Genomic DNA, 72089 nt, shown 5'->3' on the forward strand with positions numbered 1-72089 from the left:
AGTTGAAAATGTGTGCCCCAACCGCGACTCGAACCCTGATTCTCCTACTTACATGACAGACGCTGTATCCATCTTTTTTTTAAAAAAAAAAATACATCTCATATCTCATTTTTTTCATTTTAGTTCGTTGCATCTGCTTGGGGCGGACATCGCAAGACACCCGTTTCATTTCGTCGTTGATCCACGAACTCAGTTTTTCTTTTTATTGCGGAGGGCGAGCAGCCCTCTGACCGAAAACGCTGAGCTACCGTGCCAGCAGTCCATCTGAGCCACCGAGGACACAGAGGATAGTGCGACTGCAGGGATTTATCGCCGGCGCACACCCCGTGAGACCCACATTCTCAACTTATTGTCGACACACTACATTCGTAGTGCCACTGCTATTATACCCATTCCTCGCGGCAGACAATCCACCGAGTCCCGTAAGAGTTCGGGCAAATGGTGTGCATCCGCACTGAAGGAGGTCATCAGCCGGTTAGTCTTAAACGATATGAAGATGGCATGTGTTCTGTCGGACATGTCCGAAACAACAGATGCCATCTTCACATAAAATATCTGTTTACTAAAACTCGCACTAAAATGGCTTTAATTCTAAATCAGTCACGTGGATAGCAAAAATCAAAAATTTTAACTAGATAATGCTTCCAAAATAAAATCCAAATGGGAGGGTCAGTAGCAAATAATTAAAGCGTACGTTTACTGAGCAAACTTCAACGAATAAAAGCAGTGACAAATATAAATAGTAAAATCAACGAATAAATTTACACTTTTACACACCGTGTAAATAAAAGCAGAGAGCCAAATAAAACTACACAATACAATATACAGGGTGAGTCACCTAACATTACCGCTGGATATATTTCGTAAACCACATCAAATACTGACGAATAGATTCCACAGAGCGAACGTGAGAAGAGGGGCTAATGTAATTGGTTAATAAAAACAATAAAAAAAATGCACGGAAGTATGTTTTTTAACACAAACCTACTTTTTTTTAAATGGAACCCCGTTAGTTTTGTTAGCACATCTGAACATATAAACAAATACGTAATCAGTGCCGTTTGTTGCATTGTAAAATGTTAATTACATCCAGAGATATTGTAACCTAAAGTTGACGCTTGAGTACCACTCCTCCGCTGTTCGATCGTGTGTATCGGAGAGCACCGGATTACTTAGCGATCCAAAGGGAACGGTGAAGGACCTTAGGTACAGAAGAGACTGGAACAGCACATTACGTCCACATGCTAACACCTTTTTATTGGTCTTTTTCACTGACGCACATGTACATTACCATGAGGCGTGAGGTACACGTACACACGTGGTTTCCATTTTCAATTACGGAGTGGAATAGTGTGTGCCCGACATGTCAGGCCAATAGATGTTCAATGTGGTGGCCATCATTTCCTATACACAAATGCAATCTCTGGCGTAATGAATGTCGTACACGCCGCAGTACATCTGGTGTAATGTCGCCGCATTCTGCCACAATACGTTGTTTCATATCCTCTGGAGTTGTAGGCACATCACGGTACACAATCTCCTTTAACGTACGCCACAGAAAGTAGCTCGGAGCTATAAGATCAGGAGAACTGGCTGGCCAATTTATGCGTCCTCAACGTCCTATGAAACGCCCGTCGAACGTGTACCTCACCCCTCATGGTAATGTACTTGTGCTCAGTGAAAAAGACCAATAAAAAGGTGTTAGCATGTGGACGTAATGTGCTGTTCCAGTCTCTTCTGTACCTAAGGTCCATCACCGTTCCCTCTGAATACCTACGTAATTCGGTGCTGTCCGATACACACGCTCTAACAGCGGAGGAGTGGTACCCAAGCGTCAACTTTAGGCTACAATATCTCCGGATGTAATTAACATTTTACAATGCAACAAACGGCACTGATTACGTATTTGTTTATTTGTTCAGACGTCCTAACAAAACTAACAGGGTTCTATTTAAAAAAACTTAGGTTTCTGTTAAAAAACATACTTCCGTGCATTTTTTATGGGTTGTATTAACGAATTACATTAGCCCCTCTCCTAAAGTTCGGTCTGTGGAATCGATTCATCAGTATTTGATGTGGTTTACGAAATATATCCAGCGGTAACGTTAGGTGACTCACCCTGTATATTCAATACACAGGAAGTTCAGCTTTAGTTAATGGGGCCCACAGACCCTGCTAAATTACACGCAGACAAATGCCCATTGGCCACTGCGAGGTTGCACGCCGCCAGGTGGAGCTCGGGGAGCTTGATTCAATAAGAGAAGTACGTGCTCATAATGGTTTTGCTCATCACTGTTTATCATACTTATATTACCCAGATGCATATGGATCATCAAGGTAAACACGTTTTGGTTCAACGACTACTATTAGATAAATCAGTAGTTTAACTTTTTGAACTGAAAATCAGGCGTGATCGGTTAGTTATATAACCATTTTACAGCATTACGAGTTAACACAGTCAAGCTCGTAAGGCACTTTATTTCACAGCTCCGTCTTGACCACATAAATTTTCACATTTCACTACGACCGGTTTCGGCTACTGCCATCTGCACATCATCAAATATTCTGATGTATCAACGTCAAACTAAACATGTAGGTACATAGTAAGCTCCCGGGGGTCCTACACGGTATTAGGCAGGTATCTGTTTCTTAGGCTCTTGGGTGTATAACACAACGGAAACTGATGGACGTGTCTAATTGAAAGTTATGTGACATACTAAGGTCTATGGTCCCTTCGAAGCCAAAGTAACTGAAAGGTACTGGCGTTTGAGACACTTATTTTGAAAATTGAAAACTCACTATTGACATACAATAATTGGCATGGAGTATGGTTTAACTGTACAAGTAAATAAAAAGGATAATAAAATTCTTAATAAGTAATTATATCACACGAACAAAAATTATTTTGTCGTTTGTTATCAGATTATCAAAATGAAACGTTCTCGACAGTCTTCGAATCCTTGGGGTCGGTAGCTAGCGAGTATCAGTGTCGACAACAGGTAAAAATCATCGTAATTGTCAATTGCTGGAATGGATGGACTGTCTGTCTACATAATCAAGTTTTTACGGAACTCGCAGTGTCCCATTGGCATCGGACTAGTTTTTGTAGACTGAAACGACCACAGACCTTTTCATTTCAGAATCTGATTTTGCGGCAGCTTTTTGCGTGCTTGGCCACCGTCCGCAGCAAGCATAGAAATATTTTGTAAGTAAAAACGCCGTATTTTCTTGTCGCATCGTATTTTGTTTGCTCCTGACGTGTGTCGCTTTTTACTTTGAGGCATCTTCAGTGGAATCTAGAATGGTACAATTTTGTTGTATTGTGCGACAGTTACAGATTATTAAACGGTGAACGTCTTATTTTTTCATAAACAACTAATTACTTACACTTATTTGAGGCCCGCATCTCGTGGTCGTGCGGTAGCGTTCTCGCTTCCCACGCCTCGTGATGGCTGGGTGTTGTATGATGTCCTTAGGTTAGTTAGGTTTAAGTATTTCTAAGTTCTAAGGGACTGATGACCTAAGATGTTAAGTCCCATAGTGCTGAGAGCCATTTGAACTTATTTGAGTTTTTGGCTAGCATTTTCGTTTCTTCTCACCTGGTCACCTACTGGAAGACCCAATATAATTTCGGTTGTGAAACACAAGCAAGTTTTCGTGATACGAACACTTTTCTTCACAATTTTCGTGTTCTTTGCGATAATTGCTACTCGTATGGAACACTACTTTTTCCGTCACTACTTGGAAACATTTTACCGAAAATTTCGATTTAACGCGTAACTGCTGTGTGTTCACTTTGTGTCTTCCTGTTTGGATTGTTCACCTGCATTTTGCCACCCAACATAACGAAGTATACGCTGGAAACTAAAGTCTGTTTATTTCTGTTCCCTATCTCTCTCTCTCTCTCTCTCTCTCTCTCTCTCTCTCTCTCTCTCTCTCTCTCTGTGTGTGTGTGTGTGTGTGTGTGTGTGTGTGTGTGTGTGTGTGTGTGTGTGTGTAAAAGAGAGAGAGAGAGAGAGAGAGTGTATGTGTGATTCCTTTTGTGGATGAGTGTGGGTGTGTTGGTTGTTAATCCAGGGCGAGTTGTAGAGAGCAGAATATGAATGTAATATCTGCGAAACAGTGGTTGAAATATGAGTATATGGTGTTCAGGTAATTTGGTATTATTATGACAATAAGGCTCTGTTGAAGTGTTACTCCATTATTTTGTCTACTAACGTAAAAAGTTAGTTATTTGTTATGTGTACTTCAGTATTCAACAGAACTATCTTTTCTGTTTTCGTTTTTTATTTTTTATTTATGTTGTAATTTTAGGTTATTGTTGATTATAATTATTTTGTGTCTTCTTCTGTAGAGGTTGGCTTGTGATTGCGATACAAATCAATTAGCACGAACAACATGAACATTGCGAAGAAAAACGTTAGTAACATAAAACTGCGCCAATTTTTCAAAAACGAAGTTACAGTGAGACTTCCAGCATGTGACCAGAAAAAGAGGAATCACAGATGCCAGCTAATGACCGTAAGAAATGTCTTGTTTATAGAAAAAAAAGCAAGACGTCAACTGTTTTATAATCTACTAATATCGCGCACCAAAACTAAGCACTATCTTGTCGGGTGTTCGATGAGGCCTGGAGGATCGGCACGAACATTTCGGAAACAGCTGAAGATGCCTTAAAGTGAAAGGGAAAAGTGTCTGGAACAAACAAAATATATCACAGCAAAAAACGGCTGCTTTTACATAGTTAGAAAGCGAATATATTTGATTGTGCAGGTTGCAGAAGAATGGTAGTTTCCGGAATGCATGGTGAGTGGCAGACATAGGGTGACAGAGATTGGGAGGGGGGAGGGGGGTAAAGGAGTAGGTGGTCGGTGTAGAGGGAAGCGGGTGCTGCCGACCAAGTTTGACACCGCGTCACGGCCAGAGGGTGTGGAGTGGGTCCCTCAGCCACAGCATCGGCTGGACCAGGCGTCGCGTCGCAACAACTTGGTGCTCCGGGGCGCAGGGTCGCTGTTAGAATTTCAGATGAGCCACAGCAGGGGGAGGGGGTGGGGGAGGGGGTTGCCGTGGTCCTAATGGAATCGCGACGGACTGGACTGCGGTGCTGCCGTGCCTCGGTAGACGCACCTCGGCTGGAAACTGGCCTACAGCCGGTGACCGAAGGCCGAAGCTGACCGATCCGTTTCTCTGCAGCTTTCTGCAACCTCACGGCACTACGAGCTCAGCGATGTGCCGTGAGAGGTGTAACGCAGCTTCCTTTGGACGAAAAATGAAGAATATAAAAATAGTACCCCAAACCCCAGGGTCTCCAAAATCAAGTTCTAAATTTCATTAAAAAAAAAGTACCTTTTGGAATAGATACAAAACAAATTCAGTACCAAGTAGCTTAGTGTTCTGGAAATCAAAGAAATAAAGAAGATAGAATCCCATTAGTTTAAAAATAAAATCATAGTAAAGTTACCAAATATGCAGCAACCAGTCGCAAAATCATATTTTGTTTATTCACTTTTGCAAATCGATTTCAACTTAGTTTACATTAAATGTGGCACCATCTGCCGGAAAAAGTCCGATCTTTCTGAATGTCATTAACTATACGCTAGATGGATGCAAACACTGTTTTACGTTTTGACATTATGATTAAATTTTGCTCTTTGATAAAAATTTAATAAATAATTTTAAAAAGTTTTAAATTTTTTTTCGAAAATGTGCTTCTCATCTATGTTTGTTCCTTTTACTAATTTGTACAATCGCTTTTTAGTGTATATAACTGTACTATGTGATTGACAAAATCTTTGTCAACATATCCGTTTCATGTAAATATTTTAGTATTATATCATTATGTTTACCTTGAGACGTCCCCTTAGAAAAATTTATGAATTACTTTGCTGATAAACCTCTATGTTATTTGATTTTCAAACGGCTGAGCAGAACTGAACGGACTCAGACATTTCTCTCTATACTTATTCTGATCAACACTAAACAGACACACAATATTTTCAGCGTAACGCAATCTGACTTTCAATAATTTCTGCAAAAGAATGGCCCTGACTAACAATAACCTATACCTTTCATAAATCACTTACCTCACAAAAATCTTCATTACTCGAACTACTGCAATACAGCGAGCGCCAATACTGCCAGCCACTAACTACTTATAGGCATAGTTACCAAATGAAAGAGTTTCATAGAGAACAAACAGTGTATTTACATTAATAATGTTTCAAAAGTCGTAATATATATATACATAAGTTCATGACATCCAGTCCTACAAATTCACTGTCCCTGATGGACACACATCCAGATCATCCGCTCTCAAAACTCCGCCATTTCTCTCCCCACATCCGCCACTGCTGGCGGCTCACCTCCAACTGCGCAACGCTACGCGCTGTTAACAGCCAACTGCCCAACACTAAAGTAGCAAATTCCAACCATGCAAACCAGCCACAAACTGCACACAGCACAGTCAGTGATTTTCATATGCAGCGCTACATGGCGTTACCAACATAAAAACCTAAACAGCCTACTTACAACCTCACTTTGTATGTCATACCTCTTTCTTCTTCTCCTCATTCTTATTTTAGCTGTATCTTTTCGCATAGAGGGCGGGTTTGCATTGCAGCGCCACTTTGTGGTTTCTCGTTCTCATAGTCAATTCTCGATGTGTCGCTTTATGTTTGACCTCTGCGTAAGACAGTATTACTACTCAGGGCACACATTGCTTGAAAGATAAAATTGTATGTTCATTTAAAATGGTTTAATGCGTCTATATATATTTAATTGGTTTACGTTGCTTTACGTACATTTATTCATTTGGTCACTATTATTAATTATTTTTACTTTCATTCTTGTATTTGTAGCACCGATGATGGGTGTTAATCAGTTGAAATCGATTTGCAAAAGTGAATGAATAAAACATTATTTTGCGACTGGTTGCTGTATATTTGGTAATTTTATGGTTTACGGTCGCTGTACGAGTTGGGAACCACATGGAGTCCACCATTCATAAAATCATAGTAGATCTCAAAGTACCGTAATTGGAAATCACGGATTATGACGAACGATCTCAAAGAATACTCCTTATGGGTACTCTTTGAGAATCGTGTGTAATACCTAAGAAAGAGCCATGCACTGTAACTGTGTTACGAGAGTTTGCCGGAGTAAGTTGTAGCTCAGCTTGTGTTCGAGTGCTTAGGCGCGACGAGATTGTTTTCTTGAACGCTAAAGATTTGCGATCTACGACGGCGCACTGACCTTTTAAGAAATAAATCAGTAACTTCAAATAGGATATCATGTAGAATCCAGATATTGAAAGATTCGAAATTGTCTGAAGTTGAATACTTTCAATAAAAGACTGGGCATTACCCAAAGTTAGAAACCACACTCTTGGAAATTGAAATAACAACACCGTGAATTCATTGACCCAGAAAGGGGAAACTTTATTGACACATTCCTGGGGTCAGATACATCACATGATCACACTCACAGAACCACAGGCACATAGACACAGGCAACAGAGCATGCACAATGTCGGCACTAGTACAGTGTATATCCACCTTTCGCAGCAATGCAGGCTGCTATTCTCCCATGGAGACGATCGTAGAGATGCTGGATGTAGTCCTGTGGAACGGCTTGCCATGCCATTTCCACCTGGCGCCTCAGTTGGACCAGCGTTCGTGCTGGACGTGAAGACCGCGTGAGACGACGCTTCATCCAGTAACAAACATGCTCAATGGGAGTCAGATCGGGAGATCTTGCTGGCCAGGGTAGTTGACTTACACCTTCTAGAGCACGTTGGGTGGCACGGGATACATGCGGACGTGCATTGTCCTGTTGGAACAGCAAGTTCCCTTGCCGGTCTAGGAATGGTAGAACGATGGCTTCGATGACGGTTTGGATGTACCATGCACTATTCAGTGTCCCCTCGACGATCACCAGAGGTGTACGGCCAGTGTAGGACACCGCTCCCCACACCATGATGCCGGGTGTTGGCCCTGTGTGCCTCGGTCGTATGCAGTCCTGATTGTGGCGCTCACCTGCACGGCGCCAAACACGCATACGACCATCATTGGCACCAAGGCAGAAGCGACTCTCATCGCTGAAGACGACACGTCTCCATTCGTCCCTCCATTCACGCCTGTCGCGACACCACTGGAGGCGGGCTGCACGATGTTGGGGTGTGAGCGGATGACGGCCTAACGGTGTGTGGGACCGTAGCCCAGCTTCATTTAGACGGTTGCGAATGGTCCTTGCCGATACCCCAGGAGCAACAATGACCCTAATTTGCTGGGAAGTGGCGGTGCGGTCCCCTACGGCACTGCGTAGGATCCTACGGTCTTGGCGTGCATCCGTGCGTCGCTGCGGTCCGGTCCCAGGTCGACGGGCACGTGCACCTTCCGCCGACCACTGGCGACAACATCGATGTACTGTGGAGACGTCACCCCCCACGTGTTGAGCAATTCGGCGGTACGTCCACCCGGCCTCCCGCATGTCCACTATACGCCCTCGCTCAAAGTCCGTCAACTGCACATACGGTTCACGTCCACGCTGTCGCGGCATGCTACCAGTGTTAAAGACTGCGATGGAGCTCCGTATGCCACGGCAAACTGGCTGACACTGACGGCGGCGGTGCACAAATGCTGCGCAGCTAGCGCCATTCGACGGCCAACACGGCGGTTCCTGGTGTGTCCGCTGTGCCGTGCGTGTGATCACTGCTTGTACAGCCCTCTCGCAGTGTCCGGAGCAAGTATGGTGGGTCTGACACACCGGTGTCAATGTGTTCTTTTTTCCATTTCCAGGAGTGTATTGATGATGGACCGATATGCAGACTACACTTTGGAACCGAATTGTGAGAAAAGAATTAACTTTCGTAAAATCAGTTAATCGACTCTGGAACTTGCATAATGTCTAGGACTGAAGTATACGTCATTAATTCCTCCCAGATAGGATAAGCTACTTCCTTACGGCAATGTTAAGATGTGGAAATAGTGCAATAAACCAGCATTCAGTGTTATTACTGCGTTAATAACTTCTTTCGATCCATTCAATACTGTGTACTCAGTAAATAATTATCTGTGCGGCGAAGTTGATTATCCAAGGAACGCGGTCGGGGTGCATACGTACTTGGCCGCGCGGGATTAGCCGAGCGGTCTCAGGCGCTGCAGTCATGGACTGTGCGGTTGGTCCTGGCGGAGGTTCGAGTCCTCCTTCAGACATGGGTGTTTGTGTTTGTCCTTAGGATAATTTAGGTTAAGTAGTGTGTAAGATAAGGGACTGATGACCTTACCAGTTAAGACCCATAAGATTTCACACACACTTTCGCATAAGTACTCTTTGCCGCATAAAGAAATTATCGCTCTGTTACGAACTATAACGCTCTAGTAAACTGAAAAACTTTAGTGGAGACATTGGTGCTGTGTGTGTACTGAAGCTATGATTAATACCGGAATAGAAACTGATATATCCCTACGCGTAGCTGTGTTTAAATACGCCGGGGAACACGTAATTGCTTGACCTGTTAGAGACAAATAATACGCACTTGGTGGGATTTAGCGCAGCCCAGATTTTTTTTATATAACGTCAATATATACAGCTCTACCGCTAGTTAGCTAGACTGCGACTTCATAGATGGACGGCAGTACCGTAATCCCTTCCCCAGTCTGGCATCTGCCCATCATACGACTAGCTTGTGGTGTGTTGAATGAGGAAAACTGTAAATTAATAAATTGAATAGAAAAAAAATACCAACACGTGAGAGTAGGGACCGTGCTCCGTTGTTTCCTACAAACTTAATTATGTTTCTAGATGTTAACCTACAGGTTTTGATGAGTGTGTCAGTAATGAAAATATGTGACATAAGCAAACGCATCTTTTCATTGCGTTGACGTAGAAGCTTAAATTCCGTACACAGCCATGGAACCCTACAGCTTAGTTTTTTAAGTAAATTTCACTTGATAGCACTAGCCGTTGTTTGAGAAGGAGGGTTTTTTTACAGATGGACATACAGACAAGTGGAAAACACATGCCTTCCGTCGTTTCATACCACATACACCGAAGATAATCCACCAGATGGAGAATAGAACATGATTCATCTGCAAAGGCCAGCTTTCACCATTCAGTTGACGTTAAGTTGCTGCATTTTTGTCAATATTTCAGTCTTTGTCGTCAGTGAACAGAAGTCACGATGAGGGCATGTACCAAACACCTGTTGACGAGGCCCAGGATCAACTACGTTCTCTGAACGGTCGTTGAAGAAACACTGTTGGTAGCCCCTTGGTTCATCTGGGAGGTCAGTTGCTCAACCGTTGCACATCTTATCTATGGCCGGTGTTGCACGACGGTTGCCTCAATGCCAGTTTTCGATAGCACTGTTATCTCATGCACAGTAGACATCAACCACGGCGGCACCCGACCAGTTTACAGACTTTGCCGTTTCGGGAATACTTCCAAACTTGGCTCGAAAGCCAGTGGTCATACCCTTTTGAATGCCAAATAAATCGCTCCATTTCCTCATCACGATAACGACCGCATTTTTTCCCCGTCCCCCAAAGTGCGTCACATACCTTCCACTGCCAACGGCGGTCTGTGGGTGGTTATTGCAAGTGGTCACATTAATATGACTCAACCGTGTATTACTGCACGTGAAGTAAAAGATTAGTTCTTTATTGTAATTTTTTGGAGAGGTAGAAGTAAATTGTAAGATAAAACATCTTTTTGAAGCCTGTGATGGGATGAAAGAGAGAGTAGGGATACGTTGGGAAATGGAAGATAATCTTGTATTCAAGTAGCCCCTGAATCATGATACTGTTAATGTACATACAGTCTTATATTCCTCCAACAGATAGCTACTGAAAGGGCAGAGAAGTCTGCAAATTGCTAACCAAGACCAACTGGCGAGATGTGGCAGTGAAGCTGCACACTTGGGCATCCTTCAAGCCAAAAACACATTTCCGGACTCCACAAAATAATTAGATTAGCATTGTCACATGTTCTTGATTAATTGCTGATGGCAATGTACTGATATAAGGGAGGCAGGTACAGGTTGGAATGCTTGACATTCGAGAGAGGGGTCAACTGATGTTTGCATATGAATCGGAAATAAACCAGAAACAAGACACATAGCTTTTATTAGAAATAGTATGAAATGCGATCATTTAGGGAAATTTGGAGTGAGGTTATTCAAATATGGTATCATTGGTCGTTGTATGCGATCATTTGCATGTTCCACAAAGCCAAGAGCTTGTACACGTCATATACACGTAAGAATTTACAAAATCGATTCACTTAAAATTGAAGTAATACTACGGGACGTTACTGAAACTAACTATGTCTTTCATCATCCACTTCATCCACTTTATCCACTTTATCAGCTGACCACAAACACCCCCCCCCCCCCCCACTCACACACATATACAGGGTGTTACAAAAAGGTACGGCCAAACTTTCAGGAAACATTCCTCACACACAAATAAAGAAGAGACGTTATGTGGACATGTGTCCGGAAACGCTTAATTTCCATGTTAGAGCTCATTTTAGTTTCGTCAGTATGTGATCAAATTTTCATAATCAACATGTGTGGGCTCACGAGAATCCGCACGCAATTGTGCAATCACGTCATCAACACAGGTTTTCCGTGAACGTTTGGGTAGGCATTGTTGGTGATGTCTTGATTGGGCCCCATGTTCTTCCACCTACGCTCAATGGAGCACGTTATCATGATTTTATAAGGGATACTCTACCTGTGCTGCTAGAACATGTGCCTTTACACGTACGACACAACATGTGGTTCATGCACTATGGAGCTCCTGCACATTTCAGTCGAAATGTTCGTACGCTTCTCAACAACATATTCGGTGACCGACGGATTGGTAGAGGCGGACCAATTCCATGGCCTCCACGCTCTCCTGACCTCAACCCTCTTGACTTTCATTTATGGGGGCATTTGAAAGCTCTTGTCTAAGCAACCCCGGTACCAAATGTAGAGACTCTTCGTGCTCGTATTGTGGACGGCTGTGATACAATACGCCATTCTCCAGGGCTGCATCAGCGCATCAGGGATTCCATGCGACGGAGGGTGGATGCATGTATCCTCGCTAACGGAGGACGTTTTGAACATTTCCTGTAACAAAGTGTTTGAATTCACCCTGGTACGTTCTGTTGCTGTGTGTTTCCATTCCATGATTAATGTGATTTGAAGAGAAGTAATAAATGAGCTCTAACATGGAAACTAAGCGTTTCCGGACACATGCCCACATAACATATTTTCTTTCTTTGTGTGTGAGGAATGTTTCCTGAAAGTTTGGCCATACCTTTTTGTAACACCCTATATATATATATATATATATATATATATATATATATATTGTGTGTGTGTGTGTGTGTGTGTGTGTGTGTGTGTGTGTGTGTGTGTGTGTGTGTGTGTGTGTGTGTTAGAGTAATATCGGCCTGCTTTATCATCCTGCTCTGCAAATGAATGTTTTCAGTCCCCTGAAGTGTAACCTGTCCTGCATGGCAGGGATGTTGTGGGAGTACTATCGGCCTGCTATTTTGTACTGCATGGGCCACATGTGCTGATGTGCATGGCTAGGGGCAGGTTGAAATGGGTGGAGGAGAGGATGGCCAGAGAGAGGAGGACGAGAAAAGGAATGGGTACATGGGTGAAGGGGTAGGGGAGGATGGAAATGGGGAGGAGCATGTGCTCAGAGGATGGAGGATGGAACATAGCCTCACAGACATCACCTGACTAAGGATTATCAATGCATTTGGACAGGAGGCGAAAAAGAAAGCTGGTCAAAACATTAAATAAACGTTCGCACACACTCTCCGTATTTTTCTGATGAGACACAAAGAATGTTCCGATCGGCCTCGAAATGGAAATCAAAGTGGAAACGAATAATATTTTATTTGCAAGAGTTAGTTGCAACTTCCAGCTACTTACCTACATAGTCGCTGCTCCTGGTTAGACATTTGTCGTAGAATTCCAATACACTCGTCATTGAAGGCAGCTGCCTGTGTTTTCCACCAGTTCTGTACTCTGTTCTACAGCTTGCTGTTTGTGCAAAAATGTTGTCTTCATAGTCAATAGTTCATGTGAGCAGAGATGAAACTTAGATGGAGCTAATTACAGACTGTATTTTGGGTGATCAGTTTCTATCGATAACGCTGCAGGAGCATCTGAATTGCCCCTACAGAATGCGGTTGAGAATTGTCTTGAAGAAGGAAATGCATGACAGTTGCATAGCCTCAGGCGAAATTTCTCACCAAGCTCCCACGATGGCTTGAGGTACTGTTTTCTAGTCATCTTCATGTACTGACTGTGCGCTGAAAAGTCAATACAGCGCTTAAGATACTACCCAACACATGTGTGCAAAGCTTCATTGGATTTTCACAGTGGTTTTCGTTCGGGACCGATCGGAACTGACTTTCCTAATAGCCCTCATATTAAGACACCAAGGCACATTCCTGCGATGCTCATACACCTTGTTTGACACTTGGTGAAGGAGAGACAATTGCTGAGGAACAATTCCCAACTGCTATGGAACAGTCGACAACTGCTACTGAACACCCAACCAGTGCTAGTAAAAGAAATGTAGAAGTCAGGACGTGTTAACTACAGCGAACCTGTGCATGAACGATCTACATGCACTCGACAGTTCATGCAGTACGGTGTTTGAGGAAGCTTGTTATGGAACCAATTAGTACGACATCCTGTGTGCCCATGTCTGCAAGACATCATTTGAGTGCTGACGATGGTAGACGACCAGGTGGGTGCTCAAAAGTGTGATCTCGTGATTAAAAAATGCCGCTGACTGTGTAAATTCTTTGCAAAAGTATGCTGGTGACAGTAGGCAAACCGCGTCACTGCAAGAGGACTGGTACATAGCCCTACTGGAGAAACGGGAGACACATCTCACTCCTAGCCAAATTGCTGCAGACCTTGCAACCACTACTGGTACACTTGCCCCTCCCAGAACCACCTTGCGGCGATCACATACGGATATTTGTGTATCCACAAGTCTGTTAAATCTACCCCACTTAAACTACTCCACCTTCGAGAAGGAACTTGTTGGCCTTGGAAGCATGTTGCTTGAGGTCAGCAGCATTGGGAATGTAATGTTCTCCGGCGAATCCAGCTTCACTGTGGTAAGTGATTCTGGCCAGCAGTTTGCGTGCAGAGAGAGGGGAGAACGTTATGCACTACAGAATGTTCATGAACGTCGTTGGTATGGCCTAGGCGTTATGGTGTGGACAGGCATTATGCACAATGGCCGAACGCCGCTGCATATCATAGTGCAACGTACCAAAATGGTTCAAATGGCTCTAAGCACTATGGGATTTAACACCTGATGTCATAAGTCCCTAGACTTAGATCTACGCAAACCTAACTAACCTAAGAACATTACACACATCCATGCCCGAGGCAGGATTCGAACATGCGACCATAGCAACAGAATGGTTCCAGAGTGAAGCGCCTAGAACCGCTCGCCCACAGCGGCCGGCTGCAAGGTACCGTTACAGCACTGAAGGGAAATTAGTCAGGTGATATCCATCTGTTGAAGGGTATGCTAGGTCCGAAATTCATGTTTATGGACTACAAGGCCCCCTCTCTCCACACGACCATTGAGGTGTCGAACCGACTCGAAAGTGATGATATTGAGTGTATGAAATGGCCTGCATATTCCCTATATTCCCCAGGCCTAAACCCTATAGTGCATGCCTGGGAATCTCTTGGCAGAAGTCGTTCTCAACGAACACCCCCTCCCTGAACCGAGCAACAAGTGAAAATCGCTTTGAGAAAGGAGTGTGGCAATATCTCCATAGCACCTGAGTAGCCAGCATAACAGGTGCAATAAGTGCTTTATAGCTTAACAAGAGCATACCTTTGTGAGGGTCCGATATCAATCTCTATTTTGGGAGTCTGACCTGTGACAAACATGACAGTTATCCTGCTTTCCCAGGTGGTGAAATCTGTACCATTTTCTTTTATCAATATACCATACCACCTCTGTTACATATGTACTGTGTTTGATGTCATCCATTATTGTAAAAGATTATTCGTGTCCAATAATGTCTCTGTTCCTCATCAACTGCCAAGCAATGTATACTGATGCTCATAAATTAAGGATAATTGCAGAATGTGGTGCCACACAACGTGGCACTACACAAAACTGGCGCTAATAGCATAGGCACATAGGGAACACACGCAACACAGATCTGTAAGTACACAGTATTGGTGATAAGTTGAGAAAACCGTACCAAAGCACATTTTCTACTAAACGCCACTGTTTTCTGCGCATGTACCTCGACATCAATATGGGATATGATCACCATGCATGCATACACAGGCCGCACAACGGGTTGGCATACTCTGGATCAGGTGATCAGGCAGCTGCTGGGTTATAGCCTCCCATTCTTGTACCAGTACCTGTCGCAGTTCCTGAAGTGTCCTAGGAGTACGAAGACGTGCAGCTATATGTCTACAGACTGCATCCCAGATATGCTTGATGGGGTTTAGGTCTGCATAACAGGCAGGCCATTCGCCTGATATCTCCTGTTTAAAAGGTACTCCTCCACAATGGCAGCTAGGTGGAGCCATGCATACTGGTGCAAAATGACGTCCCAATACACCTGACCTGTTACAGTTCCTCTCTCAAAGACATGCATGGGTGTACGTGCACCAATCATAATCTCACCCCACACCAACAAACCACAACCTCCATACAGGTCCCTTTTAATGACATTAAGGGGTTGGTATCTGCTTCCTGGTTCATGCCAGATGAAAACCCATCGAGAATCGCTGTTCATACTGTACCTGGACTCATCTATGAACATAACCTGGGACCATTGTTCCAATGACTATGTACTGTGTTCTTGACTCCAGGCTTTACGGGCTCTCCTGTGACCAGGGGTCAGTGGAATGCACCTTGCAGGTCTCCCGGCAAATAAACCATGTCTGTTCAGTGGCTAGGGTAAGGTCCCGAGCATGGCTGCCTGCAGTAGCCCGTGACCGTCTGCGGGCACTGATGGTAAGATATTGGCCTTTTTTTGTGTTGTATACTGTGGCCATCCCGTACTGTAGCGCCTGGACAGGTTTCCTGTCTGCTGGAATCGTTGCCATAATCTTGAGATTGTGGCACACGGAGGGCACATGCTACGACCTGCTGTGTTTGACCAGCCTGCAGTCGCCCTAGAATTCTACCCCTCATAACATGAAAATGTGTTCTTAGAGCCATTTTCCATTTTCAACACACGGCACCATTAGTCTAGTACCTCGCGCCGTGGAAGTCGAACACGCGCCAGAACAAATGGACGTTATCAGCCCATAGAGGGCTCCGCGTCCACAGCGGCTCTTCCGCACAGCAAGGTCGCCACCGCTAAGCCACATGCCGACAGCGGCCAGTAGCCGCTCCCTCCAGTTTCGTATATAGGGACCGGCTCTGCCCTAGTCCAGTTATTCTTGTTTTAGTTGTAGTGTCACTTGGCTGAAGAGCGGCGGATTGTGCCGCTGACAGACCTCCCCTGCCCATATGGGGCAAGGGAATGAAATCACAATAAAGAAAAGAAACCTAGTCCAGTCAGTCTGGTACTCGCTCTGGATTGCATCTCTATCTCGGCGGTAGTGCGTTATGGTCGTTGCTCGTTGTTGACATTTGCCTGGCTCTGTTTCCGAGTGGATTTACTGTTGGTGTTTGGTGTTGAGGTTTCTACATGCCTCTGTTGTTTATCTCTTCCTTGTTGTGTCGGTCACAGTCGGGCGTTGTCGGTTGTTGTCAGTTGTTGTTGGTCTGTCGACTGACTCGTCCTTATCATTACCCAGTGGTGCATGTTCCACCGCCAGCGGCTTCCCTTCCTGGCGCCTCCGATCCGCAGCCCAAGGCGTTCCCGTGGTCGGTTTTGGTTACTACAATTTGCATGTCTTAAAACGTCTGCACACTTACTCGCTGCACCGTACCCTGACATGCACCAACACACCTCTGCCTATGTGGACTGCTGCCAGCGCCACCGTGCGACGACTGCAGGTCAAATGCACTGCATGGTGATGCCCCGAGGTGATTTAAACCCGCAAACCGCCCACCAGGACATTGTTTCACCATGTATCAGCATTATCCTTAATTTATGAGCATGAGTGTATAACACTGATTAATGACAACTATTTGGTAACGAATAACGACTTGCGCAGACAATACATCACCGATTCGGTTGCTCCTACGGTATGGATATCTTTTTTTTTTTTCACCTAGTACATTTGTTGGTAGCTTGTGTGATGCTAATCACATGTGACAGTCTTGATTTTCTACTCTCTGGCAAATTACGCGCAGGACCACGAATATAGCCGAGTACCTTCGCAGTGCAGCACAAGAGCAGGTTAAGGAAAAAGATGGAGCGGGCATTGGAGGCCCAGAGGGGGCAGACAGCCAGTGAGTGAGCGAACGGGCTGCGGTGGCGGTCGACTCCAGCAGATGCGGCCAATCTGCGCCAACTCAATTAGGACGCAGCCTCCGTCACGGCGCGTTATCCGCGAGGCTTCCAACTGGCATAATTAGGAGGAAAACTTGTGCCTCTGAGCGCGCGGGTTTTATCTCCGTCCGTCCGTCCGAGCCACTGGCTAATCACCGCTGCTGGCGGAATCGACTACGTACCACATCCCATTGCGCATAAACGGATCAAGGAAGCCAGGTAGGTTCCCTAGTTCCGAAAAGTATTTCACTGAGTACCACATCAGAGCTTATTAACGTAAATAGGACTATATGGCACATAACCTGAGCAGAACAGAAAAAATAATTGCCCAGGTGCACCACACCCAAGTATGAAGAAGTAGCTCAAATTTCGTTGGAGAGAATGTGGAGAGTTGGGGAAATATAATGGTCAGATACGAGACCAAGAGAGGAAACTATAGGGTGATTACCGATATTATCCGAAGTCGCTGCATACAAAATTTCCTCTGCGTCGCTCCATTCTTGTAAACGATTCTCCTACTACCTTAATAGGATAGTTAACGGGCTCAGATGTATTTGCGTGCACATTTTTCATATTTTTGCTTATCCTCTACAGTAATCTCACTGTTCATATTCTTTTGTATTTCACGTATTGCAGCTCCCATAGATTCTGTCTATGCTAAACTGCAACGACTCATCGTCTACCTGAAGATGCACACACACTGGAAACAAAGCCTCGTTGTTGTTCTTTCATACCTGTCGTTCCACACAGGCAGCCTAGGGTGGTGAGGAGGAGGGGGGTTGGTCAGGGCCATCAGTACGTAAAATTCAGCCATACGGATATAAGTTTATTTAAACATAGTGATTTAAAAAAAAAAGTCTTTATACAAAATAAATTACAGAGCAAGTTGTATTGTTTGACAGATCAAAGGTCTACTTGTTCATTGCTTAAAATATTTACATAGAGAAGAAAGAAGTGTTTAGTTTATGTAGACAACCATTGATACTGGTATGATGGGATTTGTAGGTCTTTTGGTAATTCATAGTTTTTGTTTTATGTGGGGGGGGGGGGATGTTTCGTTAAGGGATTTGGGAGGGTGATGAGGTTGGATGCTCGGTTGAAAAATTTCAGATGGCCATGAAGTTGGATGTTCAATTGAGTTACTATGGGCTCGGTTGAGGAATTTCAGATGACCATGAGGTTGGATGTTCAGTTGAGTTACTATAGGTTCGGTTGAGAAATTTCAGATGGCCATGAGGTTGGATGTTCAGTTGAGTGATTGTGGATGGTGATGAGGTTGGATGTTCAGTTGAGAGATTTGGGAGGGTGATGGATTTGAATGTTCGGTTGAGGGATTTTGGAGGGTGATGATGGCAGAGGTTGCTAACCGAGCGTTAGAATGTGAGTTGAGGGAGTTTTGAGGACGAGAGCTCTGACAAGGCGATGAGGGCCAAGTTCTGCTACGCTTCGTAGGACAGGTATGTATCTGGGCAGACTTCACTCTCCACATTCTCTCCAACGAAATTTGAATCACTTTGCTGTATCCGAGTATGGCGAAGTGATTTAAATTCTGTTGGATAGAAGGTGGAGAGTATGTAAGTTAATGTGGGGGAATGTGATGGTCGGATAGAAGAGCAATAGAGGAAACAATAGAGTGATTAGCGTCGAGTTTGATGGTAATTTAGTATATTCGTGGGTGTTGAGTATGGAAGACAACGGAAAACAAGGCAAAGTTCTTCGATTTGTCTCAGATTGTCCGACCCACCACTGTGTGATCTTCTGACAATGGCAACATCTTGGCGACATCAGAAACGGTATGGAGGGGCATGGAGTCAGCACACCACTCTCCCCATCCTTAGGAGTTTTCCTGACCTGGAGCCACTGTTTCTCAGTCAGGTGGCAGCTCGATTGGGCTGATGAGGCTGTGTGCATTTGGTACCAGTCCTCGCACCAGGAAAAACATGCCTGTCAGGACAGGAATCGAATTCACAATTTTCGCGTTGCACCCAGACACGCTGACCACCGAACGTAATGGTAAAAGTTGATAGAGGACTCGTATGGGAAAGGCTAAGTGAATCCGAAATACCAAGTGGAGGGCGTGGTGTTCTAGGATCAATAGCGACTGACGGAATTTTGGAGGACCTGAAATTGACACTACGTTTGCACAGCAGTGGATGGGTTGGTACACAACCCATTGACTGCCTCATAGGTTACAAAAAACGTAGCCTCGACAGATAAGGTACAGTTATACTGATGAGCCAAAACGTTATGATCACTGCCCACCAAGGTTGTATACTCCCTGGTGGTGCTGAGGGTACTTCACACGGTAAGGAAAATCATTCTAGGGACCATAAGTAGCGCAAATTCGCCGATTTAAGCGACTTTGACAAAAGCCGGATTGTTGTGACCCAGTATCTGGGAGCGAGCATCTCGGAAACTGCGAAGCTGGTGGACTGTTGACGTGCTACTGTCGTGAGCATCCATCACGGAGAATGGTTAAAGAATGCTGAAACCATAACTAGGCAACAAGAATTTGGGCGTCCATACCTCTTCACAAAACGTAGAGATCAGAGGCTTCCCAGCGCTCTAAAGCAGGACAGACGACAATCTGTAGCAGATCTGACCATAGCTGGCGCAGGCACCAGTGTTATGCAGCACACCGTCCAGCGCACAGTGTTCAATATGATTTTCTGCAACAGAGGACCCTTAAGTGTTCTCATGTTGTCCCAACAACGTCGTCAGTTACTGTTGCATTGGGTACTGGATCATCGAGATTGGACTGCGGATCAGTAGAATCGTGTCGCCTGGTCGGATGAATCCCGTTCATTGTCAAACTAGGTTGATGGTCCAGATACGTCATCTAGGCGAACAGCTGCCTGGAACGTGCATACGATCCAGACCAGTGGGTGCAGCACTATGTTATGGGGGACATTCACTTGGGCTTCCATGGACCCCGCGGTAGTAAGCGAAGGCACCGCGACAGCTGTGGACTTCGTGAGCGTCGCTAGGGACCACCTGTGACCCCTCATGCTTGATGTCTTCAACATCCATGACATATTCCAGCAGGGTAACTGTCTGTATCACAAGGCCCGTATCATGCTGCAATGGTTTGAGGAGCACGATAGTAAACTCTCCTTGATTTTTGCCCATCAAATTCGGCTTAATTGAATCCGACGAAACTCAACTGGGACGCTATCAGGAGACAACTTCGCGCCCACAAATCAACCGTCAGTTACGGGAAGTATGTGACTTGTGCGTAGGAATATACTGCCACAAGCCTCTGGCCACCTATCAGATACTTGTCGAATCCAGGGCAAGCAGAATCACTGTTGATTTTGCTTCCAACAGTGGACCAACACGCTGTTAAGCACACTCATGCTCATAAATTAGGGACAACTGCAGAATTTGGTGTCACACAACATGGCACAATATAAAACTGGCGCTAATAGCATACGCACATAGGGAACACACAAGACATAAATCTGTAAGTCCACGGTATTGGTGATACGTTGAGAAACCACCATGAAACACATGCGCTATAAAACGCCACTGCTTCCTGCGAATCTGCTCCGACATCAATATGGGATATGATCACCATGCACACGTACACAGGCCGCACAACTGGTTGGCAGGATCAGGTGGTTGAGCAGCTGCTGGGCTATAGCCTCCCATTCTTGCACCAGTGCCTGTCGGAGCTCCTGAAGTGTCCTAGGGGTTTGAAAACTTGCACCGATATGTCGACCGAGAGCATCCTAGACGTGCTCGATGGGGTTTAGGTCTGGAGAACAGGTAGGCCACTCCACTCGCGTGCTATCTTCTGTTTCAAGGTACTCCTCCATAATGACAGCTCGGTGGGGCCGTGCGTTATCATCCATCAGGAGGAAGGTGGGACCAACTGCAGCCTGAAAAGTAGGACATACTGGAGCAAAATGACGTCCCGATACGCCTGGCCTTCCTACGGTTCCTCTGTAAAAGACATGCAGGGGTGTACATGCACCGATCATAATCCCACCCCACACCATCAAACCCCGACCTCCATACAGGTCCCTTTCAAGGACATTAAGGGGTTGGTGTCTGGTTCCTGGTTCATCCCAGATGAAAACCCGGCGAGAATCACTGTTCAGACTATACAAGGACTCGTCCATGGACATAACGAGGGACGACTGTTCCAATGACCATGTAGTGTGTTTTTGACACCAGGCTTTACGGGCTCTCTTGTGACCAGGGGTCAGTGGAATGTACCTTGCAGGTCTCCAGGCGAATAAAGCATGTCTGTCCACTCGTCCGTAGTCTGTGTGTGTGGAGACAACTGTTCCACTGGCTGCGGTAAGGTCCCGAGCAAGGCTACATGCAATATTCCGTGGCTGTCTGCGGGCACTGATGGTGAGCTATCGGTCTTCTTATGGTGTTGCACACTGTGGACGTCCCATACTGTAGCGCCTGGACACGTTTCCTGTCTGTTGGAATTGTTGCCATAATCTTGAGATCACACTTGGTGGCACACGGAGCGCTGCTTGCTATGACCTGCTGTGTGTGAACAGCCTCCAGTCGCCCTGGTATTCTACCCCTCCTAACATCGTGAATATGCGTTCTTTGAGCCATTTGCAACACGCAGTCACCATTAGCACGTCTGAGAACGTCTGCACACTCGCTGCACCGTACTCTGACATGCACCAACACACCTCTGCGTATGTGAACTGCTTCCAGCGCCACTGTGCGACGATTGCAGGTCAAATCCATCGCATGGTAATACCCCGAGATGATTTAAACCCACAAACCGCCCACCATAGCGTTGTTTCACCATGTATCAGTATTATCCTTAGTTTATGAGCATGAGTGTAGGTGGTAATGATAATTTGGATCATCAGCGTACACTGTGCTGGTTCAAGCGACCGTGGAGCCAGAGGACAGCCGATTTCGTATCGAAGTTGTAGTACCTGAGACTTGGACAGTTATTGCAGAAACCGTAAAAGTACAAAGAGTAGGTCAGCCGTCGATGTCGGACAGCACCTTGCGACTGGGAGCTTCGGAAGCTGTCTGGCGGCCAGATGATCTCGGCATCCCTGGCGTGTTCTGTCCCGGGTGCGCTCTGCTGTACAAATGGCCCCCATCTTGCGTGTAATGAAACGCGGTATTAACGCGGACATTACGATAAGCACGGCCGCTCACTCACTGCGGTATCACCGCGTGTTGTTGGCAGGTCTTCTGGGCCACACACACACACACACACACCACACAGCTACACAGAGTGACTTCTCCCAGTCAGTTCCTTCCCTCTGCTCTCCCACGCCGTAATTTATTCATCAGGCACCACACCCACTGTCTGCTCCGCCACCGCTGTTGCGTAACAGTGTATCTACGTCTACATCTCTACGAACCACTGTCAAGAGCGTGGCAGAGGGTACTTTTATGGTACCACGTACGAATGTAGTTTAGTAATAATACTAAAACTATACACAGCCGACCAGTTGCAATGGATAACGAAATTCTTTACCTAGGTTTCGACAAATATAAATTTGTCTTCTTCAGAAGGTAACCTAAGGGCAATGAACATCATAGCTTACATTAGAAAAGTGTGAAACTTATAAGCCATGAATAAATTTCAAGACAAATTACAGAACTCTTGCAATACAGAAGTATGATAACGATGACTGGTAATTACAATTTTACATTAGTAAAGACTAATGTACCATCGCCGTTTATACAATTGTCGGCATAGATCCATGTGTCAAAAATAAAATATAGCCCTAGAATTAGGGTTTGTCACGTTAATATAAAATAGCTCGTGGATCTTGCCGAGCTCACAACCGCCTGAGTGTAATCGGCGAGCGTAGTTACTCTGAAAACGGGGCAGGTGGTTAGATTAGATTAGATTAATACTTGTTCCATAGATCATGAATACGACACTTCGTAATGATGTCGATCGTGTCTGTTTAATGAAAGATGTCTGTACACGATATTACATTACACATAATATTGCATGACACTAATGTTTAAGTTAGTTTTTTTTCCTCCCTTAATTTATATCTAAAAATTCAGCCAATGAGTAGAAGGAGTTGTCATCTAGAAATTCTTTTAATTTATTTTTAAATGTTGGTTGACTATCTGTCAGGCTTTTGATGCTGTTTGGTAGGTGACCAAAGACTTTTGTGGCAGCATAATTTACCCTTTTCTGTGTCAAAGTCAGATTTAACCCTGCATAGTGAAGATCATCCTTCCTCCTGGTGTTATTAGCTATGCACACTGCTATTAATTTTGAACTGCGTTCGATTATTAACAACAAATTTCATAAGTGAATATATATACTGTGAGGTTACTGTGAGTATCCCTAGATCCTTAAATAGATGTCTGCGGGATGACCGTGGCTGGGCTCCAGCAATTATTCTGATTACAAGTTTTTGAGCAATGAATACTTTTCTACTCAACGATGAACTACCCCAGAATATGATGCCATACGAAAGCAATGAATGAAAGTAGGCATAGTAAGCTATTATACTGAGATTCTTATCACCAAAATTTGCAATAACCCTAATAGCATACGTAGCTGAACTCAGACGTTTCAGCAGACCATCAATGTGTTGCTTCCAGTTTAACCTCTCATCAATGGACACACCTAAAGTTTTGAAAATTCTACCTTAGCTACAGACTTCTGTTCAAAGTCTATATTTATTACTGGAGTTGTGCCATTTACTGTACGGAACTGTATATACAGTGTTTTATCAAAATTGAAAGAGAGTCCGTTTGCTGAGAACCACTTAATAATTTTGTGAAAAACATCATTTACAATTACATCACTTAGTTCTTGGTTTTTGGATGTTATTACTATACTTGTATCATCAGCAAAAAGAACTAACTTTGCATCTTCATCAATATGGAATTGTAAGTCATTAATGTATATCAAGAACAGTAAAGGACCTAAGACCGAACCCTGTGGGACCCCGTACTCGATTAGCCCCCCCCCCCCCCCCCCCTCCAGTTTGCCGAGAAACGTGCCAATTGGCGTACAAAGGCTACGTGTAAATTATCTGTATTAATAAAGTCCTTCGATGGAATAACAATTTTAAAAAAAGGAAGGAAATTAACACTCCTGTTACAACAGTATGGGGGCATTGGTACAAATAACGCAGTTATACATCAGGTGGCGCTTACGCCGAGAAACTTAGGCGCATTGGCATATACAGCCAAAATATAAAAAAATTACAAAAATCACATAAGGGCCGATGTAGTAGCAAACATACATCGTGACAAAACCACCATTACATAAGGGGTAACAAAAGTTAATCCTCATACATCAGTATTCTTATTATTACCATTAGCAGATTCTCCCAATAAATGGAATAATTGAAGCAAATAGCTCAATGAACCTTTCTCGTTCCAGTAGGCTTCCATTCTTCCTGATGAGGATTGTTTACGTTCTTCCGACAACTTTAATCTGTAGTACTTCGGTTTTGGATGATCTGATGTAACTTCTCGTCTGTTTGCTTTGTCTGAAGATGTATCTTTCTAAAATGTCGGTCGGTATAATGCCTGTGTTCTTGAGATCCTTTCAAATTTCGTTCAGTTAAGCCGTAGCGTTCTCAAGAGCTGAGAAAATTGTACAGTTTCACTCAATCAAACTCAGTAGAAACGGGCGTATAGTCTAAGATCAGTGAGGGTCCTTGTCGCCCACTGTATTGCTTCGCTGTGTGTTTTGGCACCATATTGTATGAACAATTACGGTTAGTGCTGAGGTGTGTTGTTTGAAAATGGGCTTGCCGGCCCGAAACCGATAAAAACTATAGTTGAATTTTACGTCAGTGCAACTGAGACAGACGAGATAAAAAATTGTAAAATTTCCTTAGTACTGAACAGTTGCGGACTTTCCATCACATGGCAGCATGTTTCGAATAAGCGAGTTCTTAAGTGATATTACATAGTCTACTATCCTCCTTGTCAATCGCTCTCTTGGTAGACTGTTGAGAAGATCAAAGAATTTCATTCGCCTTTTCTTAATGTCAGTTTCAACATTTGAAAGCTATCCTGTTGTTTTGATTGATTGTGGCCTGTAACCGTCTTGCTCCTAAACCTATCCTTATGATCTTTCTCTCTCTGTTACTTTTTATTTTTCTCAAGTTCGTATTTCTTGTTAATTGTCAGTGTTTAGCTAGCGTAGAGGCCTGTTGGTTTTTTGTCTTAAAGCACTCCGTCGTCAGGCCTACCGGGACCATCCGACCGCCGTCTCATCCTCAGTGGAGGATGGCGATAGGAGGGGCGTGGAGTCAGCACACCGCTCTCCCAGTCGTTATGATGGTTTTCTGTGACCGGAGCCGTTACTGTTTGGTCGAGTAGCTCCTCAATTGGCATCACGAGGTTGAGTGCACCCCGAGAAATGGCAACAGCGTATGGCGGCCTGGATGGTCACCCATCCAAGTGCCGACCACGCCCTACAGCGCTCAACTTCGGTGATCTCACGGCAACCGGTGTATCTACTGCGGCAAGGCCGCTGCCTTAAAACTGTCTTGTAGTTCCGAATTTTTAATCCGCCTTGAGGTGGATTGTTTGGATGTTAAGGTTTTGGGCTATCCCTTTTTCTGACTTTTTGGCAACGGCCTTGCAGCGGTGGACACATCGATTCCCATCAGATCACCGAAGTTAATCGCCGTCGGGCGTGGCCGGAATTTGGATGGATGACCGTCCGGGCCGCCATGCACTGTTGCCATATTTCGGGGTGCACTCAGCCTCGTAATGCCAATTGAGGAACTACTCGACCGAATAGTAGCGACGCCGGTCAAAGAAAACCATCTTACCTCCCGGGAGAGCGGTGTGGTGACCACATTCCCCTTCTATCCGCATCCTCGTCTGAGGATGACACGGCGGTCGGATGGTCCCGATAGGGCACGTGTGGCCTGAAGTGAGTGCTTTTTTTCTGACTTTTTGGAGGCGATTTTGATATGAGATTTTTTGATTGCCTGGCGGATCAATGAGTTCTCTGAGATACGTAAACTACAAGATCCTGTGGAATTTACTGTATTTTATTTTCAGGGTCGTGATTTCTGTCTTTGAACACTAGAATTCAGTTTTCTCGAATGATATTTCCAACCCTACTTTATCTGCACGTTGTTTAACTATTTGGAGCTGTTTGATGGAAGTCTCTTCATCGTCTGTAAGTATCGCCAGGCTATTTGCAAAAGCGAGGTATGGTCTGCAGAGGTTGTATTCGAAAGTCCAGTAGGGTCGTCTTCCAAAAGCCACGTTCCTTGTCTTTCTCTCGTTCTTCTATGAACTTGTCTAGGACGAAGCTGAACAGAACAGAAGACAGTCTATCTCCTTGTCTTACCAGTGCTTGAATGAAAAATGATTCTGAAGCTTCCTCCGTAAATTTTACTTTAGATTTCTTGCCAGTTAGTGTTTGTTTTATGGGTCTCTTGTTTTGTGGATCAAGACGCTTATTTCTAAAATTTGGAACAGTGGGGACCTGTCCGTAGAGTTGTACGCCTGAGTGAAATGTGCCGATGTGCATGCTAGAGGTTTTTGTTTGAGGGCTCGTATTTTGCGAATGGTATCGAGGTAAAAAATTTTCTTTTTGGGCATGACCAGCTTGATCTGGATCCAGCTTGATATTCTTCTAATTTGGCTTCTAATTGCTTTTGTGCCCTGTTCGATGGAGACAAGCTGATAGGATTTTGTAGGAGACGATAAGAGGGAGATCCCTCTATAGCTGTTGACATTTATTATGTCGCCTCTTTTATGTACTGTGAATTACAGCAATCTTCCAGTCATCTGGCATTCTTTTGCAGTTTGCCAAATGTTTCGGATTGTTTCTGTAATTTCTTTGAATGTTCTGGCATAAACTTTTCACGAGTTTAGCTACAGTTCCGTCCTCCCTTGATACTTTCTTATTTTTAAGTTTCTTGACGCGTGAATGAACTTTTTCATGTGTTGGTGGAGACGAACCTGCTGTTGCGATTTCTGGATGTATTTTCGGGTATCTCTCTTTCCGTTTCGGACAATGTAAAGGTGTGAAAAATATTGTAGCTTGTTCTTGGAAATTTTCTTTATTTGTCAAGGCTAATTTACCATCTTGTTTTCGAAAGCAGGGTACTGTGGTACTCAGTACCCTTTGGTTTGGTTCAGAAAGGTCTTGTAGAAATAGCATCTGTTGTTTAAGTGCACCAAACAAATGGAAATCACTAGGTGCTACATCAACACTGTTAGGGGGATGAGATAGTACACCCTGCCAGTTTTGTCGATGATTTCAGGGGTTACTTGAGCAATATGATGACGTGCGTTGTCTTCCTGGAGAATCACACCTCTCCTCCGATATCCATAAAATCTCTCTGTCTTGCTTAAAAGCAAATCAAACCGAGTAGTATTGGCTGTTTACTGTACGCTGCTCCTCGAAATAATCACAAAAACTGGACATTCAGCATCCTAGAACACCATCAACATGATTTTTTTCTGCTGATCTTGGGTCCTGAACTTTTTTCTTGAGAGGTGAGTTGGTGTGCTTTCACTCCATGCTTTGTCTTTTTGATTCTGGCTCATAATAGTGAACCCGAGTTTCGTCACAAGTTAAAATGTTGTTGAGGAAGCCCTCACATCCTCTTTCATAGTATTCCTTTAATTCTGTGCACACTGTTAACCTTGTTTCCTTGTGTAGTCGCATCAACTCCTTCGGGACCCATCCTGCACATGTTTTGCGGTACTTCAGCTTGTTACGGACAATGATATGAACTGTACCAGTACTAATTGGAAACTTATCAAATGTCATTTCCCCAGTTCCACGGCGGTTGACAAGAATAATGTCATCAATTCGACTTTCAAATGAGGGATTTGAAACTGCAACTGGTCGGCCAGAACAATGTTCGTCAGTCAGTGATTAGCGATCATTTTTGAACAGCTCTGCCCACTTATAAAAATTTGCAAGATTCATACAACCTTCACCATAGACTTTAGACATTCTACAATACACATTCACTGGTTTCTCGCCTTCAGCAAGTAAAAAACCAATAACAGAACGTTGTGCAACTAATGTGGACGTTTCAAGTGGACTCGCCATCTTGAAACGCATTTTTGAGGTTATAAACAAAACAATTTTGATACATCAGCTAATAAAGCCTCATCCCAATGATGCCAAATTAAAGCCATAAAAGTACCAAATTTTCCCTGCCAACAGTTTTTTCCCCAGACCAATTTCTTATTATCGGACGAGCCTCGTATTATTCCCGTTGGAGAAACACACTTATTTACACAGTTAATAAATATTACATTATAGAAAATTTGAACAAAATTTGGTCACTTCCAGTGCATCCTCTGATGTGTGATATGTCATTTTTTGAGCCAGAGAGTGTACACACTCGACACTGAATCATATGAATAGCTGTATCAGCTTCTCCATAGTCACACTTCACATCTTCCTCCATGTCGTAGCCCCATCTATCCACAGTAGCCTCGCATCTGCCCGCTCAAGACCTCAGTCCATTCAAGGACTTCATTGTTACCCATCCCCTGTCATAATCAGGTGGTAGAGCTTCGCATGCTCTTTGACAGTCAAGGGCAGGAGTGCATTCAGCTTTTCACATCTGTAACCTGGTCATTTCATCTGTGGTGATGAGTACATCTAATATTCTAGAACTATGCTGCGCAAAAACTATTCACAAAAGTAACTTTCGCCTGATGTGGCACTGGCAGCTAAAATAGCTCAGTGAAACTGGGACCATGCATTGAAAGAATTCCTGTAGTATACTAAAGACGGCAACTGGAAGAAATACGCAGTGAGACGACGAGATGACATTTTTACTCAAAGACAATAATTAAACTTAATTTACCGCGATTTGTGATGGTACAATGCCCTGGGCATTACAAAAGGTGGGACATGGTCGTTAATAGCGTACGTGATCACCACGGTCGGCGAATATGCTCTGGAACGTGTGCGCATTCTGGACTCTTCTATATATATATATATATATATATATATATATATATATATATATATATAGAGAGAGAGAGAGATAGAGAGAGAGAGAGAGAGAGAGAGAGAGTCATCAGTCCTCTAGCTAGTTTGATGGGGCCTGCCACGAATTCCTATGGCAGCCTCTTCATCTTAGGATAGCATTTGCAGAGTACGTCCTCAATTATTTGCTGGATGTATTCCAATCTCTGGCTTCCTCTACAATCTTTGGCCTCTGGGCATATGGAAGCCATTCTCTGATGTCTTAAATTCCCCCTAAATCTCTTCAGGCAAATGCCGGGATGGTTCCTTTGAGAGTGCACGGCTGATTTCCTTCCCCACCCTTCCCTCACCCGAGCTTGCGCTCCGTCTCTAATGACCTCGTTGTCGACGGGACGTTAAACACTCATCTCCTCCTCATCCTCCTCTTAAATTCATTTCCTCTCCAATTCTGCGCACGACCTCCTCATTACTTACCTTACCAGTCTGCCTAAGTTTCAACATTCGTCTGTAGCACCACGTTTAAATGCTTCGAATTTCGTCTGTTCCGATTTTCGCACAGTCCATCTTTCACTGGCATAAAGTGCTGTGGTCCAACGTACATTCTTAGAAACGTCTTCTTCAGGTTAAAGCCTATGTTTGACACTAGTAGACTTCTCTTGGCCAGGAATGCCCTTTTTGCTAGTGTCAGTCTGCTTTTGTTGACCTCCTCCTCCGTCCATCATTGACTATTTCGCTGCCTAGGTAGTAGAATTCCTTAACTTCATCTACTTCGTGACCACCAATCTTCCTGTTTAATTTCTTCTAGTTCTAATTACTTTCGGCTTTCTTCGATTTACTCTCAATCTATAGTCTGTACACACTAGACTGGTTATTTCATTCAGCAGATCAATTCATTGTTCTTCACTCTCGCTCAGTATAGCAATGTCATCAGCGAATCGTATCATTGACATCCTTTCACCTTAAATTTTAATACCACTCCTGAGCCTTACTTTTATTTCCATCATTGCTTCTTCGATGTACGTATTGAACAGTTGGGGCGAAAGGCTACATCCTTGTCTTACACCCTTTTTAATTCGAGCACTTCGTTCGTATTATTCTCTCTTGGCTCTTGTACATATTGTGTATTACCTTCTGTCCCTGTAGCTTACACCTATTTTTCTCAGAATTTCGAACATCTTGTACCATTTTTACACTGTCTACGACATTAGTAAGAGGCTTGGCGTACCATTCCTGCTTCATCGCGGTTGACAGCTGTTCGTGACTGTGGACGAACTGCAGTACTCTCCCCCAACGGACGCCACCACTGCTCGATGGTATTTAAGCCGGGGGAACGGTCAGTCCAGTCCATTCACCGAATATCCCTTCCTTCCAAGAGGTCCTCCAGCTGAGCGTTTCGATCCGGTAGCGCACTGTCGCCAATAAAAATGATGGTTGGTTGGTTGGTTGGTTGTTTGAGGAAGGAGACCAGAAAGCGTGGTCATCGGTCTCATCGGATTAGTGAAGGCTGGGGAAGGAAGTCGGGCGTTACCTTTCAAAGGAACCATCCCGGCATTTGCCTGGAGTGATTTAGGGAAATCACGGAAAACCTAAATCAGGATGGCCGGACGCGGGATTGAACCGTCGTCCTCCCGAATGCGAGTCCAGTGTCTAACCACTGCGGCACCTCGCTCGGTAATAAAAATGAAGTGGTGGGCAAAGAGACCCCTGAGAAGAAGCACATGTCCGAAGAGTATAGTTTTGAAATAAAGATGAATGGCAAATGTACCGTGTTCAGAGATATGGAGACAGTGAGCCAATGCTTGATTATGAGTCCCCTCACCATAACACCTAGACTATCAAAACTATCATTGTCGACAATGCTGGATGCACTCTCATGTGGGACGAGGTTAGTTGAAATAAGCAGTTCACATAATATGCCAAAAAACTGGCGATTTCTCAAACTACGGAACAATCAAGAATGGGGTGCCGCAAGGTTCGGTCTTGGGTCCTCTGCTGTTCTTAATATACAGGGTGTTACAAAAAGGTACGGCCAAACTTTCAGGAAACATTCCTCACACACAAAGAAAGAAATTATGTTATGTGGACATGTGTCCGGAAACGCTTACTTTCCATGTTACAGCTTATTTTATTACTTCTCTTCAAATCACATTAATCATGGAATGGAAACACACATCAACAGAACGTACCACCGTGACTTCAAACACTTTGTTGCAGGAAATGTTCAAAATGTCCTCCGTTAGCGAGGATGCATGCATCCACCCTCCGTCGCATGGAATCCCTGATGCGCTGATGCAGCCCTGGAGAATGGCGTATTGTATCACAGCTGTCCACAATACGAGCACGAAGAGTCTCTACGTTTGGTACCGGGTTTGCGTAGACAAGAGCTTTCAAGTGCCCCCATAAAGGGAAGTCAAGAGGGTTGAGGTCAGGAGAGCGTGAGGGCCATGGAATTGGTCCGCCTCTACCAATCCATCGGTCACCAAATCTGTTGTTGAGAAGCGTACGAACACTTCACTGAAATGTGCAGGGGCTCCATCGCGCATGAACCACATGTTGTGTCGTACTTGTAAAGGCACATGTTCTAGAAGCACAGGTAGAGTATCTCGTATGAAATCATGTTAACGTGGTCCATTGAGCGTAGGTGGACGAAACTAAAATGAGCTCTAACATGGAAAGTAAGCGTTTCCGGACAAATGTCCACATAACATCTTTTCTTTATTTACGTGTGAGGAATGTTTCCTGAAAGTTTGGCCGTACCTTTTTGTAACACCCTGTATATTAATGACTTGCCATTCTATATTCACTAAGATTCAAAGCTGCTACATTTTGCCGATGATACAAGTATAGCTATCACACCCAACAGACAAGAATTAACTGGTGAAATTGTAAACGATGTTTTTTCAGAAAATCATTAAGTGGTTCTTGGCAAATGGGGTCTCTTTAAACTTTGACAAAACACAGTATATACAGTTCCACACAGTAAATGGAATGACACAATTAATAAATATAGACTTCGATAAGAAATCGGTAGGTAAGATAGAATATTCAAAATTTCTATGTGTATGCACTGATGAGGGGTTAAACTGGAAAAAACACACTGAAGATCTGCTGAAACGTCTGAGTTCAGCTACTTATGCTATTAGGATCATTGCAAATTTTGGCGATATATATCTGAGTAAATTAGCTTACCACGCCTATTTTCATTCTCTGCTTTCGTGGCGTCATATTCTGGGGTAACTCATCATTGAGTAAAAGAGTGTTCATTGCACAAAATTGTGTAATCAGAATAATTGCTGGAGACCATCCAACAGCATGCTGCAGCCACTTATGTAAAGAGCTAGAAATCTTCACTGTAGCCTCAAAATATATATATTCTCTTATGAAATTTGTTATTAACAGTCCGAACGAATTCAAAAGTAATAGCAGTGTACGTGGCTACAGCACTAGGAGAAAGGGTGATCATCACTACTCTTTAAATCTAACTTCGGTTCACAATGGGGTAAGTTATGCTGCCACAAACCTCTTTGGTCACTTACCTAATAGCATCAAAAGTCTGACAGACAGCCATATAGCATTTAAAAGAAAATTAAAAGAATTTCTTAATGGCAACTCCTTCTACTCATGAGACGAATTTTTGGATATAGTAAGTGGGTAATTTGTCCAATCCCCACACAAAATTAAGTGTCATGTAATATTTTGTGTAATGCAATATCTTGTATAGACACCTTTTATTAACCTGACACGTTCCACATCATTACGAAGTGTCGTATTCATGATCTATGGAACAGGTACTGATCTAATCTAATCTAATCGCGCAATGAACTCAGTAACACTGTCGAATAACATCTTTTTGGTTGTCCAGTTGTTACGGTGTGGGGAGGCGTAACTTTGCATAGGCGTACTGACATCGAAAACTTTGAACACGGTACACTCAGCGGTCAGTGTTACTGTAAAACTGTGCTTCTTCCACATGTACATCATATTACAGGTACATTCGGCCCAGCCTTCATTTTAGAGGTTGACAACGCGTGACAGCATGGAAGCGTGTGTGTGGAGGAGCTCTGTGAACGAGAGGATATTCGGTTATTCGGCGAATGGACTGGCCCGATCGTTCCCCCTACATAAGTGTCATGGAGCACGTGTATGAGGCGTTGGTGTGACAGCACATTCACGTGCACCAGCGACTGTCCATCAGTTGTCAACCGCGCTGATGGAGGAATGAAACACCCTACCAAAAGAACTCCGTACCAGACTCTCGACCAGCAGATCAACCATTGGCGCTCATTTATTTACTCGTCGAGTTCCGTAAGACCAAATTGAGAAGCAAATCTTCAAGGCCGTGGAACGTATCAGTACATGAAACTACAACATAAAAGTAATAACAAATAAAAATTAATGTTTATGAACCCGAAAAAAGTCAGTCCATAAGATTAAGAAACGCAATCAACAATAAAATAAGAATCAGCTTAATTTAACAAGGAATTCCTCGACAGAATAGGCGGATTGACCCATGAGAAAACTCTTTAATTTCGATTTGAAAGCGCTTGTCTTACTGCTGAGATTTTTTAATTCGCGTGGCAGCGTATTGAAAATGGATGCAGCAGTATACTTCACACCTTTTTGAACGAGAGTTAATGCAGGTTTGTTTTCCGCCGAGTATTAACAGAGCGAAAGCTGCTTATTCTTGGGAATAAGCCAATATTGTAACAAGAAATGGCGGTAAGATACACACACACACACTACCAGACGACATAAGCGAGTGAAAATAAGAAAAGTAGACTGATTTTCGTGTCAAAGGATCGCTTACTTCAGATACCGTTCGAATAGTAAAAATGGCAGTACTGATTCTTTGAACAAGATCCTGAACGTAGGTTTTCCTCGACAGTTTACTATCTACCTGAACACCTAGAAATTTGACCTGCTCAATTTCTCTAATCATAAGCCCATTCTATGAAATTGAAACGTCAGGTTTTATTGAATTGTTCGTTAGAAACTGTAAATGCCGAGATATACTGTGATTTAGCGTTAGCTCTTTTTTTTTCGACAGGCCATGAACTTAGTTCATGAACTGCACTATTTGAAACCAGGCCAATGTTGCACACAACAGCTTTTCCTACTAAGCAAGTGTCTTCAGCAGACATATTTTAGAGTTACCTGTAATACTTGGGGCATATCATTTATATAAATAAGGAACAGGACTGGCCCCAACACTGATCCCTGGGGCAGCCCCCACTCGGCTGTACCCCACTCAGACCCCCACATCACATACATTCTCAGCACTGTGAATAATTACCTTTTGCTGTCTACTGCTTAGTAAGAGGTGAAACAATTGTGAGCTACTCCCTGTATTCTGCAATGGTCCAACTACTGGAGCAATATTTTGTGATCAACACAATCAAACGCCTTAGTTAAATAAGAAAAATATGCCTAGGGCTCGAAACCTTTTGTTTAACCCATCCTGTACCTCACAGAGGAAAGAGAATATAGCATTTTCATTTGTTAAACGACTTCTAAAGCCGACCTGTACATTTGATAGCAAATCGTGTTAAATAAAATGATCAATTACCTTTACATACATAGCCTTTTCAATAAAATTAGTAAACACTGATGGCATAGAAATAGGTCTAAAATTGTCTGCATTATCCTTTTCTCGATTTTTGTAAAGCAGCTTTACTACTGAGTACTTTAATTGGTCAGGAAAGTGATCATTCCTAAACTAAAAATTACAATTATGGATAAATACAGGGTTAAGGTGTGCAGCACAGTACTTTAATAGTCTGCTGGACACTCCATCATATTTTGGAGAGTCCCTAGTCTTCAGTGATTTACTTATTGACTCAATCTCCCCCTCGTCTGTATCACAGAAGAGAGTTTCAGACATCAATCTCGGAAAGCTTTTATTTAATTCACCACCAATGATCTGAAAATAAATTGTTAAATACTGTGCATATATCTGAGTTATCAGTAACAGATATATTTTTATTGTGAACTGACTTTATAGCGTCGACCTTGTGCTGCTGACCAGACATTTCCTTCACAACTCACCATATGATTTTAATTTTATCCTGTGAATTGGCTATTGTATTTGCGTACCTTGTTCCTTGAAAAGGTTTGGAAAACTCTCTATTGCTCTTGGATTAACTTTCCTACATAGTGTACAATTAAATATGACATTTGTCTGAGTACAAAAGCCTTTTAGTGTTAAAATTTTCACGCTTTTACTAACAGAATACCCATCTAGTAATGAAGAACACCCTATTATGAAACATGCCTCGACTTTTGTAACGTCCAGGGAGTTATCGTAAATTTCGATGACTTCAGTGTAATTACTGTCTTTGAATAAAAGTGTCATTTTTGTTCGTCTCATTGTGTATTTCTCTGAGTTACCTTCGCATGTATGTACTGTCCAAGTTTCACCGAGCTGTGGCAGTGACACGTCATGCGAAAATTACTTTCGTCCTTAAACACGGATTAAGAAAAGATCTTTCCTGTGAAAAACAACTAGCTCTTTACTCGCACGAAGTGTTGAGTGCTGCCGACAGGGGATTTCAAATTGATTCCAGACTTCTGGATTTTCCGGGAGGCTTTCGACAGTGTACCACACAAGCTGCTTGTAGTGATATTACGTGCTTACGGAATGTCGTCTCAGTTATGTGACTGGATTCATGATTTCCTGTCGTAGCCATCGAGTAGAACAGAAGACATTTGTCGGGTTCCACAAGGTAGTGTTATAGGCCCTTTGCGGTTCCTTATCTATATAAACGATTTGAGAGACAATCTGACCAGCCGTCTCCGGTTGTTTGCAGAAGACGCTGTCGTTTATCGACTAATAAAGTCATCGAAAGATCAAAACAAATTGCAAAACGATTTAGAAAAGATATATGTATGGCGCGAAGATTGGCAATTGGACCTAAATAATGAAAAGTGCGAGGTCATCCACATGAGTGCTAAAAGGAATCCGTTAAACTTTGGTTACACGATAAATCAGTCAAATATGAAGGCCGTAAATTCAACTAAATATCTAGGAATTACAATTACGACCTTAAATTGGAAGTAACACACAGAAAATTTTGTGGGCAAGGCTAACCAAAGACAGCGTTTTACTGGCTGGACACTTAGAAAATGTAACAGACCTGCTAAGGACACTTCCTACACTACGCTTATCCGTCCTCTTTTAGTATACTGCTGCGCGGTGTGGGATCATTACCAGGTAGTCGCACGGTTCCGGACTGCACGTCTAGAACCGCGAGACCACCGCGGCCGGCAGCACGTTTTGTATTACCACGAAATAGGAGAGAGAGTGTCACTGAAATGATACAGGATTTGGGATGGACATTATAAAAACAAACGCATTTTTCGTTGAGGAGGAATGTTCTCACGAAATTCCAATCACCAGCTTTCTCCGCCCAATACGAAAATAATTTTGTAACCGTGTCGTACAAAGGGAGAAACGATCACGATGATAAAATAAGGGAAATCAGAGATCGTACGGAAAGATATAGGTGTTCCTTCTTTCCACGCACTATACGAGATTGGAATAATAAACATTTGTGAAGGTGGTTCGATGAAACCTATTCCAGGCAGTTAAATGTGATCTACAGTGTGTCCATGTGGTGCACATGTAGATGTACATATATTTGACACATCACGGTCTTATCCACCCTAACAATTGGAAGAGCGTCTGCGAAATTAATTGTTATCGTGATGTAGCATGCAACGCACAAATGTCAGAGTTACACTTTTAGGGATTCAAGCGTCCATCGCCTGGCTGACCGCATTCCACCCTTCATACACACGCACTTACAAAAAGCACGAGAACTCAAATGATCGTATGGCGTTGATACGGGAGTCCCCAACTGGAGAAGTTCGACCGTCGGGATGCATACGTTTTGATTTGAGGGCATACTGGGAGACTCGCCTGTCTATGATAATCATGATGAAGAAGAAGAAGATGATGATGATGATGATGAAATGATGATGATAACGCAAGACCCAGTTCCCGAGCAGAGAAAATCTCCGAACAGTCGGGAGTCGACCCCGGGCATATTGTGTGGCACTCAGACGTGCTAACCACTCAGATAAAGGGGCGGGAAAAAAAGAAAAGCACAAAAATGTCGGGAATTTTCATTTTTGAGAAAAAAATTGTATTTAGCCGTCCACCATAATGTTATCTCCTTGATAGTAGTCGCCACCTGTACACAAATGCACCTATGCCAGAGCTTCTTTCAATCCCCAAAACACTTTGATTTTTGGGGTAGCACATAGTTCTTTCGGCGATTCGATTTTAATCTCATCTAAGTTAGTAAAACGCAGCTCTTTAAGATTCTCTTTTCTTATGGAAAAAAGCAAAAAAAACCACAAGGGCACATCTACATCTACATGGATACTCTGTAAATCACATTTAAGGGCCTGGTAGAGGGTTTGTTGGATTTGATGAATGTGGAGGCCGAGGCATCTTTACAGTGTTGTTTTTCGCCAAAAATTTTCGAACAAGCACTGAAGCGAAAGCAGGCGTATTGAAACTTGCTGACAGATTACAATTGTGTGCCGGACCGAGACTCGAACTCGGGACCTTTGCCTTTCGCGGGCTAGTGCTCTACCAGCTAGGGCACAGATCCCGAGTTCGAGTGTAGGTCCAGCACACAGTTTTGATCTGGCAGGAAGTTTCATATCAGCGCACACTCCGCTGCAGAGTGAAAATCTCATTCTCGAAAGATGTGTATTGTCGTGGAGCAAAAACCATGAATTGCTTGTCACCAAATCCAGACATTTTTGCCGGGTTGCTTCCCGCAAACGGAGTTGAAATTATACTTAGTACTCCTGATTGCTTACCTGACGGTATGGCAAAAACTCATGAAGCAGTATGCCGTTAAAATTGAAGAAAACAGTAAGCAAACCTTCAGATTCGACCGCATTTGCCAATTTTTTTTTCCAGTCTGAGCGATCCAGATATCTCCACTGGGACGATTGAACCCCATAGTATCGTCGTCATATCCCTAGATCACATAACTAATGAGGTATTGCATAGAATTGGGGAGTACAGAAATTTGTGGCATAACTTGAAGAAGGGCTCGCTTGGTAGGGCATATTCTGAAGCATCAAGTGATCACCAATTTACTATTGGATGGCAGTGTGGAGGGTAAAAATCGTAGAGGGAGACCAAGAGATGAATACACTAAACAGATTCAGAAGGATGTAAGCTGCAGTAGGTACTGGGAGATGCAGAAGCTTGCACAGGATAGAGTAGCATGGAGACCAGCATCAAACCAGTCTCTGGACTGAAGACCACAACAGCAGCATCCGTACATTCATATTTCGTCACCTGTCCTAACACGTTTCAGTAGTTCTGCATTGTTACTGACTTCACTTTGCGACTCCAGGGCAACTTCCGTTCGCCACTGTTTCTGCTCGCAATGAAACACCTATGGCAGAAATTTTGCTGTTATACATTTCATATCCAAAACACCCGAAGTTATTTTGTGGGCTGGGCCGGCCGGAGTGACCGAGCGGTTCTAGGCGCTACAGTCTGGAGCCACGCGACAGGTTCGAATCCTACCTCGGGCATGGATGTGTGTGATGTCCTTAGGTTAGTTAGGTTTAAGTAGTTCTAAGTTCTAGGGGACTGATGACCACAGCAGTAAAGTCCCATAGTGCTCAGAGCCATTCGAACTTTTTTTTTGTGGGCTGAGCAAGTTTATATGCCAACATCATCAGCAAATTTTCTAATTGTGAGTCAGCAATCGCTGACTCACAATTCACTTTTTTGACGTTTTCAGCGGTTGTTGATGTGTTGGTTCTTCCAGACCATTCGTCATTTCAACCACTTAAAGGACATATTCAAAACGCTTATACCACTCGTAAACCCTCATTTCTCTCATAGCATACTCACCAAAAGCAATAGTCAGCTTTTCTAAAACCTTGTTACGTTTCATAGCAGAGTTTAATGACAAATATCTGATCCATTTTTTTTTAACAGATCAGTCATTGCCACTCGTAAGTAGACACATGTGACCTTGTTGACAACTGACGATAGACTAAACATCCAAATTGGCAACCTATGTTCACATACTTTTCAGACCTATTTTCCAACACAATAACAAAAAGTCATGCGAATTGGTCTAATATAACTAGATAAATTACAAAATTTGGAACGTTTTTTGAATCTCGAATCTTCTTTTTCATTTTATGGCCGTGTCGTGCTTTATAAAGCGTTTGTGTAAAGGACAGCTCATAGCTAGATAGTAAGAGCTTGCCCCTCGAATCGCGTACCTGTGGATTACATTCCTCAGATTTTTGTGTTGCATACTAAATAATGATAACAATACGTCTGATGTTCTGAAAAAGATTTTGCTGGATTTCAATCTTTGCACGTGCATTTCATGTTACTGTAGTGGACGAGTTACCTCCTGCTCCTTATTCTGCCTTTTCTTGTACGCAGTTATTTCTCTTGGAACGTAAAATGGAGCTATTCATAAGAGGTGGTAAAGCGACAAGGTTGGAGCAAATATTTTTGAGGCTGCCCTGTCTGTGTTGCTGCATCCATCTGTTTGTAGTGACTTGTGTTACACCAGTTCTGCAGAGGAATAACACAGCTCCACTTTCGAAACTGGAACGGTTCCGGCTTGACCACCCACTGCGAAGCAAACGGTGCTCTAAGGAGATTGTAACTCGTCGAAAACTTTCTCCTCGGTATTCATGCAATGCTTCTAGTATGCCACAGATCTGTTGAGTGTCATTTTTAGGAATTTCGGAGTACCGCGTTGTTCCATTTCAACCCCAGATTAGACCACCATTAGTAACAGAGCGGACAAGGACAATAGGAATATATGAAGAAATTTCTATGGTTTTTTTAATCAGTGCCTTAGACACAGCGTCCGCAGCTCGTGGTCGTGCGGTAGCGTTCTCGCTTCTCGCTTCCCGCGCCCGTGTTCCCGGGTTCGATTCCAGGCGGGGTCAGGGATTTTCTCTACCTCGTGATGACTGGGTGTTGTGTGGTTAGTTAGGTTTAAGTAGTTTTAAGTTCTAGGGGACTGATGACCATAGATGTTAAGTCCCATAGTGCTCAGAGCAATTTGAATCATTTTTGAACCTTAGACACAGCATTTAAGATAAATACGCTAATATTTAACTGGTAAGGCATCTATCTAGCTCTTTAGCAACAACAACAAACCGACGGGCCCATATCAACACTAATATGCAGTATCATAGCATTTCAAGGTTTGGGAGGGAAGAAAGTCGCAGCAGCTATATGAAAGAAGCATCTTCCCTCTACACAGTCCCACAGTTACACTAGCTACAATGATATGAAGACACAAATCATTGGCAATTTTCAGTGTTGGATTAAGGGAAAGTTTACTATCTTTGGGTTCAAAAAAATCGATTTTTTTGTAAACTGAATTTTTGGATCCATAAAAGTGTTTAGAATCTACCCATGAAACGCTTTTTCTGAATACGGAAGAAAATGTTTGTTATTCGCGGTTGAACAAAAAAAATGCACGTGCCTGAAATCGGCCTTTTTCACACACCAGTTTTTTTTTTTCTTTCGGAGGCCGAGTTATTGTACCGGTGCTTGGGAGGAAACACAAAATTCAAATGAAAGTTTGAACGCGTGTGTTTAGAAGTTAGGCCCCAAGCATTTGCATTCTGGTTCGAAGACTGTGGAGATTGCAACTTTCCTAGCAGTGAGCAGCTTCAACGAAGGGTAATCAGCAATTCTGAAGACCAGGACAACAATGGACGCCACCCTGGGACTCTATTCGACGCAGTTCGCCAAGCATTCTGAAGACCGGCCGTACGAGCGGCTCTGGAGCAGCGCAGGATGGCCCAGATCGAGCAGAACGCCCTCTGTGAGGAAGAGGGAGGACTAGTTTATGGACCCGGAATAGCAGATTGAACTTAAGTTGCGTAATATTGCATTTATATGTGGTTAAAACTTTCAAAGTCGTTTTTCTCGATATGACTTTTTTTATCGCGCGGTATGGTAACTGCAAATCTACTGAACCGATTGGCATGATTCTTTGTTTCCGACGAAGCTAACTAAATAGTCTAGGAGTTGCACCACTTTTATTCCGATCCATCAACTGTAAATATTTTTAATTGGCCCTTTTTTTTTAAATGTCCGCCATTTTGCTTCCTATGGTCCAAATAACGGGGTACAACTACTACAGAATCTTATATATACTTCGCTAAAGTCAGCTCAATTTTGAGTTCAGACCAGCCGGCAGACCTGCGACATACCGCGCGTGGAGCTCTACACCGAAATTTTGTTTCGTTCCGACGGCACTTCGGCCTTTGCTGTTGGACATTTCCGGTCGCAAAAATTCCAGTTTGTATAGGAAATATCAATAAACATTTTGACTAAGTTTGACATTGATATGTATAACACATCCCGAGAAAAAATTCTCAAAGAACATGCTTTTTTCGGTTCAAAGATAGTAAACCTGCCCTTAACTATGTAAGTTCACAAGATAATTTATCTCCTACGAGCATTAATGACCATTTTGGTGTCTATTGACGTAAAATAAACAGCGGCGCCACGCCGCCTTCACAAAATCAGCGCGGGCAGAGTTTTCAGTATCATCCGCCATCTAGCTACTCCCTCAAGCAGGAGCGGCTTGTGTGTAGTCTATTTAACTTTGAGTGTCGCGAAGCAACAGCAGCAAAAAAGAAGGAAATTAGCAAACTTGTTGCAACACTACTTACACGGTTAGAAGCAAAATGATTTAGTTACAAGCAAAGTCCGAAATTAACTAGACAGTCGATATATGGTGACGTAGCTGTCCCTATCAATGTCGTTTTATGCAATCCGCAATTCTGCATCTGGCCTCTATAAACCACACAAACGATTTTCATATTCTCTCACTCGTTACGCGCAAACTATTAGTCCTACAGAAAAAAAATGAACAGGACCTTTTTGTGGAAAATTTAATGCAGTTAAATTTTACATCTGGGTACATTTTTGCTGGAAGCCACGGTTTTCGAGTTATTCAAGGAATACGTAGAAAAGTAATCTTCAGATGCACTCCCACCCCCAACACTCAGTGGGTACCTTTCAGGATTTCTGGTATGGTGTCCTCGTACCATTGTACGAAAATTTGCGACTATACGAATTATTTCCCACATTCGAAATGTTTTTGCCCTCATTGACTAGCTGTATTACGCCACCGAGCGTCTTATTCGATCACTGTAAAATTGACGTTTAAAGTGATATCGTTAACGAAATAGCCGTCAATGCTGGTGGCGTAACAGCCCAATATCAACAGACCAGACGATGTCGAATATTGGGACTAACACTTGTTGTCGGAAATATTTGTACACTGGTAGGCGGGAGTGCTACAGACAACCGTACTTAATTACAATTTCACAAAATTCCAACCAACAGGTTGCAAATAGAATCTAAAATTATGTAACTAGTTTTCAACGCCAGCTAGGGGCGCCTTCTTCAGAAGTAACTGTCACCTTACGTAACAAGATCACAGGGAGGTACATCCATAGCAGGTAGGCATTAGAACAAACACTTAATTTTTACAAATAAAACTGCATAAAATACCCACATTTGGTTAAAAGAAACTTTGAGCGACATCGCTCTAATCAAAACATTAAAAAAACAATGAAAACATTTACCACCTGATAACATAACAGGTACAATCAAAATTTTTTAAAACAATATATTAATATGCCACTAACGGCACTATAGTGGTATAGAACACCAGTAAAAGCGACTGCGTGAGCAGGCCATAGCAAATGCCGACGTGGACAGATACAGCTCGCGCCATCTAGTAGTAGAATTTACAAAGGCTTAACAACATCTATACGAAATAAATACAATTGTGATTGACAGATTAACAAAGATGTAAATCATAAAAGCAAGGGAGAGGAACCAGTAGTTAAGGGCCTAACAGGGAAGCGGAAAACCAACATCAACTATCAGACATCTTTAAGTAACGGCTTTAAGCCACAGAAAAAAAAATAATTACGCGACTGCAGTTGTTCATTTAATATGCCATCATTCAGAGAAAAAAAGTTTAGACTAAAACCTTTCCTATCACAGCGCAAAATTCCGATGTCACGAATTATCATAGGTTTGTGGCCTTTGATGAACAGGTGATCGGCAAAGGGTTAGAATCATTTTTCCCTAAAAGATGTATCTAGCAGGGAAAGCACGACCCGTTTGGCCTGTGTAACAGGCTTTACACGTGTCACAACTGATTTTATAGATTCCTACATTTCAGATGTACTACCCGTGGCTCTATCCTTCATTCGAGCCCTACGAGACCCTACATTTCAGCAGGATAATGCACGACTGCATGTTGCAGGTCCTGTACGGGCCTTTCTGGATACAGAAAATGTTCGACTGCTGCCCTGGCCAGCATATTCTCCACATTCCTCAGGAACTGAAAACGTCTGGTCAATGGTGGCCGAGCAACTGGTTCGTCACAATGCGCCAGTCACTACTCTTGATGAACTGTGGTATCGTGTTGAAGCTGCATGGGCAGCTGTACCTGTACACCCCATCGAGGTTCTGTTTGACTCAATGCCCAGGCGTATCAAGGCCGTTATTACGGCCAGAGATGGTTGTTCTGGGTACTGATTTCACAGGATCTATACACCTAAATTGCATGAAAATGTAATCACATGTCAGTTCTACTATAATATATTTGTCCGATGAATACCCGTTTATCATCTGCATTTCTTCTTGGCGTAGCAATTGTAATAGCCTGTAGTGCATTTCCTACAAAGAGGCTGTGTTCATTTTTTTCTTTGCGTGTATCAGTTTGCGAACAGCGAGTGAGAAAATATAGTAACCACGCTCATGCTTTTTGAATGCCGGATATAAAATTGCGGGTTGCCTAAACAGCCATCGGTAGGGGCAGATAATCACCTTGTACATTTACATATGGACAGTCCAGTTACAGACAGAGGGCGGATATAACAAGAGAACGTATTGCGCGCAGTCCACAATCCTCGGTACGGCCACGAATTTCCCCCCCCCCCCCCCTTTCACAATACGCGCACCTCCCTGTGCCGCCCTGGACCCCTCACGCCGTATCGACGGCGGGTGTCAAATTAGGGGAATGTGATAGTTGTGTATGACGCCGTCCCGCGCTCGGCAGTAAATCTGGCGCTGACGCACACGCACCGCACACTGTCGCACTCGCTCACGCATACTCACTCAGGGGCGTGTCACGGCTCTGTCGCGCATCAGTAGCCATTCACACGCGCCTAAAATTTTTGGCCCTCCGTCTACACCGTAATCTCTCGCTCGAGGTAGGTTTCAGGATTCTACGTTCTCCATGGGCACATGCGTAACTAGCACTGTTCTGCAAATAATAGTGTTTGGAGGGCGTGTACCACCGCTCTGTAAACCTGGTACATCGCATTTTCCTGACCAGTTACTAAGCTTTATACACTACTGGCCATTAAAATTGCTACACCAAGAGGAAATGAAAAAGATAAACGGGTATTCATTGGACAAATATATTATACCAGAACTCACATGTGATTATATTTTTACACAATTTGGGTGTATAGATCCTGAGAAATCAGTAACCAGAACAACCACCTCTGGCCGTAATAACGGCCTTGATACGCCTGGGCATTGAGTCAAACAAAGCTTGGATGGCGTGTACAGGTACAGCTGCCCATGAAGCTTCAACACGATACCACAGTTCATCAAGAGTAGTGACTGGCACATTGTGACGAGCCAGTTGCTCGGCCACCATTGACAACACGTTTACAATTGGTGAGAGATCTGGAGAATGTACTGGCCAGGGCAGCAGTCGTACATTTTCTGTATCCAGAGAGGCCCGAACAGGACCTCAACATGCGGTCGTGCATTACCCTGCTGAAATGTAGGGTTTGACAGGGATCGAATGAAGGGTAGAGCCACGGGTCGTAACAAATCTGAAATGTAACCTCCACTGTTGGAAGTGCCATCACAAGAAGCGACAGAGACATGTAACCAATGGCACCCCATACCATCACGCCGGGTGATGCGCCAGTATGGAGATGACGAATACACGCTTCCAATGCGCGTTCACCGCGATGTCGCCAGACACGGATGAGACCATGATGCTGCAAACAGAACCTGGATTCATCCGAAAAAATGAAGTTTTGCTATTCGTGCACCCAGGTTTGTCGTTTGATAACACCATCGCAGGCGCTCCTGTCTGTGATGCAGCGTCAAGGGTAACCGCAGCCATGGTCTTCGAGCTGACAGTCCATGCTGCTGCAAACGTCGTCGAACAGTTCATGCAGATGGTTGTCGTCTTGCAAACGTCCCCATCTGTTGACTCAGGAATCGGAACGTGGCTGCACTATTTATTACAGCCATCCGAATATGATGCCTCTCATCTCGATTGCTAGTGATACGAGGCCGTTGGGATCCAGCACGGCATTCCGTGTTACCCTCCTGAACCCACCGACTCCATATTCTGCTAACAGTCATTGGATGTCGACCAACGCGACCAGCAATGTCGAGATAGGATAAACCGCAACCGCAATCGCGATCGCCTACAATCCGACCTTTATCAAAGTCGGAAACTTGATGGTACGCGTTTCTCCTCCTTACACGAGGCATCACAACAACGTTTCACCAGGCAACGCCGGTCAACTGCTGTTACTGTATGAGAAATCGGTTGGAAACTTTCCTCATGTCAGCTCGTTGAAGCTGTCACCGCCGGCGTCAACCTTGTGTGAATTGTCTGAAAAGTTACTCCACTGATATCACAGCATCTTCTTCCTGTGGGTTAAATTTCGCGTTTGTAGCATGTCATCTTCATGGTGTAGCTATTTTAACGGCCAGTAGTGTACTTATACTGAAGAGTGATAATTTGTAGCAAGACCGGGAATCAAACCGGGGTCGCCCACTCACCAGGTAGGTGCGTAGCCACTAAGTCGCCTTGGCGCAGCAGTTTACAAAACTGCAACTGTTCGGCTAGTTCGTAAGGGGGAATTCAAAGCAGAGTGGGGAGGCAGTGAGAATTTGAATCGAGCAGGGAGTCGTCCCAGAGAAATCCGTGCAGTTGTGTGAACCGCTGTGGCCAGGTGGGTTAGAGGCTAACACACTTGCATGTGGCCCGGTTTTCATTCCCGTCCTTGGTACAAATCTTCATTTGCTGCTTCTATCTAAATACATCATACCTGTATGAGACGAGCGAAGTCTCTGACATTATGTCATTTCAAGTCTGATATTACGTTGGTTTCATATTTACATCTTAAAGAGTATACTATAATTTTGTTTACTGCTTTGCGTTACATTTATTTCATGCACAACCAAAACTTCAGCTCCTCTACTGTGTGGTGCAGTTATGAACTTTTTTCATATTATTGTGGTATGAATGGATAAGAGAGGACTCAATGTACTTCATTTTTGCTTGTAATTATGTCGCAAAAATCAGTTTCTTTGATGAACTGCCCTGTTGGACCTATTTAATTTTATTATGTAATAAGTAACTTTTATTCATATTATTGTGGCATAAACAACAATCGTTGCCATAGTGTTTCACTTTGTCGCCTTTAAACCGTCAGGTCTCAGCGGAAAGCATGACGCGCTCATTCCTGATTTGTTGCTGTAACGGCAAGCTGCACTGTTTCACCTCACACATCCCTGCTGAGATCTTCAAAGATACTGGTGCTTTCACAGACTGATTTCTCCGAATTCAAACGATATTTTGTCTTACGCCTACGTTCCAAACACTCGCCGTGTATACATATAGTGTTCAGATGTACCGCACGTTTGCAGAAGCCTTAAAAAGTAAAAATAAAATGAAAATATAAAACCTATGTCTTCCATTCGTTACAGCACTCTTCGATGCATGCTCCCCATTTAAGTTCTCAGTATAGCCCATAAATACTTAGCAGACCTAATGTACTCCACGTGTTCACTAATAGCTTTGCGGTCTAATATTGTCATTCCCCCACACCGTGAAGTTATCCAACTGTCATCGAAAGGAGGGCGTACAGCAATTTAAAAGTCAGTTACTGGTAAAATTAAACAATTAAAAGCATTATAAGGCAACGATTTTAAAGTACTAACATGAAACTCCTATAGAAGATTAGAACGAAAGGCAGAAGCAGACCAGAGAGATGTAGGAACACAGTATTAACCCTACGACTGATTTTAAAAGATAGGTTACCGAAACGCTACGTTCGTAGTATCTGTAATTATGGAAAAATTTTAATAGTGTTTACCGAAGTATACTCTTTGAAGTTCTGAAGGTAACATGAATAAAATACGGGAAGCTGAAGTGATCTACAGTTGTTCCAGAATTAAGGATGCAGTTATAAGAGTCGAATATCATGCAAAGGGAGGAAGTACTTGAGAAGGGAGTCAGACAGCGGTACAGCCCCTTTCTCTGGTATTATTCAGTCCGCACATTGTTGATTTCGTAAAGTAAACCAAGGAAAAATTTGAAAAACGAGTTAAAGTTCATAGAGAAATACTTAGAGGTTTGCTAATGATATCGTAATTCTCGCAGAGACTACAAAGTATTTGCAAGTTACCTTGAGTAGTTAGTCCCTTGGAAAGAGATAACGAAATGAAAATCAAAGAAAGCTGAACAAGACTGGTGGAATATTATCGGATTAAAACAGGCAAGGCTTATGGAGTTAGACTAAGAAGTGAGACACTGAACAAAGTAGACGTGTTTTGCTGCTCAGGTAGCAAAATTAATTACGATTGCTGAAGGAGACTGGCATTAAATATGGAATCGCAAGGAAAGCTTTTCTGAAAAAGAAAAATATTTCCAATTAATGAAGTACACAACCTCTTAGTTGACAATTTTCATTTGCTTTTAGACTTGACCTACGTTTCGTTACCACTAGGGGTACCTTCCTCAGAAGAACAACAGTTTATTTAACAAAAACAAATAATATTTCAGTCCTAATTGCGAATGTAAAGTGAGTACTGCTCCTAAATAGAAACTGTTACTTACCTGCATCACATTACAAAAAAACGTGTAACATCCATCATGAGCTGAAGCGCTCAAGCCAGTTACATACAATATCATTAAAATCCTTTACATTTCTAAGTTTCATTTTTCAGTAATGTATTCCAATCACTTTGTATTCCGAACTGGAAGTAAGATATCACTTTTTATTGTCCTTTTGAAGAAGGACACCTTAGCAGTCTCGAACCCTGGGTCCAAAACCAAATAAAAATTAGTACAACGAAAAACGAGTCCAAAGTTGAAAATGCTCTTTTTTCATTCACTCGATGACTGGTAACATAGTCAAAATGATATTTCCGAAAATAATAAAAACCATGTCAAAAATTTACAGACGAACAGCTACAGCGCATAAAGATAACACATTTTTGACATGATTTCTACATTTTAGGAAATGCCATTATTGACTATGTTACGATGATTCGAAAAATGGGCCTCCGGCAGCAACTAGTCTTCCAGTAAATAAAAAAAGTGAAATTTTCAACTTTGGACCGCTTTTCCGTTGTGCTAATGAACAGAAATTTGTTGACGCAGAGCTATTCCAGCAAGCTGGAATCTCGTAAACAAAAATTGGCAACTGGGTGGCTGAATACTTCATTAACTGGAAATGTATTCACAATTGCTGCTAGCAGGTATGTTAAAGATTGCGAAAGGAAAATAAAAAAAGGGTTCAAATGGCTCTGAGCACTGTAGGACTCAACATCTCATGTCATCAGTCCCCGAGAACTTAGAACTACTTAAACCTAACTAACCTAAAGACATCACATATATCCATGCCCGAGGCAGGATTCGAACCTGCGACCGTAGCAGTCGCGCGGTTCCGGACTGTAGCGCCTAGAACCTCTCGGCCACCGTGGCCAGCGACAAAAAGGAAAATATGTTAAGATCAATACGAATTTAAGTGTAAAACTGAATTAAACGGTATTCATGTTCCACAATTTTTATTTGATAGGTCGTTGTAACTTTTCTTTCCACTTTCTAGATCGCCCTCAAATATAGACCATAAACCTTAGTATGGCTAAGAAAGCCACAAGTCAGTTCATAACGACCTATAAAAAATATATTATTGTGGATTATCAGACTGTGTAGTTCAGTTTTTAATATGTGTATGTTATCCCACACATGTTAACAAATTCAAACGTTAAGAAGTTTCTCTCAAGGTATTTCCCTGGAGTTCAGCCTTGTGCTGATGATACAAGGCGATAAGCAGCAAAAGCAAGGAAAGAAACAATTACAAGTTCTAGAGATGAACTTCTGGAGAAAATCGGCAAGACTCTCTAGGAAAGAGAAGATAAGCCACGCCGAAATAATAAAAAGAATGGAAATAAAAGAGACAATATATGACGTACTGGATAGGAAGAAATTACAGTGGTACGGGCATTTACGACGAATGGAGGAAGCCAGAATACTAAAATTGATACTGGAGTGGGAACTGGAGGGGAGAAGAAGAAGACGATGACCTATGACCACCTCGTGTACAGCACACAATGAGGAGAATGGGTGCAGAGGAAGAGGACACACAAGACCGAAACACATGGAGGAATATTTTGAAAATATAGTTTAAGAACGTTTATTCTTTGTATAGTAATTTCAGAGTAAATTGTTATGTTGGAGAAAAGCCTCTGTAATGAGGAAAAGCTCAAAAAAAAAAAAATAGGAAACTTACTAGATCATCATTTTTCGACATGGTCTGCTTGTGTTTCAACGCACTTGGTCCATCGTTGTACGAACTTCCTGATGCCCTCATAAAAAAAATGTTCTCGGTTGAGCTGCGAGCCTGGAATGCACCGCTTCTTTCACTGCTTCATCCGATGCAAATCGACGCCCCCTTAATGTCTTTTTGCGTGGACCAAGTAGTAATCAGAAGAGGTAAGATCGGGACTATATGGAGGATGATCCAATACTTCAAATTTGAGTTTCTAGAGCGTTTCAGCAGTGTGGCCAGCAGTATGTCGACGGCCGTTGTCGTGCAACAACATAACAATAAAATGGCTCTGAGCACTATGGGACCTAAGTTCAGAGGTAATCAGTCCCCTAGAACATAGAACTACGTAAACCTAGCTAACCTAAGGTCATCACACACATTCATGCCCGAGGCACGATTCGAACCTGCGACCGTAGCCGTCTCGCGGTTCCGGACTGAAGCGCCTAGAACTACTCGCCCACTCCGGCCGGCCAACAACATAACACCTTTTGACAGCAATCGTCGGCGTTTGCTTTGAACTGCGGGATTTAGCCTGGCATTAATAGCATCTCACTGTAACGTACGCTGTTTACTGTTGTGCCTTTTCCCCCATAATGTTCCAGTAATGGAACTTGTGCATCCCAAAAAACAGTAAGCACCAGTTTTCCTGCGGCCGGTTGAATCTTGAACTCTTCCTTGGACGGCGAATTTGGATGTTTCCATTCCGTACTCAGCCGATTACTCTCCAGCGGATCCATGTTTCGTCACCAGTAACGATCCTGAAGTGGACTCCTTCGTTACCATAGCAACCCAATTGTTCTTTGCAGATGTCCAAGCGCATTTGTTCGTGCAACCGTGTGAGTTATTTTGGGACCCGTCTTGCCCAAACTTTATGAAACCCAAGTCTGTTGTGGATGATTTCACAGCAGAATCGTGATTAATTTTCTGACGATGTGCCGCTTCGTCAATAGTTAATCGCCTGTGCGAGAGAAATATTTCACGTGAACACTCAATGGTTTCTTCATTTGTGGCGGTAAACGGCCGTCCGGCTCCTTCATCGTGCGTAACACTTGTGCGAACATTTCGGCATTTTTTAATCCATTCGTAGTCCCGTACTGTACCGAAAGCCCCCGATACGCCTTCCGACCACAAAAAACGGGATCACTGAACGTTGCTCTTCTTTGGTACAAATAGATAGGGGAGCAGCCGTGATTAACAGCACGGCAGCGATAACGAAACTAACCTAGCAGCTTGGAAATTGCAAAGATATAACAAGAAATAAGTAAAGCATGCGTCATCGATGTAAAACGACAGTACTACCAAAATAAACAAAAATATAACTAAATTGTGGATTATAATTGACTTACCCTCTTAAATTGACGCCCCGGCTATAATACTACCGTCCGCTACTGCTATACCATAAAGTTGGAAGCAGGTCGTGAATTAAAACTATCTTGTTAAAGAGATTATGGTATAAAGTAACAGAGCAGTGTTACCCTCTGAGAGGAATTTTGTTATGTTGACCGCTTTGTACCTAACGGAGGTGGCTTATCGGAAATGAAAGTCAGAATTACGTAAATATTTGAACAGTAACAAACAAAATTTTGCCTATCTGCACTGTTCATCTAATAAAGAAAACGGTCGCCAGCCTAACTAGGCAAGAGAATGATTAACATTCTCGTTCAAGAAAATAGTTATTAATAACTTTAATGGATAACTTTGTCACAAGCGAGTGCAGTGAACTCTTGACACACACACATGTTTACGGTAAGATTGAAACTAACAGTTAGAGCAGCACAAACTATTTGCAAAATTATAACAGATACCGAAACACACTATTACTTTCAGGGCTTACACAAACTGAATGGCCGTTATAACGTTATTATTACTATTCACTGCAGAATCATTAATTGGATATAGGTTAAGTCTCTCTCAGTTAAATACTTTATTATTTAAAATGAGAGTTAATTGGAATCCACTAACAGGTTGCTTCTCACTATCATTTGAATACAGAGATTATGGTTTTCCTAATTAGTGGTCTTTCCGTTACTTTTTACCGAGCATTAACACAATAGACAAACTGTGGATCCTGTTATACTATTCATATGTACTTCTAATACACAAGAGAGACAAACACTTAGCAAACTTAAGTATATAACGTTTCACAACTGCAGTTTTCTACTTTTACTACAGTGAGAGACAAAATTAACTTATATTTAAGATACTGACTCACCTTCTGCGATTCACAACAGGCAGTAATGTGGTCATTTAGTAAGCAAAACTTCAGAAACCTCAGTCTTAAGAACTTTTGATTTAAAGTTGGCAACAACACATTAATAAGCAGTTTTACTAGGAAAATTACTTTCAGCAAGCATCATTAACTTTAACTCACTGTCTTGCCACTTTAACTTTAACTTTCTTTTTAGTATTTTCAAGAAGCATCAATTAGCAAAAACACTGGGCTTTAATGTTCTTTCACTAAGGACACTCGGAAATCACTTTAGTTCAAACGGAGAGGAACCTGAGAGGCGTTATGATAAGGAGAAAAATCAAGGTAGGTGCATAAACTCAGTTATAAATTACCTTGTATTTGAACACACTAACACATCCATTAAGCTGATCCTTCACTGTACATTGCTATAGTGCTCCATTACAGTGATTGCGCAATGTGGTGGCGATTGCATGTCGGTAGGTGGATTTGCAGGTAAAATTGCTGGACTCTGTCATTTTTTCGTGGCGATGATAGATACAAATTCCAGAGTAGTTCCAGCTATTTATCCATCCATCCGAGGCATTGGAAAGTAGCAGAAAAGGCCTCTCTCGGAACCAGCACAATATGCATCATTTACGTGGCAGTGCACAGTTTTGCAGATCGTCCCCGACTCGTAGCTCGCCCCCGACTGACTCTCCGTTCCACCTTTTCTACTTAGGCCAACCACAATTTGCGCACGCTACACAGTTCCGTTCCCGAGGGGAATCACAACTTTTACATACACAATAACGAAAAACCCTAAGTGAGGATCAGCAGTTTACATAAGAGCAACCAAATTCATTCAATAAAACAGAATATCTGCACATATTGACATTTCTACAAAAAAATTATTCACACAGAAATGACAATTGTATACAGTAAGTTTTGTTCCCTCCAAATGGGACAAAGAATTTTAATGACAGATACACTACATTGCATAGAATCATATCATGACATCGAAGTTCTTACAAAGAAAGGAGTATACAATTTTGTGTTATCTATTCAATCAAACACATTTACAGAAGCTTAACGATGTAATATTAAATGAAACAAAAGCAAAACAAATCAGCAGAGCATTAGAGTTATGGTGTTACACGGCATCTAGGATTAATAATTGTGTGGATGATCATTGATGTAATAACAGTTGTTCGTGTTCTAATCATCTAAAGCTAATATACGCATTTCTTGTATACAAACAGTGTTACAAAGTTGTATTTTGATGCCAGTAAATTTTCAGCTAATTTATTTAATTTCAAGAAGGGATTTAATTTCGCAGCGCTAATGAGCCATGGAGCTCTAGTCCAGAGACCTTCGCGCTAGCAGGCGGAGACAATGGAAGCTCGACGTAATGAGGTACAGAAATCTGCGATGTCCCATTTTGGTTTCATACCGAAATAAATAGGCAGCTAATATGCAGCTATACAATGGTTTAGATTTGCAAAGGTAATTTCAACTCGGTTAATTGAAATATTCTGAGAGAGAAAACTATTAACACAGTGAACAGTTTATCAGTAGGGGAAGTATTCGTGTGCTACAGTGCAAACAAACCCCCTTTCGCAGTTATTTATATCATATTTTTGTTTAAGTTGTAGGTCGATATGCTTATTGGCATGATTGGGTATTTCAGTTTAATCCAACGTAGGTACTTTACATGATGCAGTATGTATAAATAAAGAATGGCTATAGGTCGATGCCCCAATAACTCACCTCAAGCTCCCCCACACACACTACTGCATGGTTGATTATCACGCTTGCGCAAGTGTGCTGGTCCAAGCGTACGCAAATTCCTCGCGCCTCCACACAACTCGAGCACGCCCGTACAACATAAGTTTGTTTACATTGGGAAATGTCCAGCACAGACGACGATGCGCTTGCTATTGAGCCCCTTCGCTTGTTTTACGGAAAAAAGAGGAAACTTGATATTGTTGTTGTTGTGGTCTTCAGTCCAGGGAGTGGTTTGATGCAGCTCTTCATGCTACTCTATCCTGTGCAAACTTCTTTATTCCCCAGTAGCTACTGCAATCTACATCCTTCTGAATCTGCTTAGTGTATTCATCTCTTGGTCTCCCTCTACAATTTTTACCCTCCACGCTTCCCTCCAGTACTAAATTGGTGATCCCTTAATGTCCCTTCTTCTAGTCAGGTTGTGACAGAAATTTCTCTTCTCTCCAATTCTATTCAGTACCCTTTCATTAGTTACGTGATCTACCCATCTAATCTTCAGCATTTTCTATAGCACCACATTTCGATAGCTTCTGTTCTTCTCGTCGAAACTATTTGTCGACCATGTTTCACTTCAATACGTGGCTACACTCCATACAAATACTTTCAAAAAAGACGTCCTGACATTTAGATCTATACCAGACGTTAATAAATTTCTCTTCTTCAGAAACGCTTTCCTTGTCATTGCCAGTCTATATTTTATATCCTCTCTAGTTCGAGCATTGTAGAAAGACTTACTTTTCTCCCCAAATAGCAAAACTCGTCGACTACTTCAAGTGTTTCAATTCCTAATCTAATTCTCTCAGCATCACCTGATTTAATTCGACTACATTCCATATCCTCGTTTTGCTTTTGTTGCTTTTCATCTTGTATCCTCCTTTCAAGACACTGTCCATTCTATTCAATTCCTCTTACAGGTCCTTTGCTCTCTCTAACAGAATTACAATGTCATCGGCGAACCTCAAAGTTTTTATTTCTTCTCCGTAGATTTTAATTCCTACTCCAAATTTTTCTTTTGTTTCCTTCACTGCTTGCTCAATATACAGGTTGAATAACTTCGGAGATACTCTACAACCCAATCTCACTCCCTTCTTAACCATTGCTTCCCTTTCATGCTCCTCGGCTCTTATAAATGCCATCTGCTTTCTGCACAAATTGTAAATAGCCTTTCGCTCCCTGTTTTTTACCCTTGCCACCTTTAGAATTTGAAAGAGAACATTCCATTCAACACTGTCAAAAGCTTTCTCTAAATCTACAAATGTTAGAAACGTAGGTTTGACTTTCCTTAATCTAAGATAAGTCGTAGGGTCAGTACTGCCTCTCGTATTCCAACATTTCTACGGATTCCAAACTGACCTTGCTCGTCTTCTACCAGGTTTTTCACTCGTCTGTAAAGAATTCACCTTAGTTTATTGCAGCCGTGACTTATTAAACTGGTAGTTCGGTGATTTTCGCAACTATCAGCACTTGGTTTCTTTTGGATTGGAATTATTATATTCTTTTGAAGTGTGAGGGTATTTCGCCTGTCTCATACGTGTTGCTCACCAGAGGTACAGTTTTGTCATGGCTGTCTCCACAGAGACTATCAGTAGTTCTAATGGAATGCTGTCTACTCCCAGATCCTTGTTTCGACTTAGGTCTTTCAGTGCTGTGTCAAACTATTCATGCAGTATCATATCTCCCATTTCGTCTTCATCTACGTCCTCTTCCATTTCCATAATACTGCCCTCAAGTATATCGCCCTTGCATTGGCCCTACACATACTCCTTCCACCTTTCTGTCTTCCCTTCTTTGCCTAGAACTGGTTTTCCATCTGAGCTCTTGATGTACATTCAAATGGTTCTCTTTTCTCCAAAGATCTCTCTAATTCTCCTGTAAGCATTGTCTATGTTGCTCCTACAGATATGTCTCTACATCCTTACAGTTGTCCTCTAGCCATCCCTGCTTCGCCATTTTGCACTTCCTGTCTATCTCATTTTTGAGACTTTTGTATTCATTTGTGCCCTTCCTCATTCTCTGCATTTTTATTTTTTCTACTTCCATCAATTAAATTAAATAAACCTTCTGTTACCCAAGGATTTCTACTAGCCCACGTCTTTTTACTTACTTGATCCTCTGCTGCCTTCACTATTTCATCTCTCAAAGCTACCCATTCTTCTTCTACTTAATTTTTTCCCCCGTTCTTGTTAGTCGTTCCCTAATGCTCTCTCTAAAACTACAGCGTGTATTTAAAGCAAACCTGTTTTCCATTCTCGTAGCGGCGCTACTAACGCCAGTCTTACTCGACTGGCGCGAAATTTTAGTAGACATAATCTTTCATATGCAGAAACACGCCTACCAGCTTTCGCTTATGTTGCAGAATTCCTTCTTGGGGTTGCAGTCTTTTTTTCCACCATTGCAGTTAATCGTTATCATGTTTCATTACTGTTTATTCTATGGTCTGTTTGCTTTTTAAGCGCATATGAGACTGAGTGAGTGTATGTGTGTCCCACGCCGAGGTAATGCAGTTCGATCAGTTCGTGCTGTGAGAGTGCTAACGATGTATACGATTTTTGTTGACAACATTTCTGGTACACAGCAGTCACTGAAGTAGTATCTGTGTAGAAGCAAAGAGAGAGGCCGTAGTTAACAATAAAAACAGTGTGACATCAGCTTGGTATAGGAACAGACTGAGCACAGAGATCGTGTCTGAGTGATACGACATACAGAGCACATGTGTTAACATTAGAACTGTATTCATTTGAAGTACCATGTTTGTTTATTCACAGGTAATACGACATACAGAGCACATGTGTTAACATTAGAACTGTATTCATTTGAAGTACCATGTTTGTTTATTCACAGGTAATACGACATACAGAGCACATGTGTTAACATTAGAACTGTATTCATTTGAAGTACCATGTTTGTTTATTCACAGGTAATACAAGATACAGAGCACATGTGTTAACATTAGAACTGTATTCATTTGAAGTACCATGTTTGTTTATTCACAGGTAATACAACATACAGAGCACATGTGTTAACATTATAACTGTATTCATTTGAAGTACCAATGTGTTTATTCACAGGTAATTAAACTTAAAATAAGGTGTGGATGAACCTTGAACTCACAGCACCAAACGTGTTTATACTGTAATGTAAACACGTTTTGTACTGTCAGTTCATGTGTCGGGATTCTTTGATCCAAGAGTGACCAATTTTCAGTTTTGGGGAAGCAAGTACATAACATTTCAATGAATCTCTAAGGATCTGTTCTCTGACTATCACCATAAAAATCAGTTCTTATCAATATTTATACAAAGTTTTGTTAATGTACAACCGGTTTTGCTGCCCAAAGCCGGATGATGAGGTACAACAATATTAAAATGTCATAGGTGTACCCATCGCTTCTAATCAGTATACACGGTGATTCACGAAGATATGGCAATATTTTAATATGTTATTCTACAAGTAAAATTTAAAAAAAATAAACATAGGTCAGAAAATGTTTACTTACGCAGTTACTGCTAATAAAATGTTTCGCCAGAAATTTAGCAATTTCGCTAATATGAAGCCATCGCAAAATTGTACGAGGTTGAAGTAAAGCACGATTTCCATTTATTTTGTAGTTATTGATCTGTTGAACCTAATGAAACATGTCCCAAATGTGTATCTGCAGTAGTTTTCCAGAACATCCAGGGTAGCAAAGAAGTAATTTCACAAGTAAAATCATACTGATTATGATTGAGTGAGAGAACCTGTTAGCCGTAACATTCCAAATACTCCACTAACGTTTCCTGCATTCGGAATCCTCCTAGTGGGATAACGTGCGCGATATTCGTTGACTGCAGCCTTAGCATTACCATTACATTTGGCGTAAATAAACGCCATACCGGCGTATTCCTCTGTCGTAAATTTGAAAGGCTTCCCTATTTCATAAATAATCTACAAACTATAAAAGTTACTATGTGGTTTCACATAAATACACTGTTGTTCTTTCACTGAACAATACACAAAAAAAACTCGTTTCAAGGTTAGGAAACGACTGAAACAATTCACTAACGGGTGCCAACAACGACATAAACGTTTCTACATTCTTAAGGGAAAGTAAAAAAATTTACTTGTATAATAATCTTTGCTTCTCTGGATGTCCTGGAAAATCACTGCAGATACACGTCTAAGACTTGTTTTATTAAATTCACCAGACTAATGACGATATAAATGGAAATAGTGCTTTGCTTTAACCTCGTAGAGTTTTGCGTTGGATTCATACTAGCGAAGTTGCTAAATTTTAGGCAAAATCTTTTACTAGCCGTAATCCGTAACCTATGTTTATATGAACTTTTTTATTTAATTTTTATTTATTAAATAACATATTAAAATATTTGCACATCTTCGTGAATCATCCTGAACATTTTTCAGTGAATATTGTCTACATTACACTGGCGAGCGAAGGTATACCTATCGTTCCTAGTGACGATACATTATTCAGTTAGTACTGTCTACATTACGTTGGCGAACGAAGGTTGAGGCCAGTGTAAGGTAGACAACATTCACTGAATAATTTATCTTGCCTAAGAACTATGTCTACACCTTACGAACTTTTGGCACTGTTGCGCCTGATAATGAGGCATAGGCCGCTAAACCTGTTGTATATCAATAAAACAACGATTTTACCAGCTGTCAGAGGAATTCTTCTTGGTATTATCCCCTTCAACAGCTGTGGACGTCCAGAATGTAAAATACTTTGTTCTGCCGTTAGCTTGAGATGTCCATTTACCAAATTTTTTCAACAGTGCTCTTCGCAAACAGAACGTCGTCTTCCCTCCAGGTATTGAGATCACGAATTATCTCCGTAGTACCGTACGTTGATCGAACCTACCAGTAACAAATGTAAACAGCTCGCCGCTGGATTGGTTCGATGTCTCCCTTTAATCAGAACTGTTGGGGAGCCCAAACATTGGAGCAGTATTCAAGAGGGGGTCTCCCTTACAGGTGAACTGCACTTTTCTGAAGGTCCCCCAGTAAACCGAACTGCACATTCGCCATCCCTAGTACCGTCCTTAAGGGGACCACACCGTGGTTCAGGTCGAAAAAAAATCGATTTTCATGTTTTCATCATATTTCGATATATCAATGTCGCATTTAAGTACTCTGAAACGGATTTTGTCGAAAAAATTGTTTTTTCGAGCATTTAAAGAGCATTTTCCTACCACTTGTGTTTATATCCCACGCCCACCTCTGTCACCCACTTTTCTGCATGTATTTTATATCTTTATATCCCCTACATTGCAAGTTAGGGATTTTTTTTACTCCCGAGTGTGTTGGCTATACTTGGAATGCAACGGTCGGTATTCTTTTGTTCCTGCTGTTTGAAAACAACACGCTTTCAAACACAAGGTTAGTTTTGTTCAAGTGTGATTGCGAGTAATTGTTATATTTAGGCTTTCAGTGCTTGTTTACGAATGTACTATCATCCTTCACAGCTATTTATATAGGAGCTCCTGCAGGTTAAGCCTATACCTAACGTCCTCTAGTGATAACAAGCATCTCATGGATTGTATCCATCAGGAGAAAATTCGTGGTGCAAATACAATAGGGCTCAGGCAACTGGAGAATATTATTCTTACCAGCATTCTCTTCCTGTTGCTGTTAATACAGCAATTAAACGTATTTTCAGAGACTTGGCTCATTCTGACCTTCTAAGGAAACATCTGCATGGGCAGACACAGAACCCAAATAAATGTTTCAACAGCATAATTTGGAACCGCCTTTCTAAAACTGTATTTGTAGGCACGCATACAATGAAACTAGGAGCACATGATGCTGTTATTAAATTAAATTGTGGTAATATTGGATAGTGTTGGGTACTGAAAAAGCTGGGAATTAATCCTGGTGAAAATCCGATCACTGGGCTGCAAAACTGCAATAAAATGAGGATAGCCGATGCAGACAGGTCTGCATCTACTATGGCCAAGAAAGCAAGGCAAACATCTAGGAAGGTGAAAAAGAAACTGGAAGACGTGCTAGAGGCCAAAGAAGGGCCATCGTATGCAGCAAGAAAGTTTTAATTAACCGCAAGTAACAAATTTCAAAAGTTTTTTTCGTTAATACCAATTTCCCGCAAACTAAACTTTTCAGTACATATGCCCCATTATAGATAAATGAATGAAATTTTCACAGACTCTGCATAACATAAAAAGTCACCTCTGGTACTACATTCATGAGGAAGCACACAAATAATATTTTCTGCAAAAATACTTAACATTTTTTGTTAATAAATTTAAAAAAGTATTTCTTAATACTATAAAATGGATTAAGTAGATTTTAGTACAGTTTAGTATTAGCGTCATGTAGCATATAGTAAAAATATTAAGGTCCTGAATGAAACACTTTTTGCAGAAATGGGTCAAATAGTGGCCTAAATTAATATGGGCTAGATAGGAAGGGTGTGGTCCCTTTAAGCACCCGTTCCATTTCACACGGCTTTCTAACATTACGCCTAGATATGTAATTGACGTGAGTGTTTCGAGCGGCAGATTACTAATGCTGTATTGGAACATTACGGAAGTGATTTTCCTACTCATCTGCATTAACTAATACTTTCCAACCTTTAGAGCTAGCTGCCATTCGTCACAGCAACTAGAAATTTGGTCAAAGTCATCTTGTATCCTCCCACAGTTATTCAATCACAAAAGCTTCACGTAGACCACAGCGTCATGAGCAAACAGCCGCCGACTGTTGCTCACCCTGTTCGTTAGATCATTTATGTATATCCTATCACACTTACCTGGGGCATTCCTGACGATACGCTCGCCTCTGAGGAACATGAGCAGTCGAAACCAACATACTGGTTCATCTACATCTACATGACTACTCTGCAATTCACATTTAAGTTCTTGGCAGAGGGTTCATCGAACCACAATCATACTATCTCTCTACTATTCCACTCCCGAACAGCGAGCGGGAAAAACGAACACTTAAACCTTTCTGTTCGAGCTCTGATTTCTCTTATTTTATTTTGATGATCATTCCTACCTATGTAGGTTGGGCTCAACAAAATATTTTCGCATTCGGAAGAGAAAGTTGGTGACTGAAATTTCGTAAAAAGGTCTCGCCGCGACGAAAGACGTCTATGCTGTAATGACTTCCATCCCAACTCGTGTATCATATCTGCCACATTCTCTCCCCTATAACGTGATAATACAAAACGAGCTGCCCATTTTTGCACCCTTTCGATGACCTCCGTGAATCCCACCTGGTAAGGATCCCACACCGCGCAGCAATATTCTAACAGAGGACGAACGAGTGTAGTGTAAGCTGTCTCTTTAGTGGACTTGTGGCATCTTCTAAGTGTCCTGCCAATGAAACGCAACCTTTGGCTCGCCTTCCCGACAATATTATCTATGTGGTCCTTCCAACTGAAGTTGTTCGTAATTTTAACACCCAGGTACTTAGTTGGATTGACAGCCTTGAGAATTGTACTATTTATCGAGTAATCGAATTCCAACGGATTTCTTTTGGAACTCATGTGGATCATCTCACACTTTTCGTTATTTAGCGTCAACTGCCACCTGCCACACCATACAGCAATCTTTTCTGAATCGCTTTGCAACTGATACTGGTCTTCGGATGACCTTACTAGACGGTAAATTACAGCATCATCTGCGAGCAATCTAAGAGAACTGCTCAGATGAGATTTTCACTCTGCAGCGGAGTGTGCACTGATATAAAACTTCCTGACAGATTAAAAGTGTGTGCCGGACCGAGACTCGAACTCGGGACGTTATCCTTTCGCTGCCAGGTGCTCTACCAACTGAGCTACCCAAGCACCACTGACGACCCGTCCTCACAGCCTCAATTCTGGCAGTACCTTTGGAAGGTATGAGACGAGGTGCTGGCAGAACTGAAGCAGTAAGGACGGGTCGTCAGTCGTGCTTGGGTAGCTCAGTTGGTAGAGCACCTGGCAGCGAAAGGATAACGTCCTGACTTCGAGTCGCGGTCCGGCACACAGTTTTAATCTCTCAGGAAGTTTCAACGTATTGGTTTCTGCTACTTAAAAAGTCTTAGAGCCACTCACATGTCTGGGGACCTAAGCTGTATGCACGGACCTTTGTCAGAAGTCTACAGCAGGGCAGCGTGTCGAACCATTTCTGAAAATCTGGGAAAATGAAATCTGCCTGTTGCCATGGCTCGTACGATATCATGTCAGAAAAGGGAAGGCTGAGTTTCACATGAGCGATCCTCTTTAAATCCGGGCTGATTTGTGACGACAGTCTCTTCCGTCTCAACCAAATACATACACATTTTAAAGAATGAAAGCATGTACGTGTTACGTTCCACAACTGCCCCTGAATCACACTACCGATTTCAAGCACACTTGGCACACACATCCCTTAATCTCACACAACGCGCACTGTGGGCGAAATATCCACCTACATGTCATACTTCAGAGGATGTTACATTACAAATAATGAGATGCGTGTAAAAATGCCGCAACATGCATGAAGTTTTAATACTCTTTACAACTAAGCCACCCCTTGCTTTTGACAGCTTTCAACTACAAAGTGCAAACTGCTCGAGGTGGAAACAATAGCCGCGTACACAGCTGTGAAGAGGAGTTGCCATAGAGACATTTACAAATTCGCGTCGTAGGCACAGGAAGCAGATGTACTTTATACATGGGCCTATACATTCGTTAGTTACGCATATTTATTTGTACAACTATTTCACAATTTCAAAGGTGATTTCGCGAATACAGGGAAATGTAATTTTTTCGGTATTGCACTACAAAAACAGTTCATTTTTTGTTTTGTTTTTCTAATACAAAAATGCCAAAATGAGTACCCTGGCCCTTGAGCTAACTTCATCTCAGAGTAACATTTCCAACATACGTCCTCATTTATTTGCTTGTTATCCTCGGAGTAACGGAGCAGCTTAAATCACTTAATAAAGCCGTGGCCTCCGGTCCAGATTTTATACCAGTCAGGTTCCTCTCAGAGTATGTTGATAAAATAGCTCCAATCACAGGAAGATCCGTACCTAAAGACTTGAAAATAGCTCAAGTCACACCAGTACCCGAACAGGAAACTAGGAGTAATCCGCTGAGCTACAGGCCTATATCATTAACGTCGATTTGCAGTAGGGTTTTGGAACATATACTGTATTCGAACATTATGAAGTACCTCGAAGAAAAACGATTTATTGCCGCATAGCACGGTTTCAGAAAATATCGTTGTTTTGAAACACAACTAGCTCTTTATACTCATGAAGTAATGAGTGATATCGACAGGTGATATCAAATTGACTCCATATTTTTAGATTTCCAGAAGGCGTGCCTATGGAGTATCGCCTTAGTTGCACGACTAGATTCGTGATTTCCTGCCAGAAAGGCCACAATTCGTAGTAATACACGGAAAGTTATCAAGTAAAACAGAAGTAATATCCGGAGTTCCCGAAGGAAGTGCTATAGGTCATCTATTGTTCTATATTAACGACATAGGAGGCAATCTGATTAACAGTCTTAGGTTGCAGTTGACGCTGTCATTATCCGTCCTGTAAAGTCATCAGATGATCAAAACGAATCTCAAAATGACTTAGATGAGATCTGTATGGTACGAATAGTGGCAATTGACCCTGAATAAGGAAAAGTGTGAAGTTATTCACAAGAGTACTATAAGAAATCAGCTAAATTTCGATTACGCGATAAGTCACACAAATCTGAAAGCTGCAAATTCAACCAAATACTTAGGAATTACTATTACAAATAACCTAAATTGGAACGATCACACAGATAATATTGTGGGTAGAGCAAACCAAAGACTGCGATTCATTCGCAGAACACTTAGAACGTGCAACAGGTCTACTAAAGAGACTGCTTACACCACGCTTGTCCGCCCTCTTCTGGAGTATTGCTGTGCGGTGTGGGATCCGCATCAGGTGGGACTGACGGATGACATAGAAAAAGTACAAAGAAGAGCAACTCGTTTTTTATTATCACTAAATAGGGGAGATAGTGTCACATACATGATACGTGAATTGGAGTGGCAATCACCAAAACAAAGGCGTTTTTCGTTGCGACGGGATCTTCTCATGAAACTTCAATCACCAGTTTTCTCCTCCGATTGCGAAAACATTCTGTTGCCACACACCTACATAGGGAGAAACGATCATTACGATAAAATAAGCGAAATCAGCAATCGCACAGAAAAATTTAAGTGTTCGTTTTCCAGCGTACCGATCGAGAGTGGAACGGTAGAGAGACAGTTGAAGGTGCTTCATTGAACCCTTTGACCGGCACTTTATTGTGAATAGCCGAGTAATAACGTAGGTGTAGATCTATTCTCTGTCTTCCTCTACATTTCTCAGGTCTCTCCGTGATGCTTAAACAGGTTTTCTGTAATCCTTCTCCTTCTTCTAGTCAGTGGTTTCCATATATATCTTTCCCCGCCGATTCTTCGAAGAACTTCGTCATTCCTTACCTCAGCAGTTCATCAGTCCACCTAGTTTTCCAAACTCTTCTATAGCAACACATCTGAACTGCTTCGATTCTCTTCTGCTCCGTATTTCCTACAATTCATGTTTCACTGCCATACGATGCTGTGCTCCAAGCATACATTCTCAGAAACTTCTTCCTCAAATTAAGACGTATGATTGATACTAGTAACTTCTCTTGGTCAGAAATGCTCTTTTGGACACTGCTAGTCTGCTTTTGATGTCGTCTTTGCTGCGTCCCCCATGCGTGATTTTGCTCCCAAGGTAGTAGAGTTCCTTAGCTTCATCTACTTCGTCATCACTAATTATGATGCTAAGCTTCTCGCTCTTCTCATTTCTGCTCTTCTCATTACTTTCGTCTTCCTTCGATTTACTCTCAATCCATATACTGTACTGATTAGACTGTTCATTCCAGCAGCTTCTCACTTTCAATGAGGATAGCAATGTCAACAGCGAATTTTATTAGTGAAATCCTTTCATCTCTTGAACTTATCTTTTACTTCCGCCGATGTATAGATGGAACAGTAGTGGCGAAAGACTACATTCCTGTTGTAATGGGACATCCTCCTCTAGCATTACTTCTCCTCAACAGCAGTTGTCCATAACAGTATTATTTTTAGAATTTTGGATAGGGTAATATTATCTTACTTGCTTTTCTGAAAACTGTCATACAGTTTTACACACAGTATGTTATATTTCAAGCTAAAATTTGTGAAAAGGAATTACTTTATAAAATATTTTAGTTTTGATGTTATGATCGAGTAGCAGTAGGTCTGAATGAATAGTTAAAATTTCTATTAATAATTGCGCAATCCTCTATCGTTTACAATGTTTATTTCTTGATTCATTTATGAAATGCTAATCGAAATTAATAATGTAACGAAAACTGATAGGAACTCATTTTTTAAGACAAATTATAAACCCTTTGGAATACTGTTATTTCCGCAGTGTGTGAGAGTCGTAGGTTCGCCTCTGATGTAATCAGACCTATTTTTGTGGAATAGGTGCGAACGATGTAATTTCGGCTTTGTTAATGTGGAAAATCAAAATCCTATATGATATACTAAAATGTGAGAAAAATAGTGGTAAATATATCTACGTAAAAGAGTTCTGCAACATCGATCTTCCAATTATTTAGTTCAAACCAACCGTCAGGACTCGATGCTAGATTTTCAGCATCAAGAATCAGACCTTAGACAAGAATAACTGGCGCAATCTCAACATCACAAGCCAAGTAAACTTGAAAGTTTATTTTAACGTTCGCTCGTCTCAAATCTTCATAAAGGACTTTGCTTCTTAATTACTTCGACTTGGCATTGTTTAATGTAGAAAATAGATGGAAGAAGAAAGAAAGGGGGGGGGGGAGAGATTACCCTGTTTTACATCATTTTTAATCCGAGCACCTCGTTCTTGGTCTTGGTTGGTCGATTTTTGGGGAGGGGACCAAACAACGGATTAGAGAAGGTTTGGGGAAGGAAGTCAGCCATACCCTATGAAAGGAACCATCCCGGAATTTGGCTGAAGTGATCTAGGGAAATCACGGAAATCCTAAATCAGGATGTCCGGACGCGGGTTTGAACCGTCGTCCTCCGGAATGTCTTGGTCTTCCACTATTATTATTTTCTCTTGACTCCTGCACATATTATACAATACTGGTGATTCAAATTGCTACACCACAAAGATGACGTGCTACAGAAGCGAAATTTAACCAACAGGAACAAGATGCTGTGATATGCAAATGATTAGCTTTTCAGAGCATTCACACAAGATGGCGCCGGTGGCGACACTTACAACGTGCTGACATGAGGGAAGTTTCCAACCGATTTCTCATACACAAACAGCAGTTGAGCTGCGTTGCTTGGTGAAACGTTGTTGTGATGTCTCGTGTAAGGAGAAATGCGTACCATCACGTTTCCGACTTTGATCAATGTCGGATTGTAGCCTAGCGCGATTGCGGTTTATCGTATCGCGACATTGCTGCTCGCGTTGGTCGAGGTACAATGACTGTTAGTAGAATATGGAATCGGTGGGTTCAGGAGGGTAATGGGGAACGCCGTGCCGGATCCCAACGGCCTCGTATCACTAGCAGTCGAGATGACAGGCATCTTATCCGCATGGCTGTGACGGATCCTACAGCCACGTCTCTATCCCTGAGTCAACAGATGGGGACGTTTGCAAGACAACAATCATCTGCAAAAACAGTTCCACGACGTTTGCAGCAGCATGGACTATCAGCTCTGAGACCACGGCAGTAGTTACCCTTGGCGCTGCATCACAGACAGAAGCGCCTGCGATGGTGTACCCAACGACGAACCTGGGTGCACGAATGCCAAAACGTCATTTTTTTGGTTGAATCCAGGTTCTGTTAACAGCATCGTGTTTGGCTACATCGCCGTGAACGCACATTGGAAGCGTGTTTTCGTCATCGCCGTACTGGCATATCACCCTCGCATGATGGTATGGGGTGCCATTGGTTACACGTCTCTGTCACCTCTTGTTCGCATTGACGGCACTTTGAGCAGTGGACGTTGCATTTTAGATGTGTTATGACCCGTGGCTCTACCCTTCATTCGATCCCTGCGAGACCCTACATTTCAGCAGGATAATGCACAACCGCACGTTGCAGGTCCTGTACGGGTCTTTCTGGATACAGAAAATGTTCGAGTCCTGCCCTGAACAGTACATTCTCCACGTCTCTCAGCAATTGAAAACGTCTGGTCAATGGTGGCCTTGCAACTGACTCGTCACAATACGCCAGTCACTACTCTTGATGAACTATGGTATCGTGTTGAAGATGCATGGGCAGCTGTACCTGTACACGCCATCCAACCTGTGTTTGACTCAATGCCCAGGCGTATGAAGGCCGCTATTACGGCCAGAGGTGGTTGTTCTGGGTACCGATTTCTCAGGATCTATGCACCCAAATTGCGTGAAAATGTAATCACATGTTCCATTAAGTTTCGGGTGTGCAGCCGCAAGAAATCTTCTTCTTCTTCTAATATTTCGGCTGTGTAACGTTCAGCAATCTTCAGAGTGAGCCGCAAGACGAAACTTAATGGAACAGTCTTTGTGCCGTTAAAACCTGAAGATTTACATCATGTAATCACATGTCAGTTCTACTATAATATGAATACCCGTTTATCATCTGCATTTCTTCTTGGTGTAGCAATTTTAATGGCCACTGGTGTATATTAGCCATCTCTGCAAGTGTTAGTTTCCTGTATTTCCCTGCACATTTTTGTACTTCCTTCCTTAGTTGGCCAGTTTAGCGCACCCATTCGATCGAACCGACCGGTACAACTGGGTCACTGCCTTTCCCTGACTGACGTCATATCACAAAAAAATGAGGCCTGGTATTGAGGTATCAGTGCTGTTTTCTGGGGGAACGCTGGAGGATGCCTACCCTTAAACTGTTTTGTCGACAAAGTATTTTTTTGTGATGTTGAGAACTTGGAAGAGTGCCAAAGATTTATTTCACCGACGTAATTTTTTTATTTCATTTTTTCGTGTTGGCAATTGCAATGCGAACGATACCAGTGCAGTTGTTGGTGGGAAAAGCGATGTCATTGACTGTTTAAAGCATTTCGAAGCTGCGACAACCGTTTTCGACAACTGAATCGCTTTCAGCCAGTTCGACAAGCATCTGAGCAGTTCTCTTAGACTGTTCGCAGATGATGCTGTAATTTACCGTCTAGTAAGGTCATCCGAAGACCAGTATCAGCTGCAAAGCGATTTAGAAAAGATTGCTGTATGGTGTGTCAGGTGGCAGTTGACGCTAAATAACGAAAAGTGTCAGATGATCCACATGAGTTCCAAAAGAAATCCGTTGGAATTCGATTACTCGATAAATAGTACAATTCTCAAGGCTGTCAATTCAACTAAGTACCTGGGTGTTAAAATTACGAACAACTTCAGTTGCAAGGACCACATAGATAATATTGTGGGGAAGGCGAGCCAAAGGTTGCGTTTCATTGGCAGGACACTTAGAAGATGCAACAAGTCCACTAAAGAGACAGCTTACACTACACTCGTTCGTCCTCTGTTACAATATTGCTGCGCGGTGTGGGATCCTTACCAGGTGGGATTCACGGAGGACATCGAAAGGGTGCAAAAAAGGGCAGCTCGTTTTGTATTATCGCGTTATAGGGGAGAGAGTGTGGCAGATATGATACACGAGTTGGGATGGAAGTCATTACAGCATAGACGTTTTTCGTCGCGGCGAGACCTTTTTACGAAATTTCAGTCACAGACTTTCTCTTCCGAATGCGAAAATATTTTGTTGAGCCCAACCTACATAGGTAGGAATGATCATCAAAATAAAATAAGAGAAATCAAAGCTCGAACAGAAAGGTTTAGGTGTTCGTTTTTCCCGCTCGCTGTTCGGGAGTGGAATAGTAGAGAGATAGTATGAATGTGGTTCGATGAACCCTCTGCCAAGCACTTAAATGTGAATTGCAGAGTAGTCATGTAGATGTAGATGTAGTGCTGTCGCCCACTAATAGTGGGCGATGGTAGTGGTTCAAAAAATGGTTCAAGTGGCTCTGAGCACTAAGGGACTTAACATCTGTGGTCATCAGTCCCTTAGAACTTAGAACTACTTAAACCTAACTAACCTAAAAACGTCACACACATCAATGCCCGAGGCAAGATTCGAACGTGCGACCGTAGCGGTTACGCGGTTCCAGACTGACGCTCCTAGAACCGCACGGTCACACCGGCCGGCGCGATGGTAGTGCTTAACGGATATGTGTACGCTCAAACGCCGAGCTACCATGGTCCTTAGCGATTCATAGCCAGCTTTGTTTTGTTGTTCTTTATTCGTTTGCGTTTGCTGTTCTGTTCTTCTTGGTTGTGCGAAGCTTTACAGTGTGTCCTGTCTTTCGTTGCAACTTGTAAGTTAAGTTGGAGATGGGAGATGAGCAGAAAACGAACGAACTATTTTACTTCTTCTCCTGCATCCAAAAAACCAAAAACTGTCAATAATTCGTGTGAGAGTGAAAAACCAGGAAGGTCAAGATTAGCGAGTGACGAAAGTGAGACTCTAAACCTGAGTACTGAACCTACGTGTAAAAATGTAGTGAACGAACATGTACATGATAGAAAATTAAATGATTGTCCAGAATGTCGGACTTTTGAACAAGAAATCGCAGTTTGTGAGGAAAATGACTGGTTGATCGTTTCAAACAAAAGAATTTCGCTACAGAATTTGCAAAGAAGTAGGAAAATTAGGTGTAGAAAGATATAAAGAAGCATGAACGTTGCACAGCCTTGGGCTACAGTATTTTCAGGTGGTTCCTGTGATGTCACCGCCAGACACCACACTTACTAGGAGGTAGCCTTTAAATCGGCCGCGGTCCGTTAGTATACGTCGGACCCGCGTGTCGCCACTATCAGTGATTGCAGACCGAGCGCCGCCACACGGCCCAGTTGCACAGCCGACTTTGCTAGCGATGGCTCACTGCCTACTTACGTTCTCATTTGCCGAGACGATAGTTCAGCATAGCCTTCAGCTACGTCATTTTGCTACGACCTAGCAAGGCGCCATCATCAGTTACTATTGCTATTGTGAATCATGTACCGGCAAGACCGACGTTCGTCATTAATGGATTAAAGTTAAGTATCCCACCAGCTACATCCGTTTTTCTAAATTCTAATTTGCTTGTCACGTTCCAGACCTCACGCCAGCCTGCGTGAGCTAAAAGGCGTGCATTTCGGCCTCCTTTAGTAACACGGTGTTGGCTATCCAGCCAACCACAACAGTTCCAGAAAAGAAGAAATGGTCTCTTTGTGTAAAGTCAACTGAAGCGTCCGATACCACTTTTTTGTAGTTCGACATGTTGATGACGTCATGGCTAAAGGCTGACGAGTAGTATCCCAAAAAGCAGACGGGTAGTATCTCATGCTTCAGTTGTAGGTAATTTTCGCTGCATTCTATCCAATGTCGGAATACCCTCAAACATTTTTTTTAGGAAAAAAAAATGCACTGGAGGAGTTTACAGTGCTGAGAATTTGAGTGACGTCATGTGACATGTGGCCAGGTACAATGGCTGCAGTGCTGAGAATGTCCCTCGATCCCCAACCCTCGCATGCATACACACACACACACACACACACACACACACACACACACACACACATGCCAAGCCACTCCGTCGGTGGAGCACAGTACCTTGCCGCCGCTAGTAGCCATAACTCATACTAGCGTCGTGCCAGATCGCGGCTAAGCGGTCTCTGGGAGAGGGCGGTGGGAGGAGTTTTGGATATCTCACTCCCCGCCACACGCACAGACGTACGCCGAGTATTACTCACATCGCTGACGCCCACTCCACTCCAGTGCAGGGCGAGGCAGCGCCCCGGCTCGGCTTGTAGACCTGCGCGGCCGCATTACTTTTAATCAAAGCTCGCGGCGCGCGCTGTTTATCAAGATGGCCGCCGGCCGCCGCTAACGAAGCGGACGCCGGGATTAAGACGTCTATTTCTCAGCGCCGGCCCTACACACTCGGCCAAACAGCGGCACGCGAGGCATAAAACATGTCCGGCGCTCGCCTGTTGCGTTGCGTCCGGCATTATTTACAGTCCGAGGCTTCCGATAAAAATTCCCCGTGCTCGTTTTGTGCCGCGATCGCCGCAGGCAGCCGGCGCTAGTAACGGCTGGGGTCTACTCGTGAATGTACTGAACGGAATGTAACGTAGGGAAACGTTGGTAAAGTCTCCATTCCAAGTGTATCTGAATTTTCACCAAACCATAGTTTTGCTATAAAAGATAGCGTTTACCCATTTTAAATCTACATATTACACGGTGTCCAGATATTACGTATCAGTTTCGTTCAAAACGGTGGTGTAGAAGTATACCCTAGTGCATTGCCGGCCGGTGGTTGCCAAACCGTGGTGCATAATAATGTTTTTCTCTGTAGACATTACTCAGTCATATAGACGCCTGTAGATGATGTACAGTAACGCTGAATCCTGTTGCATTTGCCGGCCGGTGTGACCGAGCGGTTCTAGGCACTTCAGTCGGGGAACCGCGCTGCAGCTACTGTCGCAGGTTCGGATCCTGCCTCGGACATGGAGGTGTGTGATGTCCTTAGGTTGGTTATGTCTAGGGGGACTGGTGAAGTCAGGTGTTAAGTCCCATAGTGCTTAGAGCCATTTGAACCATTTTGCATTGCAAGTGCATTGTAGGTTTAAAAATTGTAGAAAACGATGGCCTGGTTTCGTGTTATCGCTAAACATGTTGTGTGTTGCCACAGGCGCCCAACCAAGCCTGATGTAAACTATGCAGGAGAGGACAGCATTGCTACTTTTGTACGTCCATCCTTTTAGCAGAAGGCCTCTGGGACGATGGATGCTTACTATAGTGACAAATAAAAATAACCACGAAATAAAGTCAGGTGTTCCACAGGGAGATGGCCTGTCACCTCTGCTTTTCAATTGTGTCTTGGAGAAGGTAGTTCGAGAATGGAGGAAGGCCATCAATACTAAAGGGATTCAACTAGGGAGAAATCCAAACAAGATCACTGTCGACTGTTTAGCCTTCGCAGATGTCATGACATTGATTACAGATTCACTAGACAATGCCCAAGGACAAATAAGAGAACTACAAAAACAAGCAGCCAAAGTAGGACTAGAATTTCAGGAGAGAAA

This window comes from Schistocerca gregaria, chromosome 10 (genome assembly GCF_023897955.1).
Source record: "Schistocerca gregaria isolate iqSchGreg1 chromosome 10, iqSchGreg1.2, whole genome shotgun sequence".
NCBI lineage: Eukaryota > Metazoa > Arthropoda > Insecta > Orthoptera > Acrididae > Schistocerca > Schistocerca gregaria.